The sequence below is a fragment of the Cryptomeria japonica genome, chromosome 8 (genome assembly GCF_030272615.1).
Source record: "Cryptomeria japonica chromosome 8, Sugi_1.0, whole genome shotgun sequence".
Lineage (NCBI taxonomy): Eukaryota > Viridiplantae > Streptophyta > Pinopsida > Cupressales > Cupressaceae > Cryptomeria > Cryptomeria japonica.
Window position 1 is genome coordinate 500,594,878 of NC_081412.1, and position 72,089 is coordinate 500,666,966.

Sequence of the window (72,089 nt, forward strand, 5' to 3'; positions counted from 1 at the left end):
ATCGAGAGATCTCAATGCTTTGCATCGTCCTCAAGTAGACAACACTAAGGATAACAAATAGAAGAATGAGAATAACACATAGAGGAAGTAACAAAAGAGAGGGGGAGAGAATCTACTATGCTAATGAAACTAGTCTAGCATGTCATCTACCCCCCAATCTTGCTGATCAATGTTTCGGGAAGGCAAGGAACACGCTAGAGGAGGAACATCCAACACAGCAGATGGAGCTATCACAAGATCCAAACAAGGGCTATGTTCATACCCCAAGCCACGGTGTTCTTGTCTAGGAGCTAGGATAAGTGCTTTAGAAAATTCGTTAGATAAATGGTTATCAATATCAACAAGTTCATATTCACTATCAGAATGAATAGGAGAAGTAGCATTTTCATCATGAATAACATTTTCATCTATATCATCATCAAGATTTATAAAAAGAGGATCTTTAACTCGCACAGGATCAAGACCATCATGCATCTTATGTTTAGGAGATTTCGGCTCAATCGTCGGCTGAGAAGAAAATGGAATAATGCTTGTTGAAGGTGTTTTTGGGGATTGCAAAGTTTGAGAAGCAGCTGCCTGAGCTCTAAGACGTCGCTTTCGTCGGCGTTCACGTGCAGAACGATTTTGTCTAGTCTTAGTAGGAAGTTGAGAAGATTGAGGAGGAGGAATGTTCTCATCCTTATCACTTGGGTGTTTAGGTTGTGGTCTCTTAGGTTGAATAATAGGAGAAGAGGAAGGTCTCTTCTCTCCATAAGAGGAAGGAGGAGGAACTGCTCCATATAAGGGAGGAATATTTGGTTTAGGAAGAAGACCAAGTCCATCATGACGAGGAGGTATAGGTCTACTTTTAGGAAGTTTATTAGATATAGGCATAGTCACATCCATAGGGATGGGTTGGGAATCTTCTTGAGGAAAGACATTAGTTTTATCTTTCAAAGGAAGAACTTCCTTCTCAAGAATGATAGGAATGTCAAGTTCGGGTGTTCTAGGTTCACTTAGAGATAGGACCATGTCTTTTTTCCACTTTTGATAAGATTTGAAAAGATGATCACTTCGCGGAGGAAGAGATTGGAATTGTTTCGGCCAAAAATAATCAATAGGAACATTAGAAGTTCTTTCAGCTAGTTTAAAGAGACTATGATTGACAGTAACAGCTTCACCATTATGGGAAAATTTCAAACACTTGTGAATAGGAGAAGCAATAGCTTTCATGGAAGATAGCCAAGGATAGCCTAGCTTCACACGAAATTGTTCGGAAGATGGAATAATAGCAAAGTTCACATCAAGGGATTTGTTACGGACCTCAATAGGTAATGTAATAGAACCAATGGCAGGAGAAGAAAATGCATCAAATAATTTCACAATCACATCTGTTTTTTCATAGATCACTTGAGTCAATTGCAAAGTAAAAAGAAATTCTTCAGTAATGACATTAACCATACAAGAAGGATCAATAAGCACTCCACGGCAAGGTGTGTTCTTGAATTTTGCAACTATATATAAAGGACCATCAGGTGCCCTGATAGTTTCACTGGAATCAAATGTGATGGAAGGTTCTTTAGGGATTTTCTGTTGCTCCACAAAGTTAATCACATTCAGAGTCATGGACACAAGATCATCAGGTGAGATAGAGGAATCAGTAGTATCAATCGCATTAGAGGTATGAGAAGGCAATGGATCAGTAAAAATTTGAAGATTTTGGTTAGGAAGAGCTACAGATTTGTTGCCTTTATCATTCACACCAGAAATAGAGATAGTATTATTATCAATCAAATCTTGAATTTTCCCCTTTAAAGCAAAACATTTTTCAGTATCATGCCCAGGTTGACGATGAAATTGACAAAAAGATTTGTTATCAAAATAAGGTGAATTAATCTTTGCAGGATCAATTTACCTTATAGGAGGAAGAGTAAGCACATTTTGTTCCAATAACTTATTCATAATACTATGCAATGATTCATTCAAAGGAGTAAACTTTCTTTCTTTCTTGAAAAACTTAGAAATAGGAGACACACCTGATGCTGCATTCACATTGTTGTTGATGATGTTTTCATTGAATTTAATGGACTCTCTGTTCGGTTTAAACTTCCCAAATGGTTGTTGACTACTATCACCCTTATCACTCAGAGCCATAGGATGTGATTGTTCCATTTGACTCACAGTCAGTTGATAATTGTGAAGAGTTGCGCACAACTGTTGGAAAGAAGTAAACTCAGAAAACAGGAGTTTTTCTCTAATGTCTTTTTGTAAATTAGAAATGAAGATTCTTTGAATATCATTGTCAGGCACTGGAAAAGAAATTTGAGCATACAAATGCTTATATCTACCAATGAAATCAGTCACTTTTTCTTTAACACCTTGTTTACAATGCATTAAATCAATCAAAGTAACTTTAGGACTTATATTGTTTTGAAATTGTTGAATGAAAGCATTTGCAAGTTGTTCAAAAGAAGTAATAGAATAGGAAGGCAACGAGCAATACCATTGTAGGGCTTTGTCTCTTAATGTTCTAGTAAACAATTTTGCAAGCAACCTTTGGTCATAAGCAAAATCAGTACATATTGTTTGAAAAGTCTTAACATGTGTTAGAGGATCACCCTTACCATTATAAAGCTCCAAATGTGGAATTTCAACATGTTTAGGGGGAATAGCTTGGACAATGTCAAGAGAAAGTGGGCTCGCAACATCAAATGTGGGCACACTAAACTTAGATTGATTCATAGAGGCAATTTGTTGCTGTAAAGAAGAGACAGTTTGTGAAAGATTGTTAATGGTCGCTTCAGTCGAAGAGTTCATATTAGACGTGTTAAATTGTGATGGAGGTGTTATGTTATTGAAAGAAGGTAGAGAGTAAGGTGGTGGGACACTATGATAGTTAGTCATAGGAGATGATTGGACAGGAGGAACACTACAAGGAGGAATGGAATGATTAAATGAATTGCCCCCTTGTGTCATGTTCATTTGTGGAGATATAAGAGGAACACTCACTGAAGGAATGAATGAAGAAGTTGGATTAAATGAAGGAAGAGGGTTGATTGAAGAAGAGGGATTCCCCCCATGACTGGTGATCATAGGAGGAATGTCTTGTGTTGAATTAGTCATTATGTTTGATGTAAAAGTAGGTATGCTAGCAATAGAAGTCATCAAAGGAATAGAATGATTGACTTGAGTAGGAGGTTGTGTATAACCTAAGGTTTCGGCACAACTTTTCATAGGCATCACATTTGAATCCACAATGTGTGCAATACCATGCAAAATATCAATTCCATTCTTATCACTTTGAAGCATACGTTTTAGACCCTCAATTAAAGGAAGAGCTTGACTATCAGGGTATTCTTGAGACATCCATTGTCAAAAATCGTCAAATTGGTTATCCAATTTTGAAAGTTGTTCTACAGAAACCTCATGGAGAGCTTCTTCATCATTAAGAGGATTAGAGGAATTACCCATGTCCTCGTTAAAAAGACCATTCAAATTAGGTTCCATCTCCTCAGTAATTAAACCTTGGAAGGACTTAATTCTACGGCTTCATCTAACAAGAATAGTGTAAGTAGGGCTTATTGTTGTAAAACTCATGCACTAAAGAGAGAGAGAAGATTTTGAATTTTAGAGATAGCAAATTTCAGTAAAACCAGCCAATCTTCTAGATTTAAGCTGTTAAATACAATCAGGACAATCTCCCGAAGTTTCGGAAAAAATGTCCGGGACCGTGGCGCTCGGAGTGCACACGGTCCTCGCAACTTTTTTTGAAATTTGCAGGGATGAAGGTTATGATGATTTTACAGCTAACTTGAAAAAATTGAGTGATTTTACGATCTGTAGATAGGCCAAATTAAAGTTGCAATTTCAAAATTGCACCCTACCAAGATTGTCGAAAAATGCAAAATTTGAATTTTGAAAAAGAGAGGGAAACTGAAATTTTGAATTTTATGATTTTAGAGGGAATACCAAAAGCAATGCAAGTTTTGAAATTTGAAAATTGACTCAATTTCACGCAAAATTCAATTCTGAAAGCGGAAATCAAAGTTGTTGTAATTAAGCACTTAATTTCAAAAGTCACAAATTGCAAAAAATTTGGATAAATCACTGAAATTTCGAATGAATGATAACACACTTTTCAGATTTAGGACTGTAAGAAACACAATTTTGATACAGATTTCGATTTCAACAATTTTTGAATGTTTAGAGGCCTTAATCCAAGCAATCACAAGACCAACTTTGACTATAATTTTGAAAGTGTTGTAATTGATAAAATCAGCCAAAATTCTAGATTTTAGCAGAAAAATACAGTAAGATCTAGCTCCCGAAATTTCAGAAAAAATGTCGAGGACGATGGCGCTCGGAGTGCACACGGTCCTCGCAACTTTTTTCCAAATTTTCAGGGATGAAAGATATTGTGATTTTATTGCGGAATCCAAAGTTACAGCTGATTTGGAAATGTTTTGATCAGTGAAATTGTCGGACAAAGGTTGAATCAAGAGGGTTTCAAAAATTAGGGTTTTGACACTTAACCACTTAATTTTCAAAATTAAAGCATAAATATGAATTGATAATTTGTAATAGAAGGGCAGTTCTGAAACAAGCATTAACAATTAAGCATTTCGCAAGTTTAATTACTTAAAAAGAAAATTTAGGGTTTTTATGCAATTAACCTCTAAAATTTTGCAAAAGATCAAACATGGAAATGTAATCAAGGAATCCAATTTTCAGATCTAACTATGAATAATCAGAAAGGATGTTCACGTTGGGTTCACCAAAATGTAAAGTGGAAAATCGCGATCGAACCCTAGTTGCTCTCCCATCTTCCAACTCCAAGGAGAGAGAAGGGAGGTCGCTCTAGGGTTGATGGTTTTCACTTAGGAGGGACTTTACATTCAAAAGAGGGGTTGAAACCCACAAGATCCAATCCAACACAATGCAAGATTGGATGTTAAATGAGTTTCAAGGGTTAAGAAAGCAAGGCTACCCTCTCTTGTAAAGAATGTTGATAGAAGAATTAAGCTAGGAATGCATAGAAAGTGACAAAGATTTGCTTATAAACTGAGATAGGGATATAGGATGAAGCTGCGGACCTGGAATTAGCAGTAAAATGTCGATACGGCACTGTCCTACAAATTTGAGCAAAAGTTGTCGGGACGATGGCGCCCGAGCGCCACGGTCCTCCGAAAAATCCGCAAAACGAAGGGGGATCTGTTCGTCTCTGCACAAGGATTCCAGATCTTCAATTTCAGCCGCATACCTACAACCTACACACAGCAAAGTGAAGATGATTGGGGGGTTAGGGATTAGGGGTTTGCCTTTAGGTCAAACCCCGGTTTTGGAATTAACCAAGAAATGAGAAATTGTTGTAAATGTAATGTAAAACAAGTACTAATACCTTGTTGTAAGGATGTTTGTATCCTTATGTGCGAAGGTATAGATGTTGTTGTTTGTTGTATGTTGTATGTTGTAGCATATAATGTGTTGTAAGTGATCTCCTCTTCAATGGTTGAATCCTTGTCTTGAATGCAACACTTAGCCTTGAATGGAGACTTGAAATGATCAATTACTTGAAGGAATGCTTGAATGCTTGAATGCTTGAGTATAGTTTCCACGCTTGTCCACATATGTCCTTCTTACCCAAATGGGAGAGGCAAATGTAGTTTATATACTTGTCATTTAGGGCTGATAGACTGATTTTCCCGACCTTAGGCCGACCAGGAAAGATAATTTTCCAATTTGCAAACATAAAGACCCGAATTCCAAAAGAGACCGGGCCCAAAATAGGACCCAGGGACCAGGGCACTGGGCGCCATGGTCCTGGGGGACCAGGGCGCTGGGCGCTCTGGTCCCACCTCCCGGGACAGCAGGGTGCAAAGGAGGTTCAGGCCAGGGTGCAAGAAAATGCAGTTTTTGGTGTCATAATCAGGTTTCGGGGTCTCCATTCAGGTTGCGTGTTGCGTCGCCATTGTGAAGACCGAAATGCAGTCGAAATTGCAAGTGTCGCAATTTTAGGACGCTACAATTATATAATACATATTATAGAATATATTATTATATTATAATATAATATAATATTATATTATATAATATGTATTATATAATATATTATTATATTATATAATTATATAATATATTATTACATTATATATTATATAATATGTAATATATAATATATTTTTTAATTTAAAATTACAAATAAAAATCGGATATCCAATTTGAATAGGTAATTACCATGCCAAGGTGTACTGACACCCAAGCCAAGCAAAAATTCAACATGGATTTTCGCGTTTTTAGGCAAGTGAAGAAGGCTATTTTTTTCACATCACCACTTTTTGGCCCCCCATGATCCTACACTAACCCATCAATGAAAGATAAGCATAACATAATGCACCTGAAAGGAAACAATGGGCAATACCTCTCAAGTAGTAAATCACCAAGTAGACCAAGAGTAGGGAATGAGAATGCTCATCCAAGATATCCAAGTCTCAATGTGACTCATCTAAGAACAATCTCTTCTCAAGTCTATACTAGGTGAATGTTCCTTAGACTTCCTGCTGAAACCATCAACCATTGTAACACATATCTCTAAACATAAGAGAATATCAACATCACATTGTCTCCATGTATCCATGAGTACTTGTAAGCAATCAATAAATGTCAAGCTCCAAATGAAAAGTAGCATCATGATGAAGTAATAAATAAAATGACCATGTACCCAATACAAAGAGAACTACCAAGATCAATGTCAAATCTCCAACTACAGAATCGGGAACATAAACATGATAACATGATCCAACCATCTCAATCAAAGAGATAACATGCTCCACATGAACATATCCAATAACTATATCTTGCCAAAACTCTAAATGCATATCAAGAGTGCACCATGACACAATATGAACCATCCTATCAAGAAAGGATAACATGTCATATGAAATAATAAACCACACCTCAACCAAGGACTTGTTGATCCCTCAAGATGTCAACATCCTCAAATATCATGAAGATCACCATCTCCTACAAGTGTACCCGCAAATGTGAAAGACCCTTCTGCAGCAACAGGATCTAAGGAATATTCCAAACATTTTCACACTAAGAAGATCATCCACCATCCAATGGTGAATACACATCACTACTACAATCTCCCATTGAACTGTGATACCAAGCTATCCATAGCATCGTGAAAATAATCTCCTAAATGATTATCATCGAGGTCTACACACATACAACTGAAATGTCAACAATATAAAGTAAACCATGAGCTCCATCTTAAGAAGATACAAAACCACTAACAAACAATCAAGATCAAATCCTACACCACTACATCACACTATCAAAAACCCCAACTGAAAGTGTATCCAAGCTATCTATGACAATATGATAAAACCATCCTCTAACCATGAGAATCAACCAAAGTCATCTAACAATCAAAGAACTCAAAGCATGCATCATGAGCTACCAAAAGTCAAATAAACCATGATCCTCAACACAAGAAGATACACTCCCATATCAATCAAGAATCCAAATCAAATAATCACCAATCAAAGCACCTACAAATCCAACCATGTCATGCCAAAATTCTTAAACAGAAGGAACAACCATGGCATCATAATCACATCCACAAAGCAAGCATCTAACTCAATGTGTCCAACTTGTCAGCATCACATAGTCAACCATGTAGGTTCTCCATCATGACTGTACCCGGTAATAACATCTCTCCTCCTCAACATGATAACAAATCAGCAAACCAATGACTAAGCCAAGACACCAAACATGAATATGCATAAACAATGACAATTCTATGGGCATAGACAACCCATATCCAAGCCATAAATGAAATCCTGCAAGTATAGACTGCCCACAATACTTCACAACTTGTAGACCCAACAATGCAACATACATACTCAAATCAAAATTGATAACCATTTTAACATGCAAAGAATAAAGATTCAACATCGAGTGTACAATGACATCAAATCAAAATCTCCAATATGTAGCATGTCATAAAATCATACTGTGACCATAGTCAAGAGGAACCATAAATAGATCAGAACAAAATCTCACAAAACAAATTATGTCAAATCTTCTCCAAACCTAAACCAAAGTGTAGTGCTCTCCAAGACCTTTCTGTCTACTATTCAAAGTCCAAAATCCGACTCCATATGCTCAAGTTATGACCTGTCAAAGCCATCAAGGTAACTTTGACTTCTAGCTGACATTTCACTTCCCAAACAGAAAAATATGGAAAAACTAATTATAAAACCATGAATTACATTGAATTACCTTTCCAACAACTATAAGAAGTCAAAAATATGACACCATACGCCCAAGATATGCTCTGTCGAAGAAAAACAACCAATTAGGCTATACACAAGCAACGAGATCCCCAAAAAAATTCTCCAATATGCCATAAAAATCATTTTACAATTTTCTCCAATATGCCCATCAAATAAATTTCCATTTGTTTAAATTTAAGGTGGGACCCACTAGCCGAGGCCACCCACCCTTCTAATAGGTATATAAAATATTTCAAATTTATTAAACATGGCATATAAAATAACCCTTAGATGGCATTTCAAAGTTTTAATTAAAATAAATTTAAAACAAATTTATTCTTTTTAATTTTTAATTGGGTGGATTAAAAAATTTTGTTTTAATTGGGGTTTACCCCACCCCGGGGTTTCCCCACAAGATGGGCCCCCCCTCCACTGATGCGGACAATGGGGTACACCCACAGTCCGTGGATAGTGGGGGTACCACCACTACCCACGGGCGATGGTGGTACCACTACTGTCTGTGGATAGTGGTGTACCACCACTATTGTAGCAGTGGGGTACAGGGCTGGGGACAATCGCGGCCCCCATAACATTATATATATATTTTATAATTTTTATTTTTCGGTCATTTCAATTTTTTTAAAAAAAAATTTCAATTGACTTTTCAAAAAAGGTCAGCGGATTTTACATGTAGGGCATTTTTTTAATTTGTTTTTCTCACAACACTATGCAGTCGGTACGATCGTACGATCCTACCATCTATAAAAAATTGAAAAGCATTTCTCCGTTACTAAAATAGGGCAAGTTATATATCAAAATTCGTACACCCCATCTCCATAATCACAACCATGTGGTATGTTTTGTCCCACGATGTCAAATTTGAAACTCCACCCCCAAAACCCCCAAAATACACATCAAAGGAAACCCAATTTGAAACAAATTTTTATAACACCAGATCTGCAACAAATGTCCACAAATATACAACCCACAACCTATAACAAACCCTCATATCTTGCTTTGTCTTTCATTCGTACATGCATTCATGGATTCAACCTAGGGTTATAAACACCATTAAACCAATATCTCTGATACCCCTTGAAAGGAAACTTGCAACCAAATTTTTGATAATTTCCACATAACCCAATTTGAATTACAATTAAATGAACTCATAGAATTCACATGCAAAAAATAGACAACATACCCATGAAAATGGGACACGAGATATACCCTAGGAAAATCCTCATAAGGGAAAAACCCAGCCTCCAAAACCATCATCCACAATGTATTATCAGCAATGCGTCCATTACAATACAACTATGGAAAGCTTCTGAAACCCAACCATAACAAGCCATCAACAAGCACTCCATGTGACCAAACATGAATCCACACATCCCATGCCATGCTTCCTTCATAAATTCTAACCTCGCTAACTGACTAACCCAAACAGCTACTCTTGTGGTTGCTTTAATAAACACAAGCTCCCACAAAACCACCAAGTGGTATTACATCAAAACCATGTACCCAAAACCATGTGACAAGAAAAAATAATATTTTTCCTACCTACCCTTGACCCACATTTAATATTGGGTACTTCATCACAATTACATTCACCAATATTAAATAAATATAATATAATAATACCAATGTGTCAATACAACTCATCAAGTGGTTACAAGAATATTCTAAGGGAATCTCTACATGTCTACCTCACAAATTAATTAAATAATACAATAATAAAACATTATTATGCAAGGTGTACAACACCATTTTCCCAACACCCACATCATCCTTGAATAGTCATCAATGAGCAACATGAAATACATGACACCCTACAAGCTTGTCACTCTAGAAGGACCACATAGATCAGTATGCACAAGATCCAAGAATCCCTTAGAATTATATAGTTTTCTCTTATAAGTAACTCTTTTCTACTTCCCTAATTAACATTCTTTACATACCAAATTAGAAGGCTTCATCAACTTAGGTAGATCTCTTACTAATTGAGTGGAACTTATCTTAACCATGCAATCAAATTTTACATGACACATTCTTCTATGCCATAACCAACTTTCATCAATATGAGCAATCAAGCAACTTTACCACCACCATTCAAATGAAAGATATTACCTTTAGTCTTTGTGCCTGATGCAATCTTAGTTTTGAAGCTACTCAAGATCTTACATTTGTCATTCTTGAAATTAAAGTCATGTTCCTTATCAACCATCTGACGAACACTCAAAATATTTTGCTTAAGACCTTTAAAATACAAGACATCATCAATGTTATGATTTCCATTAGGAGAAATAGAACCTCTACCACAAATCACACAAGCTTTGTTGTCGCCAAATTTCACTAAACCTCCATCATACTTTTCCATACTCACAAAATTACTCTTATCACCTATCATATGATGAGAGAAACCACTATGAATAACCCATTCATCTTTCTCTTTAACTTTAGCAAGTGGTGTTTTCTCCTCGTTAATGTAGCTTGTAGAATCTATAGTTTTGGGATCATCTTCCATGACAGCAATGAACACCCATTCATCTCTTGAATTTCCCTTATTAGACTCATTATCTATCACACCTTCGTCAACATCATAATAACATTTCTTCTTGTATTTAGACTTGTAGGGCTTAAATGGCTTCTTAGGATTTTTATCTCTTTTCAGACACCTTGAAGCAAAATGTCCTATCTTATTACATTAAAAATATTTAAGAGGAAACTTCCCTTCATACTTACTGACACCTTTATGTAATATTTTGGCTATAATTACTTCAAGCTCCTCAAGCTCCTTGTCTTCTTCTTCCATCTCTTTCTCATATCTAGATATCCTTGGAGAACATTCTCCTAAACCATATCTCTACTTCCTAGATATAGTGGCTTTGAATGCAGATTCAATCTTAGGAACAAAGTCACCAAACTCACTCAACTCAAAAGCAATAAGTTTACCAATCAACATATCTCTTGTCACATTTATCACATTCTGGATCTCATCAATAGTAGTAGCTTTGTGTTTGTAAGAAGGAGGCAAGGATCTCAACACTTTAGCAATAATCTCATATTCTTCTAATACTCCACCGACCCATCTGATTCCGCACACAAGAAAATTCACTTTCTGCATGAAAGAATTAATATTATCATCTTCACTCATTTTCAACTTCTCATACTTTCACTTCAAGATTTCCAATTTAGCAACTTTCACTTGACCATCACCTTGATACAGAGTTTCGAATTTAACCCAAATTTTATGAGTGATCTATAAATTCATTATATTAGTCATTTCATAATTAGTCAAGGTAGTCAACAATGCTTCCTTATCTCTAATATTATATTCTAGTTCCTTTACCTCATCCAGAGTAGTATGGCCATTCTGAGGAACATTATATACTTTCTTAGTAATCTTCCAATACTCTTCTCCAATGCATCTCAAATGACATTGCATCCAGCTCTTCCAAAGCGTGTAGTTCATTCCATCAAATCTCAGACTATCCTTCTTAAAAGAAAAGGTTTCCATCCCAAATCTCCTCAAGAAATCTAGCTTCTTCTAGAGGAACTAACTCTGATACCAATTGTTGGCAACAATGCAACAAACTGAGAGAGGGGAGTGAATCAATTTTCTTTAAAACTTTCTATAACTAAACCACAAATTAGATCTAATAATCAACAAAAAAAGCATAAAAAATCACCACATCAACAATATGCACAGCACCAAGATTTTTGACATGTAAAACCTAGTTAAGGGAAAAACCACAATGGGAACACATCCACAATCAGAAATACCATTCTAGGAGTAAGTGAAATATTACAATGGGGAATGGACATGCATTTAGGCACACTACTAGAGCTCACTACTCAAATTATAAAAACCCAGAGGGTACAACCCTTAGGTAAGTCTCACTAACTTACAAAAATATTTGGATTACATCAGAAGAATCATGAACTAATGAAATAGTATCTCCACATTCCTGAATATAGTTCCACTTAAGCTCACTATCTGATCTACTTTGCAACACACTTCTTCACACTACCAAAGGATCAAATACTTTTTTGCACACTTATTCAATCACTCACATTCAAATTCACTCGCAAATACGTCTCACAATGATTACTACATATATTTATACAAGTCATCAACCTCTATTTCAAGGTCGGCTCACCACACACTACATATTACAAAAATATAATCACACAAACTACAATAATGAATGCAGACTAGAATAATGTTAGCTAAGAAATAGTCTAGACCTAAATAACCACCACAAATATGAAACACCTCTAATAATTATGCCTTGATCATCCACAACATGCTACAATATCAAGAATGTCATATAACACAAAGAACATCAGCAAAATGAAGATAATTATGAATAACATGCAGAATTATCAATGCATACCAACAATACACATAGAACATAATCTAGAAACATCCACAAGCAACATGAATTGCACCACAACAACCACAACAACTTGAATCACAAGAATCATCATTATACTAGATCTCAAGAACATTCACAAAATTGACTGTCAAACCATAAGGTTCACTTGTGGACCTCCAAATCATGAACTACTCAAACTAAAGACACACATCAATGTCTAGAACACAACCCACACAACCAAAAGCAAATATATTACAATTCCAAAGCAATAAACATGGATTTATCAAGCACTACCAATATTGAACAACTGAATAACCAACAGCAATACCGTATCACATAGCTTAATCAAATCAACATGCAGACCACTGAAACTTCTATTGAATCAACTAGAGATTCTTATCACAAAACCCAGTAAACCACATCAGCTCATCTACAATGCACAAGCTAAATCAACTCACTTAATCTAACAGAAACACATAAACATATAGAGAAATATGTTTACATCAATGACAACACATCATTCTATCAACAATATCCAACAAAACCCACTCTTAGAGCTGTGATGTGTTAATAAATTATCATCAGAGCTTGATTCCTCTTAGAGAAGCTTAAATTCTTGAGAAAGATACAAAATAGCATAGGAAGAAAATTACAAAGAACCAAAGTTTAATAGTACAATCTATTATTATTATAAGGATGGAATATCATTTTTAATCTCTATTGATTAGAATATGGGAGAGTATCCAGACTACATATACTACTCTAGAAAACAGTCCTCAAACTATCGATGATGTTAAGCCACATGAGAACAATGTGAAGGCTGAAGTTGCAATTATCGATTGTTGAAGTGATTTGATATTTGGTAAAGTTGTAGCATTCAAGTCAGCTAGAGAGATCTAGGAGAAGTTGAGTATTTAATATGAAGGAGATTAGAAGACAAAGAAAGCCAAGTTGATAAATATAAAACACAAGTTTGAGAAGCTCAGAATGTCTAATCATGAGAACAGTGAAAGTTATCTACATTGAGTAAATGAGGTTCTGATGCAATTAGAGGTATTGGTGATAAATTAGAAGAAATTGAAGTTGTGAAAAAGTGATGTTGACACTACGTAAATGCTACAAACCTAAGGATTATACAATTGAAGAAAGACATGATATGAATAAATACACCTTCGATCAATTATATGGCTCACTCTCTGCCTTTGAGATTGTAGAGCTAGATGATTTGTAAAAAGAGAAGAAAAAAGTTGCATTCAAAGATACCAAGAGGACTAAATATGAACCTAAAGCAAGCAATGACATGGATAAGATAGAAGTAAACTTTGTGAGTAGACTAAAGAAAAGATCGAGAAAATATAAAGGTAAGTTACCTTTTAAGTGTTTCAATTGTGCAATAATTGGCCATTATGATTCTAGATGTAGCTATAGAGAAAACTTTGGTAGGCAATGACAAGGGAAGTGATAATCCGAAATAGAATAATAAAAATAAGAGAATAGATGAAAAAGATAAAAGTGATAATATTTTGTTCAATGAAGACCTATTCATTTGAATAAGAATATGGTAATGACTCAAACGAAGAATAATTATTCTTAGCTATAGAGGAGAAGAGTTTAATGGAAAGACTATTAATTTAGAATATGTGGAGGATAGTGAAAAACTAGTGAATGTGAAGACTGCACTCCATGCAAAAGTAGAGCCAAAGGCTTGGATAATTTGCTTCACATGTTTAAATCATATGATAGCTCATCAAGGAAAGTTCATGGATTTTTAGAAGTATGATGGTGGTTCTTTAAAATTGGCAAGTGAGGAAGTTGCACCTATTTGTGGTAGAGGTACTATTTCAATTGATGGTAAGCATCAAAGTGATTATGTTTATTATATTAAGGGTTTGAAATGTAATAATTTGAGTGTGATCCAGATGTGTAGCAAGGGTTATAAACTCATATTTCATGGGTTTGGATGTGAGATTAGAAAAGTAAGTTATAGGAGACTAGTTATAGAATGTGTATGAACTAATGGCAATGTCTACTATGTGAAGGATAATAGTGGAAATAATTATATGTTTGTGCAAAGCAGTGAATATTGGCTATGGCACAAAAAGATGGGAGATATCAACTTTGACAATATGGTGAAGATTAGTTCTACTCATGTTGTAAGGGAATTACCAAAGGTTATCTAACATGTTATTATTGTGTGTAGGGAATGTCATTTGGTAAAGAAAGCAAGGAGGATATTCAAGAACAAACAGTATTGTACTACAAAACATTTATCACTAGTTCATACAAATCCTAGTAGACCTATAGGCACAAGAGTACTAAATGATGAAAGGTATTTTATGTTGGCTATTAATTATTATTCTAGAACTATGTCTTAATTTCTTGAGACAGAAATTTGGTGCATTAGAGAAGTTTTAAATACTCAAATCTATGGTTTAGAATCAAGCTGATGATAAGATCAAATGTTTAAGGTTTGCTAGAGGAGGAGAGTTTAATTCAAATGAATATGATAGATTATACAAAGAGTATGGTATTAGAAAATATTATTTTTCTCCTAGGACCCCTCAACAAAATAGAGTTGTTGAAAGAAACAATAGGACTATTACTGGAATGGCTAGAACTATTGGAAAAATGGTGTCTCAACCATGCATTTACATAAGGTTACTATTTATAGTGTGATTTTGTTTGAGCACAAATTGTTTCAGAGTTTTCTCCAAAGCTTTAGATGAGCTATTTAAGAAAGTTAGTACACTTTTATTGCACAATCATAACTAGATTTGAAGATATTAAATTTGTCATTTTGGAAAGTTGTGATGAAATTTTTAAATTCAAGTTTGGGGTCTTGAGAGGCTCCAAAACACCCTTATAAGTGCCCATAATCAGCATAGTGGGTTACGGGGTGATAGATCACGTCACAAGATTTTTGGCACTTCAAACGATTTGTCAATTAGATACTCAGTTCAAAAGTTATGGCCTCTGAAAGTTTGGTTTGATAAAATAGGAAATATAAAAGTGCCTCAAACACATCAAAAAGCTATATAAGGATGTATACATCTTGACGTGTGTTTTGATATATCATAGGGCTTCTAGGATTGGAGATAAAATTTGTTCCACTTTATTGGGTGGTTTTAGCCCATGGTTTTTTAATACCATTGGACAGTTTCATGTATTGTATCTCCTATATATGAGGTGCATGAGGTGAAGGTTATGTGTAAGAGTCTTATAGGTATTGATTTACCTCTAAATATCTACTTGGTGATACTCCTATGAAAACCTTGCTCTACAAGTATATTGTAATCTAGAATTTAATTTTGAATAGTATATTAAGTGACTTTTATAGTGTGTTGTTTTTCTCTTGAAAGAGTTTTTCCCATGTAAATTGTTGTGTTGTGGTATGTATGTTTATGTCTATTTATGTTAAATTTTTATAACTATTGTAATGATCAGTAAAAAGTTTTGCATTACTATCCTCTCAAGGTTAGTGAAGGAATTTGTTGCACTACTTAACTTCCTTGCAAGTGGTATGAAAGCCTTATCACCTTTGGTTTTAGTTGTGGGTTGTTGATTATTTTGAACTAATCCAAATTCAAGTGGGAGCTTGAGTAGAAGATACTTTCTGATCCTATTACAAGAATTTTAAAATTGAAAGTTCATCAAGGAAAATAGAAGTGGATAATTTTTTTAGAAGTAATTTTGAGATGTGGAAGATAAAGATAGATGATCTTCTAATAGATTAAGGTTTGTGGGATGTTGTTGATGCAAATTTCTCAAGACTTTCAAATCCTACTACAACGGATTAGTTTGATGTTATGGACTATAAATCTAAGCGTCTATTTAGATTATGTTTGGTAGGCTCTATTCTAAAAAATGTCCAAGAAGAGACTTCTTCAAAAAAGCTATGGAATAAGCTTGGTGAGATGTATGAAGCCAAATATTTATTAAATTAAATTTTCTTGAGGAAGAAAATATATTCATTGAGAATGGAAGAGGGTTGATAGATTATAGACCACCTAGAAGTACTCAATATGTTGGTGGCTTAGTTGGCATATGTTAATGTCAAGATGGATGAAAATGAGAAATGTCAGATCTTGCTTTGTTTTTTGCTTGATTCATGGGAAGTTTCTCTTATTATGACTATTGATAGTACTTTTATTATTTTAAAGTTTGAAGATATGGTGGGTGCCTTACTTGTTGAAGAGATGTTGAGGAAGGTATTCATTAGTTCAAAGGAATCCCTAACTGTTTATAGAAGACCTAAGAAAAAAGGAATGAAGAATTAGATGTGTAATAAATTCAAGTCCAAAGGAGATTGAAATCTCCTGAAAAGTCCAAAGTCATTTGCTAGAATTGTGGTAAATCAAGATATATACACAAGGATTGCAAAGAAGAAAAAATGAAGTAAAAGAAGTTTGATTCTGATTTTGAGTCCAAGAAGGAATATGGTGATGCATTCCTTGTAGCCTTGGCTACTCATGCAAGTAATGAGGCATGGTTAATTGATGTAGGTCCATCTTTTCATTTGACTTCCAATATATATTGTTTTGTTGAATATAAATAATTTAAAAAAGGTAAGGTGTACTTTGGAAATGATTCACATTTAGTTATTGTTAATTTTGGAAAAGTTAGAATCAGGTTTCATGATGGTAAAAAAAAATATTAGCGATGTGTTGTATATCACTAGACTAAAACAATATTTATTATTTATGAGAAAATTGATAGATGTGGGTGTGCAAGTAGTATTCTTTATCTAGGATGTAAAATTAATAAATGTGCTATGGGGATTGCTAGAGGTGTCAAATTTTGGTACTTTGTATAAGTTAGAAGCATACACAATTGAGTGTACTATCACTTTTATACAAAGTAAATCTTTGGATACTTGGTTTGAAGATTTGAGAGTTTAACCTTAAGTGGATGGATGAATATTTTGGGTACCTATAATAGAGGAAATTTATTACCTCAAGGATGATAAATCCAAGAGAACATATAGACCCTCTAATATCTCACTCGAACTATTGCTAAGATGAGCTAGGGGATAAAAATGATAAAGTAGAGAAACTACCCACAACCTGCAACTCTCGATTAGCTCCATCTAGCCTTTATCTTGAGGATGAGTGTGAAGGGTTGGGACACCAATGCAACACATTGTTGTTCTATATAGATAGAGTGCAGAATCCATATAAAAAACTTCAATTGCAAGTATAATATAGTAAAATACGAAAAGAAAACAAACTATGCTAATATAAACAAAATACAAAATAATCAAAATAAAATGAAGAGGGGAGAGATGAAAGAACTTACAACCGGTCTATGATTGAAGCCTCTTGTTAAATGATCTCCTTCGTACAATTGATAACTTACACATAAGAAATAGGTAAAATATTAGGGGTTGTATTTTGGAACCTACCTAAGTCAGATGCTAGTTTTGGTGTTTCCACCTCGACAGACAACCCAAATAAAACCACAAGAAAAATAAATGATGAAGATAATTGGAAAACAAAGAAAGATAAAAGAATGATAACGAGTGAAACAAATGGAAAAGAGAAAAAGTAAACTCCCTTTTTCAAAAAGCAGTGAGAATGGTGTTGTGAGTTATTTAGAAAGATGCAACAATGTTGCTCCTCATAATAAGAAATGTGAATATTGTTAAAGGAGATATTGCCAAGAGCTTCATCATGCAAAGATAATCTCAAAATGCCAAAAAAATCCTAAAAATACCTTCAAATGGGAGCGATATAGGCCTTAGAAGGAATTCGATGTCGGTGGACACATGTAGAGGTGTTACAATTCTTTCCAGGTGCAAGCGTAACACTCAAATGGCCACCTGTGAATTGCACCATAGTCCTCAAAGGTGACAGGTTGGTGGAGTTGGTAGAGAATATCTTGGAGATGACGAGGCTATCTTTGGTCGACAGAAGGACAAAGGTGGTGATGCCTGACCTTTGATGAAAAGGGGGAGGTTCTATTTGTCACATTGAATCACAAAGGGAGAGATTTGTGACACTACATTTGCCCCCCACTTTAGCGGGAATGTCTTTGTTCAGAGATGAAAAGCTAAAGTAGAGAAAGATAGAGAGTCATGATAGGGAGGTAGATTTTCATTGATTAGATGAGGTTTCCCCCAACGAGAAGTAGATGAGATTTGGAATAGATATTTCTAGTTGATACATCACAAGCATGCTAGGTGTAGTCTAGCACATTTGATGGTGAGATAAAGGATAGATTTAAGATTGGTAGGATAATGTAACAAAAATGAGCCTCGCATTGGAGGAAAAACCCTTATTACAAAAAGGTACCATATAAGCGACAACCGTGATAGGATATAAGATGCGCTAGTATGCATAGCAAAGTATGTTATGCTAGAGAGCTATACGATATGTTTTCCAGTATGGATGACCATATGATAGGGTGAGACATTTGTCGGCATGGGTAGAAATATGCTAGATTTTCATGTGATAGGGCTATTAAAGATAGATTTTGCTAGCATGGGTAGCAACATGCTAGATAACCATACGATTGGATGATCAAAGATAGGTTTGGAAAGTAGTAGATTGGCCCCTACCAAGGTAAACAAAAGAGATAGATCAAATTGTTTGGTCCCCATCTAGGTGAAAAAGATCGAGTGGTTTCGCCCCCACTTAGGAAAACATAAAAAAGTGATTGACAAGAAAGAATAAATGTAAACAGTTAAGATGATAAATATAGATTATGTAGAAATGTAGATATTATGGTCCCTCCTTATATGCATGAAAGGTGTGTTATTCTAAGGAGAGGAGAAGTTTTGGTATGTCAACATAGCAAGAATTTTCCATGGAATGCCACCATGAGGTGGTGACAAATAAATGTCCACAACATCAACAAGGTAAAATTCCTAAAGGTCATCCCTAAGGAGAGCCTCATTCTCCCAGTCTAGATCATAGGAAGAAGGAGGATGAGCTTGAAGAGGGACCACCTCAAGAGCATGGGTGACTCACTCAAAGAAAATGAAATAAGGACATGACTATCAACCTCTAAAAGAGGGGTAGTGATAAACTCAGGAGAAGGTGGAGCCTTCTCAATTGTGCACATAGAGACAAGAAATCCAACAAACACTAGAATAGGCACAAAAGAGGGTGAGGAAAATACCTGCAAATATTTTCATCATCAAAATTTTGGAACAAGGCCTTGCTCAAGATTTTTTTAGGTCACATAGGAGACGTGGGTCTCCTATCAACTATGGTAGGCTGGATGACTCCAGGAAAACTTTGACGTTGAAGTTGTTGTAAAATAGGTGGAGTAGATATATCTACACTAGAGACCACATGTGTATGCAACATATCAATGGGCTGAGACAAAGGAGGTATGTTTGTCAAAGAGGTGATGAGGGGAAGCTCTAATGAAGGAGCAATGAAAACATACACCTATTTAGAGGGAGGTTCATTGAGAGGCCCTAATGCAAATGGAAGAAACACCAAAGAAGATGCAAAAATAGAAACACCAAATGAAATAGGAGTTGATGTGATAGAGTTAGGTGTCATAGATGTAGATGTAGAAGCAGCCTATAGAGTGGCATTATGCTCTTGAGAAATGGCTCATCAATAGAATTTACACTCATGCACACACTAATTATGACAAAGATGAGGGCCACCAACGAAAGCATGAGAAAATTCAGAAGCATCATGCTCCATAGGAGGGGCTTCTAGAACCATTTCAAGGATATGAGAAGTCCCAACTGATGAAGTAGGGAGCATACCTATAATAGGTACCACATTCATGGAAATGGGTGACCTACCTTTCTTCTCTTGAAAAGTGACTGGGAGAATGGACGATGCTGATGCAGGATGTGAAGCAGGGAATGACAAATGAACATGAGAGGAGAACTTCCTTTTCTCATAACAAGAGGGTCAAGGGATATAAGCCATGATCAGGATCTCAAAGGATCCATGGACTTTGACAAAATAGTTTCCTTTCCCTTGTCTGCACTAGGTAAAGTCATAGGAACATAAGACACCTAGTAGAATTTGTGTAGTCCTAAGAAGATGTGAATGTCTTCCGAGAGGAGTAGGTTGAGCCTCATCCCCCAATCATGATGACACATGATGTAGTACCCACTCCGAGATCAAAATGGATGGGGTAGATTTTAATGTGGGAAGGGACAATGAAAAAAAACTAGCCTAATTTAGGAGTAGACTCCCCCATATTATACTGATAGTATGCATGATACATTAAATCACCATGGGGAAGCCTAGGCCCCACCAAATTAGGCCAAAAATGATCTAGCAAAAACTCTGCACAAGCTACTAGGGGTCAATATCTAGTATCATGGATGACATACACCAAGCCTTCATGGGGAAACTAGAGGCAATTATGAATTACTGAAGGGACCGCCTCCATAGACATCAACCATGGAATCCCCAGCTTAACTCGAAAGAGGTCCGACTCAGCAATAATCACAAACCTGGAAGATACATCCTTGGGTCCCATGAGAAAAGTCAAGGCTATGCTACCCAAAGGAGGGATAGAAAAACTATCATGCATCCTCAAGGTTTCTCAACGCTCATCATATTTAGGTCTATGCCAATTGTTCATGAATAGAGTCTCCTTCGTAATGACATCAACTTTGCACGACAAGTCAACCATCACACTTATGATAGTTCAACCATTTAATTTAGTAGGGATGTATAAAGGAGCACACTCTGCATAATATGAGGCATCCAGAGGGGTGAAGGATAAGGATACATCAGGCACCTTTCCCTTCTGACTAGGAGGGAAGAAAATAGGAGTGATGGTGACCATTTTTAATAAATGGACCATCATCCAAAGAAGGATCTAATGTAGAGATGAATTTTTCTGAATATGAGGGAAGGGGGTTTGTATAGATCTGCGAGTCACTATTGGGCTTCTTAATGCAACTTATTTGTTTTGTGTTTTCCAACATAAACTTTGATTGCACCAATGTCAATATGTTCTTGGACAATGTGTCAAGGATGGTAACATCATTCTGTGTCATGACCAGAAACGTGATGGTGTTGGCAATTGACACTCATTTGATTGGTTTCCATATGTTTTCATTGATGGCAACATGTTTCGGCTTTCATTATTTGGTTTGGTTATTCACTGATAGACACTTCATTGACACCCTCACTGGCATCGGTAGATATCTTCATCGGTAGGAAGGATTCTATGGGTATCGGCATTGTAGGCCAACATGACTTACATTCAAGACACCAGTTTTGGAGGCCGACATCATTGGGAGATCCGACAATCAGAAATTAATTTTGATATTTATGTATATATGTAATTGAGCTGACCTGTATATCCATTTTATAATTATCTATGTAAGTTGATATAAGGCATGAAGGATTGTAAGGGTATAGAGGTCAGTTGATTAGATCATTTTGTGATATGTTATGAGGTGAAAAAGGATATGAGAGTGATATTTGTAATGCCAGGAATATTGAATATGTAAGAGGTTATTTCGGTAAAGGTTTAGGGTATCTGAACCAGAATAGTTAGAGCTTGAACCAGAACTCTATCAGGCATAGCAGATGTAGTAAATTAGTTCACTTTTATGGTTTCTTATTCAGAGTAACTGTAGTTAGTGAGACTCCTTTTGTGATGAGTAGTGTGCTCTAGGCTATAAGCCTTCCTACAAGTGCAAGCCCCCATACTATGTAATATCTTTTCATATGGTCAGTGGATTGATATTGTGGGTCATAAATCCCATCATGTTTTTTCCTCATTGAGGTTTTCCACGTATAATTCTCTGTGCTATGGTATTCATTTGTGTGATTGACTTGTTGATTGCTTTACTTCTTTCAATTATATATGTACCAATTTACCAGTTGGTGAATGCATGTTATAATAAGGTTAAATTTGAACATTCTGGTAGAACACTAATTCAGCCCCTCCCCCTACCACTCTCTCAGTGTTCTTGGATTCCAACAATTGGTATTAGAGCCTTGTGCCTAAGATAAATTTTAACGGCTTGAGGGAGATCCTGAATCTAGAATCCATGGATATGAAATTAGAGAAGCAACTTGAGGTAGAACTTAAAGATTGTGATGCTAAAAGGATGAAGAAGTTGAAGTTACAAAATGAATTGAATTCTTCTCAGGAATTCATTCTTATCCTATAGGAGAGGCTATCATCTATTCAAGCTAGGAGGAAGGAACTTCTGCAAAATTAGGATAATGAAGAGAAAGATGCCCTTAATGAAAGATGTCAGAAGGTGAGTCAAGAGAACTTGGTTATGAGGAATGAAATACAAGCCTTAACTATGAGAATGTCAAAGGAGATTGAGGATCGGAAGATGAATGAAGAAAATCTTGGGAGATCTCTGAAAGATAGATCTGAAGAGTGCATCTAGTTGATTCATGAAAATGATATGCTGAGAATTGATTTAGTACAATCTCAAAGTAATGAACAAGAAATTGAAAGACAAATGATAATTATAAGAGATGATCTGACTATTGCAATTGAGTGCAAGGACAAATTCAAGGTTAGTTCTGCATAGCTTGATGAATTATTGAAAATTCAAAGATGAAATGGAGATTATAGTGGACTTGGATTTGAACAAGGTCAAAGCTCTCGTACTACAAATGAAGATCAAAATAAGAAGACACCGGTAAGGCAACTAAATGCTTAGTAATTTAATGGTAGATGCTTTGTTTGTAATAAATTTGGTCACATGGTTAGGCAATGTATAAATAGAGAAAATCATAACTATAATTCTACTCCCACTTAATGTTCTAAATGCAATAAGTATGGTCATAAGACAAAAGATTGCAGAATGAATATTAAATGTTATGCATGTGGAAAATTTGGACATATGGCTAATCCATGCAGGTCAAGGAATTATACTAGTTATAGCAAAACAATTCAAAAGAACAATGTTACATATTATGCATGCAACAAGATTGGACACATAACTAAATTTTGTAGAAGCAAAAATCCACCAGTTAACATTGATGAATCAAATGATAAAGGGAAAGAGAAGGTCAATGAAATTCGGCAAGATCATATCAACAAATGGGTCAGGAAATCAGATGATCAATCAACAAATAGGAATGCTTTGATTACTCAACTGGTAGAGGAGGTTGCTCCTGCACCGATAGGAATCACATCCGGTAACTAAGGAAGATGCCTTAGGGGTAGGAAAAATTCATGCTAATACTACTTAAGCCTTGGGAAGGAATTTTGGAAGATGTTCCAAACATTGGAAAGGTTTATTTGGCATGGAGATGTTTGACCAAGATCCGACATCTTCCACCGAAAGTCATTCATATCAGTGACAAATTAGGGTTTCTTGAAGGTTAAAAGGTTGAATCCACTTCATTTCAGATCACCTTGCATTGAGAGAAATTAAGAGAAAGTCTAAGGCGATTCAATGTGATCAGATATCTTCTTCAATGATTCCACCAGAGATTGGAAGAGTTATTTAGGGTTTCACCGACAACTACTTCTCAGGTATTTATCTTTCATCATGGAAGTGAGAACATCCTCTACACCTACTTTTATTGCAAATCCTATTGTTGTCAAGGTTAAGGATCATCCTTGGTTGATTTTAAAGAAATGGCTACATATTGCCACCTTGGATAATTCGGTTGGCGCATTTTCCCATGTTATGAAAGGATTTATATATGTGGAAGACGTCAGAGCATATATTCACTGCCACATTGAGGATCTGGGTACTGGTGATATCAAGAGCATGTATATGAGCAAGTTGATGGGAGAATCTGGAAAGATACGATGGTATGATGAAAGAATAAGTATTCAGTAGATTACTAAGAGGGGGGGTGAATCAATAAATAGAAAAACTGATACAAACTTTCCAATCTGAATCTCAATCACACAAACTAAACTTATCTGTAGCTAGGAAATCGGAAATCATCAAAGAAAATATCAATATTAGTCATAGCTCAATCACAAAAGCTCAAATGCAATGGCAAATCCTAATTACATCCAATAGAGATATGAAAACAAGATATTCAAGATCAAAAACTTAAGCAAACCAAATGCAGATCTGAATATCTCCATCATGTGGCTCCATTGTCCTTCTTTCTCCTTCAAATAGCTTTGTTTGTGGATCTCACCTACAAGTGCATACACATGAGATGAAAGCAAGTAGACAAGATAGTAGCACAAGAATACTCGAAGCGTGATTGATTCGACAAAGTGATTTGAAAAGTGATTCGTTTGATAATGTGATTTGTTCGATAATGTGATTTGTCCGATAATGTGATTAGTCTTGATTGAAGAAATTCATCCAATTTATAGATAAATTGGAGAAAAGATCAAATTAGCATGAAGAGATTCAAATGGAAATTCAAATCAAGAATAGCAAAATTATGACATGTGTATGACAAATTGCTATGCAAGGATTTATGACGATTTATGACAATTTATGACAAATTGCTATGCAAGGATTTATGACAAGATTTAGGAATTAAGGAGAAATTAGAAAATTAGGTTAGAAATGATGACTTGGAAATTAGGAAATTGATGAAAATTAGGTAAATTAATTAATAATTTCTCATTCATTAATTAATTTACAAAAATAGGAGGAATTAATTAGCCAATTAAATAAACATTTAATTGTGACAAGAAGACTTAGGATACATAAATAAATCATTTATCCTAAAGAGAAAATGGAGAGAAAATGACAAACAAGGTTAAATGAATAAATCATGAAACCCTAGAAGATAAATTAGAAATGCAAGGATGACAATTAGGTCTTGATGTAAGATTGATTTGATGTCGATTCGATCATGATTTTGAATTGATAAAAGACCAATGCTGACAAACGATTTGATTGATAAATGTGCCAATTGATGAGGAACAATGACTAATTGATCCAAATTGACATGATTGAGAAGGACGACGATCGATGACAAATCGATCGCAAAATGACAAAATTGACAAGAAGACAAGGATCGATGACAAAATAGATTGCAAAACGACAAGATTGAAAATGAGAATGATCGATGACAAATCGATCACATGATGATAAGATTGATGACAAGTCGATCAAAAGACAAGGATCGGTGACAAATCGATCACAAGATAATAAGATTGAAAATGACAACGATCGATGACAAATCGATCGCATGATGACAAGATTGATAAGAGGACAAAACCCTAATTAGGATTGACAATGTCCAAAATGATGACAAATGAATACACACATTGATGCGACAAGATAAGATCGACCAAAATCATGACAAATATTGTTATTGACAAGACCAAATTCGAGAGTGAGATAAATGAAGAATGTAGAAGAAGGACTCAATGCTCGGAAATGATAAAAACCAAGTGTGAATCATAGGAGAAATGTTAATGCGATGCAAAATCCCTAAAATAAGGCAATGCGCAAATGTTAAAGTATGATTCCACAAGCATTGACCATTTTTAGATGTCTACATTTTGCCCCTCTTTGAGACAATGCAATTTTAAGCGTTGTTTCAAAGAACAATAATGAAAATGCCCCAGACAACTGACAATGACATACGCATGCCCCCTCGAGGAATTGGCCGAAAACATGCAGAAAAGAGGCCAATTGATCGATAAAAATGATAGGATCGAATGGACCGACAATAGGAGATCGGATGCATGAAGGAAAAACAAAAGAAGATGCAAAAGACCACGACCAACATAGGATGGATAGGGTGCACATCCATCTATGCACTGACAAAGATCTATAAATGAGGCAAAGAGAGTGAAAATTGCTCATTTGCACTAGCCAAAGAGGAGAATTTGTTGCTCTAGAAAAGGACACTTGCAGAGAGATGGCGAACATTCCAATGGAAGATCACCTCGGAGAATGTGTACACACATTTAGATGATCAAACGATGCAGGAGCAGCGGTATGTATCTCAAAAACCCATGTTTTCAATTTTATGAATTTGACTTGCTTGCGGGACATTGCGGGGCCCACAGGAAATGCAAAAAGTGACTTTTGCGCTTGTGTAGGGAGAATTCTGTGCTTGTTTAATGTCTTTGGTGCTTGTGTAAGGGGACACAGGTGCAGGACTCATCACACAGGTGCAATTGTGCAGTGTAAACCCTAATTTGGTCAAAAAACATCGTGCAAATGATCCGAAAAGGGGGGAGAAGAAGAGGATAGGCCAAAAGAGATGAAAAACACCTTGATGTGGACATGAAATGAGGAAATACAACCCATAGGAGCAAACCCTAAAACTAACAAAATATGCCCCAATTGTGATGCAGAGTCGACAGTATCCATTGATCACACGGGAGAACCGATCGGATTGCTTCATGTTACGACATAGACTCAGAAGCACGGATAGAGATACATTAGCAGGACTTGGGATAGGAGGGACATCATCCTTGAGACATGGCAGGGATGAAGAGGATAGAGGGAGCACCCAGTGACAGAGGCACATGCTCCTTATGACAGATAGTGGACATTATGTAGTGTGATATTATATAGTCAGCCTGCGGGCCATACTTAGGACAAACAGTCCAATTTTGTACTCCGATATTATTTGGATATATGATATGATATGCATTGATATGATGGGATGCAATGTGTTATGACTGATGTTATCTTCTATGTATGGATGACTTATGATGAAAGAATAAGTATTCAGTAGATTACTGAGAGGGGGGGTGAATCAATAAATAGAAAAACTAATACCAACTTTCCAATCTGAATCTCAATCACACAAACTAAACTTATCAATGAAATACCATTGTCAAGATCAATACTCATAAGAAAACTGATTGACTGTTACAACAACTTAACAGTAAACAACATTAAACTTGTAAACATCCAAATGCTTTATCATATGTCAACATACTCCCTTTCTCAATGCTTCCGGTTATCATGCCCTATTAGAATAGTTAAGTAGTTAATCAAATCAACTATAAGATCATAACCACAAAAAAATTCACATATGACACAAGTATTATTTATGTGGAAACCCAAATACGTAAAAACCAGAGTGAGATGCGACTCATAAGATAATATATGAACTCTTCAGAAGTTCACCCTATTAGGAGCCAAGCCTATTAAAGCTTTTACAAAAGTCCTGTTAATAGCTGATCCTGTTAGGAATTACCCAGTTAAGGGATTGACTACAAATGCCTTGTTAGAAGCAAGTACCCTATAAGGAGTAACCTAAGTAAAGGATTTCAAAATCCAATCTAATAAGTAACCAAGCTTGTTAGAGCTTACCTGGTTAGGGGATTTCAATTCTGCTGTAATTGTTAGAAAATAATAGGAGTTTGCTTGATCTATCTAAATAGCACTACACTTCCTTGATCAGATCCATTTCATGCTCCTATCAGCCTTTACTCAAACTGCAGACTCATTATCCAGTTTGGCAACCACAAACTCAACTGATTTTTGCCAACTCTTGCCAACTCTAAACAAAACAACTTCATCGACCTTAAATACAAATCAATTAGGTTGGTAACACAACAAAAACCTAATTCTCTCATCGAGATTACAAACAAGTCAGTACAAGTATGACCATTGGATTACATAGAAATCTCTATACATCAATTAAGAAAACCTCAATCGCTCCTTGATTACCACTTCATCCAGCTCAGTAACTCATCACACACTTTGCATTAGATGCAATATACTTTTCTCATTTCCTAGGCAAACAAATGCGCCAAAATATTTTGAACTTGTCTTCATAAAATGACCATACATGTTACCATTATTACTGCTCAACATCAAATCATAAACCAACATAACCAATCCAACAACCTTAATCAGTTAGGGTTTAACAAAAACAACTGGTAGGGTTTACCGGTTACATTACACAAATAGGGTTTAACCTTTTACACCAGTTACTAGTTCACCTTACAAACTTACATATTGGTTTACAATATCCTTCACAAAGCTCTTCCTATCGATTACAAAATAATATCGACAATATCATTACCAAATAATTGACATCAATGACAACATAACATATCATTAATGTAATCTTCATGAAAATGCCAACAATCTCTCCCTTTGGCATTGATGACAATACAAATATCAACACCATTGATTGCTGCTATGATTATGAATAGGAATCTTGGTTTACATTACCAAGTATTCACATGCTCACTCTGTCTTCAGCCTATCACTAGTTTTCCTTCCCATAATCACATAATTCTTCTCCCCCTTTGATATCAATGCCAAATTGAAAGAAAAACATGTAATGTCAAATTTTCACTATGCATAAACAACATACTACAACTTGATGCTCGCCTTGTGGAATACATCTACTACTACACCAATCCTTGTAAAATTCTACAAGTAGTTCAGGGACTGATGTAATCGACATCATGCTCAACTAGCCTCATGAAGGGGTACAACCCCTAGTTGACTTCTAAGATACTCAAATGTAGTCTTATGTAGAGGTTTGGTAAAAATATCTACAAGCTACTCCTTGGTAGAAACATGCTCTGAGATAACATCTTTTCTCTGCACTTTTTCCCCCAAGAAATGATACTTCAATTCAATGTGCTTGGTCTATGTGTGTAAAACAAGTTTCTTGGAAATATTTATGGCACTTGTATTATCACATAGAATATTTATAGGTTCTTAAATATTCATCTTAAAACCTTCCAAAATGTGCCTCATCCAAATAGCTTGTGTGCAATTCATATAAGCTACAACATACTTAGCTTCAACAATAGATTGTGAAGTACAACTCTTCTTTTTACTACTCCATGAAACAAGCCTTCCTCCAATAAAAAATGTTCCACCGGTTATGTTTTTCTGATCATCAACATTTCCTGCCCAATCAACATCTCTATATACCTTCAAATCAATTTTTCCTCCATGTGGATACCATAACCCATAGTCAACAGTACCTTTCAAGTATCTAAAAATTCTCTTGGTTTCTATCAGATGTGTTTCCTTAGGATTCTTCTGAAATATAGAAACTATGCCAACCACATGAGCTATGTCAAGTCTACTATGAACAACATAGTGCAATTTGCCAATCATTGAATTGTATTCCTTCTCATCAACAAACTTAGATTCATCTTCCTTAGACAACTTGCAACCTATAACTATTGATGTTCCAACTGGTTTACAGTCACTCTTGCCAAATGTCTTCAAAACCTCTTACACATACTTATATTGTGTAATGAAAATACCATTCTTCATTTGCTATATTTGAAAGCCTATGAAATTTTTTGTTTCCCCTACTAAAGACATTTCAAACTAATTTTCCATTTCATCTACAAAATTGTTGCTCATGACATCATTACCTCCAAATATGATATCATTAACAAATACTTCACTGACCAGTATTTCATCTCCTTTAGACTTGAGATATATGTTACTATCATCACTGGTTCTCAGAAAGCCTATCTTTATCAAATGTGTATGAATCCTTTCATACCATGCTCTAGGTGCCTACTTTAATCCATATAAAGCCTTATGCAATCTGCATACCATGTCTTTCTCATCAGTCAAAGAATAACCATCTTGTTGCTCTATGTATTCTTCTTCTTCCAATATCCCATTAAAAAATTTAGAATAAACATCCATCTGATATACCTTGAACTTCTTATGGGCTGTAAATGGAAGTAAAGTTATGACACCTTCCAGTCTTGCTACTGGTACAAAAGTTTCACCATAGTCTTCTCCTTCTTCTTGTGCATAACCCTTGCAAACCAATCTTCCCTTGTTGCAAAATACAACACCATCTTCATTCAAATTGTTCCTATATACCCATTTAGTACATATAACATTCTTATTTACCAGTTGGGGTACTAGGGTCCAAGTGTTGTTCTTCTCAATTTGATCCAATTCCTCCTCCATAGCTTTAACCCAATGATCATCATCAAATGCCTCCTTAGTAGTTCTTGGTTCAATAGTGGAGATCATGCAATAATTCTCTCTGATTCTTCTTCTGGTTAGTACTCCAACATCCTTATCTCCAATAATTTGTTCAGGATTGTGATTCAATCTCACATATCTAGGAATAAAATGATCATTATCTTTAGGTTCAACATCTTTGTTATCATCATCTTCTTCTGAATTTGTTTGTTTCGGTTGAACAAGTGCATCAAAATTTGCTTTGGTGGTTTCAGATTTCATAGTTTTTGGTTCCGAAAACAAAATGCAAGGATCTTCATCCTTTTTCTCTGAACTAGTTCCTTCTGAGACTTCAAGAAATTCATCCACTCAAACATCAACACTCTCAACAATTCTCTATGTTCAGTTGTTAAAACATTTGTAGGCCTTACTCTTGGTGGAATAGCCAAGATATATACCTTCATCACTTTTAGCCTCAAATTTGCTAATGTAATCACCTCTCTTAATAAAACATTTTCTTCCAAATATCTTAAAATAGCTAACATTAGGTGATCTTCCATACCAATATTCATAAGGAGTCTTTTCCTTACCTCTCTTTACTAGAACCCATTTCATTGGGTAGACAATTGTGCTAAAAAATTCTCTCCAAAATATTTTTGCTACAACTCCTTGTATTAACATTGTCTTGGAAGTTTCAACAACTGACCGGTTGTTTCTATCTGTGATACCATTATGTTGTGGTGTCCTTGGTGCAGAAAGTTGTCATTTGATACCATTCGCTTCACAATACCTAGTCAATTCCTCAGAAGTAAATTCACCGCCTTGATCTGTCCTTGGACATTTTATCTTCTTATCGTTCTCTTTCTTAGCTAAGGTTTTGAATGCCTTGAACTTACCAAAAGCTTCAGTTTTATCTTTCAAAAATGCGACCCACATCATCCTCGAGCAATCATCAATGAGAATCATGAAATATATGTCACCATGAATGCTTTTTGTTCTTATTGGTCCACAAAGATCTATATGAACCAAATCTAACAAGTGCTCCGCTGAAAAATATTTGCTCTTGAAATTTGTAGAAGTCATCCTCCCTAACTGACATTCTTTACAAAGAGCATTAACCAATTTGTCTAACTGAGGCAAACCTCTCACTATCTTGGACTTACTCACTTTAATAATGTTATCAAAGTTTATATGACAAAATCTCCCATGCCAAAGCCATCTATAATCTATTTTTGCAATAAAACAGTTGCTAACTTTAGAATTAAGATGAAAGAGGTTACCTTTTGTTTGTTTCCCGGTTGTAATCAATTCACCTTTGTTGTCAAAGATTTTGCACATACCATTTTTAAACTCTAGTGGGTATCCTTTGTTATTCAGTTGTGCCACACTCAAAAGATTGTGCTTTAGACCTTCAACCTAGTAGACATCATCTGCACTAGTCTTCCCATTAAGAGAAATAACTCCTTTACCTTTAACCATGCAGGGTGAGTCATTGCCAAATCTAACAACACCACCATCAAATTCCTTCAAGGAAAGAATATGATGTGAACAACCACTATCAGTGATCCAATCATCAGAGTTATCTTCCTTAATAGATACAAACACAATATATTCACTAGCATCACCATCAGATTCTTCATCAGTGATACCACTATCAATAGCAATAAGACAATCTCTCTTGCCTTTACCCTTATATTTCTTGAATTTATCTCTCTTGTGTTCATTTTCACCATTAGGACAGTTAGTAACAATGTGACCAATCTTGTTGCATGCAAAACATTTTAAAGGTAATTTACCTCTATATTTACCAATGCCTCTAGGCAACCATTTTGCCAACAATGCTTCAAGCTCCACTAAATTGTCTTCATCATCATCTTCTTTGATGGATCTGGATTCATAACCATGACTAGTATCTCTAATTTTTCTCACAAATGGGTTAGAAAAAAAAGATCTAAATGCAGACTCATATTTTTGTACAATACCATCATAACCGTTCAATTCAAAAGCAGTAAGCTTGCCAATGATGGAGTCAAGAGTTACCTTAGTTTTGTCAATGGACTTCAGCTCTTGAATAGCTGCAACTCGAATAGCATAGACCGGTGTAGACGTATAAAAATGACCATATTCCTAAATGAATATTTTATGTTCATTTCTCTATTTGATTAAATCCAATTTAATTAAATTATCCACATTCCTCTATTTAATTAAGTAAATTACTCAATTTATTTAAATTAAATTCACCATACCCATTTAATGAATAAATCATTTTATTCAATTAAATCCCCCTAGCCACTTTTAATTAAATTCAAATTTAATTAAATAGTTATCCCAAATTGAATAAATCTAATTTATTTAATTCCTCCAAATTGCAACCAAATTAAATGAAAATCATTTAATTCAATTAAATCCTATTATCCTCCCCATCCACTTGCAAAAACCCAAACCCCTTCCTAATCCCTTCTAGAATCTTCTAACCAATTCTAATTAACCTAAACCCCCTCTAAACTTTGTCACATCCCTAAGCAAAGGGAGGTCACTTCTCAAATGGCCCAAAGTCTTGGATAACCATTGAAGGTTTTCAACCTTCAACCACCAAAACCCTTAAAGTCTTTGAAAACCATTGAAGGCTTCCAACCTTTAACCACTTAATCCCCAAAGTCTCCAATAACCATTAATGGTTATTTCAAACCCTCCCACATGGTTAAAACATTTGTTTTGACTCAACCTCTACCCAACCCAAGGGTCTCATCAGGCCATTAATGCTTTGACCATGATTATCTCTTAATCATTTGCACAAAGGTTTATCCTTGGATTAACTCCTAATCCAGTGGGTAATCCTAACTTAGACTTGACCCTTAGCCTTTAGATAACCATGAGGTCTTCTCAGGCCTTTAATGCCTCCAACCTCTTCTTTCAACCCAATCCTGTGTGGACATTTGTCACCATGTCATTGGTGCCAATTGTGCACATGGATCCTCAACTTTCAAACCTGGCCCTTGATTAAACCTTTCAATCTTGACCATCCATTGCCCTATTTGTGCTATAAATAGAGCCCTCATTCCTCCATTCTTAACAATCATCTTTCAAATTTGAAGCATCACACTTATGCTCAAATTCTTTCAAGCTTTCATTTCATATATGCTCATTTAGCCTCTTTTAGATCATAAATTAGACTAATATGCATGCTAGAGTAATTTATTTATCATTTTAGCTCAATCACAGACTAAATATAGTATGTTAGGATAGTATTCACACTAACCCTGTCATCTTATCATTTAGTTTATTGCATTTCTAGCATCATACATAGCTTACAACACATCTCATACTAAAATCAATTAAAAATCTCTCTCGTTCTCATATTTACCATCCCTAAACCATTTTGCTCAGTGATCTGAGAGCAAAAATGTTGGTTTGAGGGACATTGTGAGATAGAGAACCATGGGACCCTCCTTGGGAAGCTGAGTAACACTACGTTACTCCATAGCTTGCATCAAGAAGTCCTGTGTGTGTGTGTGGACTAGTTTTCTATAATAATTTTCACATATTGAGTTTTATTTGACCACTTTTCCCGCATACAACCGGTATCAGGGTTCTCAATACCTTACTGATCATTGTGGCATCTTCCACTTTCCCTCCTGCGGTCTTAATTTCATCGACTATCTCTTTTATCCTTTGACCATACTGGTGGATTTTTTCACCTTCAGCCATCCTCATGTCATCAAATTTTCCTCTTAGACTCTCCTCTTTATAAATCTTAATATGTTCATCACCGCTATCAATCTCTTCAAGTTTTTTCCATACCTCATATTTAGTTTCAAGATCATGAACATCTACATATTTAGCATCAAACAAGGAACTGATAATAGCCTCCAATGCTTGATGATTTTCTCGTTGTTCTTTCTTCTGAACATCAGTCAGAATCCCAGTAGGTACAATATATTTAGTATCTACATGATCCCAATACTGACTTCCCAGACTCTTGATGTAAATTTTCATTTTGTCGCTCCATATCTTATAGTTTTCTTTGTTAAACTTTGGACCTTCCTTCTTCATCATGATCTAGTAGATCTTTACCTCAACTTGTTAGGCTTAGACCTTAGAGGACCTGAGATGCTCTGACACCAATTGATGGTATGATGAAATAATAAGTCTCTGGTAGATTACTGAGAGGGGGGGGGGGTGAATCAGTAGATATAAAAATTGATACAAACTTTCCAATCTCAATATCAATCACACAAAGTAAACTTATCAATGAAATACCACTATCAAGATCAATACTCATAATAAAACTAATTGATTGTTACAACAACTTAACAATAAACAACATTAAACTTGTAAACATCCAAATGCTTTATCATATGTCAACATACTCCATTTCTTAATGCTTCTGGTTATCATACCTTATTAGAATAGTTAAGTAGTTAATCAAATAAACCATAAGATCATAACCACAAAAACATTCACCACATGGCACAAGTATTTTTGACGTGGAAACCTAAATAGGTAAAAACCACTATGAGATGGGACTCACAAGATAATATCTGAACTCTTCATAAGTTTTCCCTATTAGGAAGCCAAGCCTGTTAAAGCTTTTACAAAATTCTTGTTAAGAATTGAACCTGTTAGGAATCACCCAGTTAAGGGATTAACTACAAATGCCTTGTTAGAAGCAAGTACTTTGTTAGGAGTAACCTCAATAGAGGATTTGAAAATCCAATCTAATGGATCACCTTGTTAGAAGATTTAATAAGTAACCAAGCTTGGTAGAGCTTACCCGGTTAGGGGATTTCAATTCTGCTGTAATTGTTAGAAAACAATAGGAATTTGCTTGATCTGTCTGAATAGCACTACAATTGCTTGATCAAATCCATTTCATGCTCCTATCTGCCTTTAATCAAACTACAGACTCATTATCTGGTTCAGCAACCACACACTCAACTAGTTTCTACCAACTCTAAACAAAATAACTTCATCAACTTTAAATACAAATAAATTAGGTCGGTAACACAACAAAAACCTACTTCTCTCATCGATATTACAAACAAGTCAATAAAAGTATGACTATTGGATCACATAGCAATCTCTACACATCAATTAAGAAAACCTCAACCGCTCCTTGATTACTGCTTCATTGAGTTCAATAACTCATCACGCACTTTGCATTAGATGCAATATACTTTGCTCATTCCCTAGATAAACAAACACACCAAAACATTTTGAACTTATCTTCATACAATGACCATACATGTCACCATCATTACTATTCAACATCAGATCATAAACCAACATAACCAATCCAACAACCTTAATCAGTTAGGGTTTAACAAAAATAATAGGTAGGGTTTATCGATTACATTACATAGATAGGGTTTAATCTATTACACCAATTACTGATTCACCTTACAAACTTACATACCAGTTTATAATGTCCTTCACAAAGCTCTTCCTACTAGTTACAAGATAATATTAACAATATCATTACCAGATAAATGACATCAATGACAACATAACATATCATTAATGCAATCTTCATGGAAATGCCAACAAGAGGAAGCTCGAGTATAAGCATATTAAGGATCTAGGGTTTACTAGCATTTTGGATATCCCAAAATTTGAAGATGAGATCATCAGATATGTATTGAGCAGAGTGCATGGAGAATTCATGTGGTTGGACAGATCGTATGAGATCTCGAAGGAGGCCATTAGGGACATCACTGGTCTGTTGCAGATTGGTCAGCGTCCAAAGAAATAGATTTCTAATGATCAAGTTAGCAAACTCACCAGTGAAACTTCGATCTGGCAATCGATGAGGGTCAGTACCATTACTGACATAGATAGCAGATTTGAAAGCATGATCATTGGATACAAGGTAACTCAATTCAATTGTCTCAACTTAGTTTCTAGCTCCTGCATTTATGTCGCACATAAGATCATGAAGAAAAATTAGAAGTTATATCTCTGTGGATGGATGTTAGATGAGTTGTTAATTAACCTAGGGAAGATCAAAGGAGAGAAGAAGGGGACATTCCGGTATGGGAATCTTATTGTCTGTTTGATGCTATTTTTCATTAATGAAACTCCTGGTTTTTGGAAGAGACAATGGGCATTTGTTATCTCGGTAGAAAGACAACTAAAACAATCTATTTCTACTATGGGTAGTCAGCGAGATGATAAGGATTGGGGTTACTTCAAGGCATTCCAGAAGGATATGAAATCTAGCGAGAGGGTTCCTAAACAAATTGTTGAGAAATACTCAACCGAGATTTTCTTTATGGTTAAAAAGGATGAAACCTTAATGGAAGTAGTTAAACCTTGGAAGATATGGATAGAGGAAATGGGATATGAAGATGATGCTGAGATTTTGGATGCTTATGAAAAGACTTTAATTGATGCAACTATTGATGAAGCTTAGAAATGCTTTAGTACTTCAAAATAAAAGAAGCAAGAGGTTCAAACTAAATTTAACTAGAAGAAGAGGGAGAAACAGAAGGAGAAGGCCAGCAAATTTTTTGAACAATTATCTTAGGACATCAAGGCATTAATGGATGTTGTTCCGGAAAAGGAAGGAAGAGGAAAGAGCCTGAAGTTTTTATTGAGCCAATTCCATCAAACTTTAGAACTAAAGATGATACACCCTTAGCATTCAAGAGGGTATTGAGGAAGAAAGATGAGGAGTCTAAGGAGGAAGAAAGGAAGCAACTGGTAAGGAAGGTTACAATCAAGGTACAGGGAAAAGAAAAGAGCTCCAAAGGAAACACCATATGCTCCATCCGGTACTGGAAGAAGAAAGAAGATGGATGGCACAGACCTGGCAATTGTATCTGGTTTTGTAACTATTATTCCACCTAAGACTTGTGCATAATTAGTAGATGAAATAACTAAGGATGGTATGTTGAAAAATGTACAATTTTATTATGAGCATTTAGATGATGATGAGTAGAGAGAAGTTGAGGAAGCGGTTTTATTATATCTGTATATATATAAGAAAGCTTTGTTAGAAATTGAGAATCAAATACCAGCAAAATTATATGACAACCTAGATGCTAGGAGATTATTAGCTATGGAGGAAGATAAGCATATAAAGATTCAAGAATTATTAACTACTTGTGGATCCATTACTCCAAATGAGTTGGATATGACACTTTAGGTTGCAAACAAAAAAATATTTCAAAGCAAGCATAGGATAGTTAGTCTTATGTTAGGTAGGGTTAATGAGATAATCAGTGATACCCACAAGGCATGGGTTCAATTCTTTTTTGAAAACCCTAGTTTCTACACTTGACTAAAAGATAAGATAGATACTACAAACATTCAGTTGAAGTGAAAGGAAAAGGTATAATGGGTACCTCATCTACAATTTTGAAAGATTATAAGGCATTGGATATAGAGCCCCCAATATAATCTAATATACAAGACATAGAGGTGATACTGGGAAAGGTAGATATATTCGCAGATTCATAGAGTGTATAGGTTACAAATGTTGAGGACAATAGTCCTTTAGATCATAATGTACAAGTTGAGGTTAGAGTTCATAAGGAGGAACCCATAGTAACTGATACTGCACCAAGTGGCAAAGCCACCGATGCAAAAGAGGAAGCTATAAAAGTTAATAAACCATCAGAGGAGAAGGGAGAGGAATCCCATAGGGAACCGGTAGTGAGAACATCATTATTGTCAATTGACACCTCCCAGGTAGAACAAATGATCTTAATTAAGATGAGTTCTACTGAGCTCATGATGATGGTTGCACAAAAGATGATGAAGGAAGGATCTATGGACAAAGGAATTATTGATTAGTCAATCTCAAGTTTGCATAGACTTGTCTCGGAGTGCCATTTTGAAAAAGGAGCAATCCCATCTGACAAGCTTAAAATAATCATAGAGCATATTTCTAAGGACTTTCAATCTTTACAATAGATATCTAACTGACAGGCATTGGATAGGTTTACACAAGCTAAGAGAGATACTTTTGATCAAATGATTGAATCATAGAAGAAATAGATTACTGATAAGCTGAAGTTGATTGATAATGCCTTAAGGAAATGTACAAATATTTATAGAGTATGTTGTAACACAGGTTTACTTACAATAGAGATAGATAAAGGGATTAAGGATTCTTAGGAGAAAATTGTAGGTATAGTGAATTCTTTTGATGGCTCAAATTCTTTGACTACATCTATTGATGGTCAGATTTTGGTATTGGAAGCTCAAGTTTTAGCTCTTGAAAGGGAAAAAGACAAAATCATTAGGAGAGCTAAAGTACTCAGAGGATTAGTGAGTCCCCGTTTGGACTCATTGAGTGTACATAAGAAGAAATGTATTGATTTGGTTGGTAAGCCCACACCGACAAAGCTTTAGGATAAAGAGTCATATGTTCACATGCTTAAAGGACTTGTATCTATTTCTAGCACATTCAAATCTGGTTGGGATACTTATCTATAGATTTTGGAGAGAGCCTATACGAAAATTTTCAAGTATATTTAGCTTCGGTAAGGTATTTTGGGATACATTCTTTGTACAATATTTCATTCTTCATCCTATTTTTTGGTTTTTTTTTGGCATTGATGTCAAAGGGGGAGGTATAGGTGAAAATATATTCTTGGAGATATGGAGGTATGGAATATTTTGTATAGATCATGATCACAGATGGATATTCAGCTCAAGGGTAGCAGTCTCAAGGTGAAATTGGCACATGGAAACCATTATCATTTTTCACATGAGTGTTGCCATCAATGCCAAAGGGGGAGATTGTTGGAAATTGACATTCATTTGATTGGTTTCAAAATGTTGTCATTGATGGAAACATCTTCCGGCTTTCATTCTTTGGTTTGGTTGTTCACCGGTAGACACTTCAGCGACACCTTCACCGGCAGGTATCTTCACCAGTAGGAAGGATTCTATCGGTACCGGCATTGCAGGCCAACATGACTTACATTCAGGATATCACATTGGAGGTTGACATCATTGGGAGATCCAGCAATGGGCAATTGATTTTGATATTTATGTATATATGTAATTGAGCCGACATGTATATTCATTTTGTAATTATCTATGTAAGCCGACATAAGGTATGAAGGATTGTAAGGGTATATAGATCAACTGATTAGATCATTTTGTGATATGTTATGAGGTGAAAAAATATATGAGAGTGATATTTGTAATGTGAGGAATATTGATTATGTAAGAGGTTATTCTGGTAAGGGTTTAGGGTATCTGAACCAGAACAGTCAAAGCTTGAACTTGAACTCTTTCAAGCATAATAGATGCAGTAAATGAGTTCAGTTTTATGTTTTCTTATTCAGAGTAACTGTATTCAGTGAGACTCCTTTTATGATGAGCAGTGTGCTCTAGGTTTTAAGCCTTCTTACAAGTGCAGAACCCCGTACTATGTAATATCTTTTCATATGGCCAGTGGATTGATATTGTGGGTCACAAATCTTACTGTGGTTTTTCCTCATTGAGGTTTCCCACGTATAATTCTCTATGTTATCATATTCATTTATGTGATTGGCTTATTGATTTCTTTACTTCTTTCAATTATATATGTATTGGTTTACCGGTTGGTGAATGCATGTGATATTAAGGTTAAATTTGAACATTCTTGTAGAACACTGATTCACCCCCCCTCCCAGTGTTCTTGGATTCTAACAGATGGTAATGGAAAAAAATTGACCCATCATACAATCGCACATAGGGTCTACTATCAAACATCGATCTAATCTTAGGAAGGGTGATTATATTGGTTTTTAAGAATCGTTGCATTATGCTCAAATAAGAGTCATTCAATTATGTGAAGACCCTATTTTGTTGTGAGATTTGTCTAGTAGTTGTCGAAGGAACAACCATGACATTAGCTATTTCTTTATTCTTCCTAGATCCTTCCATGGACATTCTTGCGAAGGACCCACTACAAGGGTTTGAATTAGAATATCTGAAGTATGACATGGTGTGCTGATAGTCTGTAAGTGTAGACCACATGTTAGCAAAGTTCATATATCGATTGAGAGATAAATTTTCCCTCAACGTTGGCTATAGATTTCCAATAAACATCCTCTATATATTACTATATGGCATGGAAAAGGGAATTTTGGTGGAAATCGATTGATATCTTGAAATGAAATCTGTGATCTTCCCATTGGGTTTTATTTGCAATGAACAAGGTTAGCGATAGTGACCTTGCTGCCAATGTTAGCCTAAAACCATATAAGGAAAAGGTCCATAAGTTGATAAAATGTGTGGATACAATAATCTAGAAAAGAGCTATACTGTTCTAATGTGGTGCCCTTAAGGGACTGCGAGAATAGCTTAAGAAACACAAAATCTAGACTATGATAGTCACTCCACAGTCATGAAAGAAACAATATGAACATTAGGGTCACCATCACTATTGAACCTATCAAAATTTAATTATTTAGTTGGAAAAGGAAGGATAGTGTTTGAAATGGTGATATCAAGGGGACTCCTATAATATGTAGGCATAGATGATTGACTCGAGGTAGAGGGTAGGTTTGTGAGGTTCAACTGCAATTGCCCCATGTTCTATAAGATGGTGTTCAAGATTTGATTAGAAGGTGGAGGAGGTGGAGGTGGGCCAAAGGTGCCACAACCTCCACCAGCACCTCTAAAAGAACCACTACCACTGGCAAAGGAAGTGTTAGCATTGACTATAGAGACATGGGTTACAGTAGGAGCAGAGGTCAAGCAACTAGACATACCTGTGTAACCCAAGGGAGTGTTAGAGGCATTGATTCCATGAATGGTGGGCCCAAGGTCAACCATATGCACTGTAAAGCCAGGTATATCAACACTCAAGTGAGAACCACAAACATCAGACTAGCCATTCTAAGGAGAGGCATTTGCTAGGGGTATGTGACTCTTCATAATTATGGACAATTCTATGATCATCTCTAAACCTCTCCTATCTGAGATGAGCATATCCCTCAAGGTATTAACCACATTCCCCACTTGGGGAAGGATATTTTCATGATTAAGAAACCCTTCGAAGTTTCTCAAGTTCTCCTCTAAAGACTAGATCTAGTCAAAATCAATAGTGACAGTGGAGTCATGGTCAACAACAGGAAGAGAAAGTGATGGAGAAATCATCGGGGAATTGTTTTGAGAAATAGAAGTTGAGGAACCGCACATGAAAGGTATATAGAGAGTATGGAAGGTATGGAACTCATTTGGATTAGGAAGAGGCTCTGTGTTCATCGTGTTGGGTAGAGGAGGATTGTAACAATTGGGAGGGAAACTCCACCTAGATATCCTCCTAACTATGGCTCATGTGGTAGTCTAGGTCATAAAGCTCATAGACAAGCCTCTTGATGCTAAGACCACACTATAGGGACATGAGATGCTCTGCCTTTAGATAAAGTTTTTATTAAAAGATGAAAATAATCTAAGCACAAATGAGCTTGACTTTATGCAAATTCTAAGACAATGATTTTTTTATTTTTCTAAAATTAAGTTTGATTTTAGCTAAATGAATGCAATTATCTAACTGATGAATACACAATATAAAAGAAAAATTGTTTCATGTTGGGTTCACAAAAATGTAATAGAGGAAATTTTCTACCTGAATGATGATAAATCAAAGAGAACAAACAAACCCTCTGATACCTCACTCGAACTGGCACTACGATGAGCCAGGGATAAAAGTGACAAACTAGAGCAACTACCTGCAACCCGAAACTCTCATACAACTCTATCAATCCTCTATCCCAAGGATGAGCGTGTAGGACTAGGACACTAGTGTGGCTCGTTGTCATTATATATGGACAAAGTACAGAACCCATATCTAGAAAGCTCCAATTGCAAGTATAATACAATAAAACACGGAAAGAAAATAAACTATGCTAACAAATGGAGAATACAAAATAACCTAAACAAAATGAAGAGGAGAGATGAAATAACTTACAACTAGTCCATGATTGAATCCTCCTATCAAATGATCTCCTTCCCACAATTGAGAACCTACACACAAGCAAGAGGGAAAATGTTGGGGGTTGTGTTTTGGAGCCCACCTAAGTCAGCCCCTCGTTATAGTGTTTCCACATCCATGGACAACCCAAATAAAACCATAGGGAAAATAAATAATGAAGACAATTGGAAAGCAAAGAAAGATAAAAGAATGATAGTGCAAGAAACAAATGGAAAACAGAACAAGTAAACTCCCCTTTTCAAAATGTTGTGGCGATGGTGTTGCGATTTGTTCAGAAAGATGCAACAATGGTGGTCTTTGTACTAGGAAATGTGAATGTTGTTCAAGGAGATATCACCAAGAGCTTCAACTTGTAAAAGATAATCTCAAAATACCAAAAAGATCCTAAAAATTTCTTCAAATAGGAGAGATATAGGCTCTCGAAGGAAAACTAATGTCAGTGGGTGCATGCAGAGGTGTTACAATTCCTTCTAGGCACAGACATAATGCTAAACACAACTACTTGGGAACTGCCATATTCTTGAGACAATAGTAGGCTACGTGGACATCTTTGCACTGCGCCATAGTTCCCAAATGTGATAGGTTGGTGGAGTTGATAGAGACTAGCTTGGAGTTAATGAGACAATCTCGGGTGGACACAAGGACAAAGATGGTGATGCCCAACCTTCGATGACATGGGAGAAGGTGTCATTTATCACTTTGAATCACAAAGGGAGAGATTTTTGACACTAAATTACCTAAGGGTCATCTTTATTCTAAAGAAAAGCTACTAGTGGAGAAGACTATGTTATATTACTAGAGGCTTGGCCACATTGTTGAAAAGGGTATAAGAACCTTGAAAAATAAAAACCTTGTTGAAGTTTTCAATGATTGTAAGCTTGATTTTGATTTCTATGAGTATTAAATTTATGAAAAATAAAACCCCATTCAATTTTACTTGAGTTCTCATAAATCTTATGGTATTTTGGATCTTATTCATTTTGATTTGTTTTGTCATGTAAATATTCCTTCCATTGAAAAATCTGCATATTATGTTCATTTATCAGGATTATTTTAGTAGGAGGACATGGGTATACTCTCTAAAGATTAAATCTATTGTTTCTAGTCGATTTAAAGAATTTAATGTAATGATTGAGTTGAAGACTAGAAAAAATAAAAATATTTGAAGGCTAAAATGGTAGTGAATTTTCTCTAATCATTTTGATAAATTTTGTAAAGGTTGTGGCATCAATAGATAGAAGGAAATTTTGTATTCTTTGTAGCAGAATGAAGTGGTAAAAATAATGAATAGGACACTAATGGAGATGATGAGCATAAGAAATTCCATTTTTTTTACTCCACGTTTCCTCTTTACCATTGTATTTGTCCACTTTCCTATCACCATTTCTTGAAGGAACCTTAATATTTAATAAAATATGAGAAGGAAATTAAGATTGATAAATTACCCAAAACTATAAAATGTTGATTGTTTTGTCTCACTATTATAAGTGGCCTATGACCCTTTGTCAATTTCATGAAGTAATAGTTTTGAGTGATCAATAGGCCAAATAAATCTAAAAATTATTATTAGTATAGATGATCAATATATATGCATGTATATTTGAACTTTAATAATCATTAGAATATATCTATGTGTGAAGCTTAAACTCTGCACGAATCTCTATTGATTCTTATTAATCAAGGATTAGTGTGTAGTAATAGTTCATATTTGTATCACATCACTTTCTGACCAAGGAGGCAAGTCCCACTCTACAGTTACTGAATGATTCTCATACCAGTGTTTGGATTGTGTGTAAGTTGTTTTGATTTTACATTCTATGTGATTTGATTCAAATGCTTTGTTAAAGACAGTTTAGTAGTTAACATTCCACTCCTTAGTAGAATGTGTATACACCTAAAAATGGTCTAAAGATAATTAATTAAATAAGCAACTATTTAATTAATCCCCATTCCTAATTTAATTGAATTCATTAAACAATTTTATTAAATTCTCCCTTTCATCTACTTATTAATAAATCTAAGGATTTATTTAATAGGTTCATTTCAATAGTCCCCTTTGATTAATTAATTCAAATTAATTAATCCTCCCCCACTTAAATCAATTCTTTTAATCCTCTAATTACTTAAAACAAATCAATTTATGAGTTGTTGAGAATTAATTAGTCTTTTCCTATTATTTGAATTTTTAAATTCAAATTACCCACATGTCTCCTAACTTCTAACCACCTAACCTAACCATCCCTCGTACATAACTCATTCCACCTAACCTTGGGTTTGCCTAACCTTATCATATCTTTCACATTCTAACCTCCTTATCCTAACCTCCTATGGTGTGGATATTTTCTTCTTGAGACACATGACACTTTGGCCACATGTCTTCTCTCTTGGACACTTTCCCTTTTACAAGCAAAGTTCCTTGGCCATTTTATGAGCAAACTTCCTTAACACTTGTCACCATAGAGATGACAAGTGTCTCTTCCTCCAACCTCTTCTTCAACCTCCTCCAATTTCACCCTTGATATCTTCAGACTCAATCTTGACCATTGATTTCTGCCACCTCACCCCTGGCCTTGGAAATCCTATAAATATCCCTCATTTTGGAGAAATAAGGATCCCATCTCATTTTCATCTTATGAATTGTTACTATAGGCATATCCATTCTAGTATATCATTTGAGCATTATTATTCTGGGCAATTGCATCTTAGATTTAGTTTAATTTGATCATTTTCTAGCATAATTGTTGAATCATGTAGCTTAATCAATCTCTTTTCTAGCTTAATTGCATCATCATTATATCTTAATCATGCATATCATTAGATTAATTAGTCTCTTGGATCAATCTAGCATAATCAATCTCATCTTTTCATATCATTATCATTTCAAATCCTCCATCTAGGTGTAGTCAAGTCACTGGATTGCTTATCCAGATCTGAGAGAAAATCTATACTCGCATCCCTTAGGAGGCGATAGGTTGCTTTGACATGGTTCATCTTTGTTTTCTTATTGTTTGCTAACCATGCTTGTAATGATCTATTGAATGTTTTGTGTTGTAGTTGCAGATATTGCACATCACAGGCACAACATTTTGGCACCCACCGTGGGGCCGAAAATCTCATTTTTGGCCTCTCAAGCATCATCAAATCTTCATTTCTAGCCAAGTCAGAATTAGAATATCGTACGAGTCCCTTTCCAGTGTCGTACAAGCTCCTTTGTACACTGAAATGATAACTCATCCTGACTCGTACGTGCTTTTAAGGAGACTTAATTGTCATATGAACTCCATTTTGCATGCGTACGGTCCTAGAAGGATACTCGTACGGTCAGGTAAATTGTGTCGTACAAAATTTTGTTTCTGTCTTTCCAAAGCAGTTTGCATTTTAGGGTCTTTATGCTTCAATTTGGTTGTTACTAATGCTAACCCTAGTCTATTTGTGAGTTTTTTGGTATCCTAACTAGTTTTTGCAGGACGATTGTCAAAGATTACACTTGTCAAAGCTTCATTTCACCAAAACACATCAGGACTACTAACGCATCAATTTTGCAGGTTGCCTAGGAGGACTCAACCAAACTCTATGTCTTCTTTAAGTTTTCTAGGCACACTTGATTTTGCAAATGGAAATGAACAATCATGTATTACATGTTTTGATCATAGGCAAGTATGCTCTCACCTTTCTTTGGTGATCAGAAAGTTAGAATCATCCTTTCCTTTCATTAGTGCATATCTTTAGCGGGACTTCCCTCCTGAGGAGCTAATAACTCTAACCCATTAAGGTTGGTGACAAGGGAATGAACCAAGTGGTAATGGCTAATGCCAAGTACTCCAACCCACTATAAAATAAATGTGATTTGATGAAAATCAAGTCAACAATAGTGCTCGGGAATATCTTGTTGGTATTTTGGTATGGTTTTGTCATTGATGTCAACACGTACTAACACTTATCAACTCTAGCACTTTGGAGAATCAGCAACATTCACCGGCAAGCAAGTGACTTATGCACAGTCATCGGTATCTGGTACACTAGTAGGATATAATGATCACTAACACTTGGAATAACATGGAAAACTGTTGAAAATATTCAGGACTAACCAAGTTACTGAGAGGGGAGGGGTGAATCAGTAACACTTAAATCTTTTAATTCATTTCTGCACTTGCATATATTAAACCATTCATTCATTTAATCTACTGCATGCATGAAAATATAATCATTCATAACACATAACACAAAGATTTGGTGACCCAGAAACCTTCCAAATAGAAAGTAAAACTGGGGTGGGGATGGTACCCACAAAACTTTGGTACTGCAGTAAAAGTTGGCCGATTAAGGCTTACAATGATCACTTCTGATGATCTGCCCTGTTAGAAGCAAATTTGGACTGCTAGGTCCACCTTGTTAGAGGATTTACAAACATACAATGAAGTATGCACTCGGTTAAGAGATTTACAAAAGACTGTTAAGTCTACCCGGTAAAAGGATTTACAAACTGATTCAACTGTTAGGATGAAATAGTAGATCTTGACTTACAACTTTATTGCTGATAAGATCCTTTGAGTATTGATCTCCTTCTGAGATAGATATGTCGATTCTGCTCCTTTACTGACTCTGCAAAAATGTTCTGGTCTGCTGCCTTAATGCAGTTTCTGCTCTGCTCTTTCTAATTTCGCATATCCATACATCTTACATTTTTCATACATACTACAGATGGTATAATACATCACATATATATACCATCCATAATTACATTTACATTTCATAAAGTCGGCCTCATACAAATTAATAACATAAACTCATTCTTAAGTCGGCCTTACATAGGTGAACAAAATATTACTGAGTCGGTAGATACTCGGTTCCTCAAGCTGGCTCGGTGATCTTCTGATACACGACGTCCACTACAGTACTCGGCATCGTCATGCTCTCGGTAAGAGTAGAAGCTCGGTCCATACTAGTCCCAAAGTGTAGCTTGGAACTCGGTAGCTGTGGTGACTCGGTAGATATAGTGTCACTCGGTAACCACTGGTGACTCGGTGAGAACTGACTTCTCGGTAACTGCTGTTTGTCTCATATGCTTGGTTTGAACTGTTTAATCGGTGAGCTTTACTGAATGCTCGGTATAGGCTGTAGACTGAGTGATGAGCTCGGTAACCATTCAAAATCGAATAAGTGTTTTCACTAAGTGTATTCACTAATGACAAATATATCATTATTCCAACAATCTCCCCCTTTGGCATTAGTGACAAAAACACTTATGAGACAAAAATGAATCTGTCATGCTGACTTGATTCTTCAAAATTGATACCAATTGTAGATTGTTGTATATACCTGTATATCTCACTGTACATAACTCCCCCATAGAATATACATATGATTCTATACACTTATCTCTATACCAATTGTTATTTACATTCTCCCTTGATCATTCTCCCTTTGTCTCTAATAATATGTTCCATATTCTCCCCCTTTTTGACAATAATGCCAAAGAATAGATAACTCAAATAGAAATATTAAAGTGTGAGATAAACTCTGAGTGTACTTGTTTGATATGAGCCAAGGTCTTATCCCAATTTTCTTGCAAAATTGTGCAAATAGACAATGCAACTTGAACTTTGGCTGAAAGTTCAATTACATGCTCTGCAACTGAAAAATTGTTATCATGGATCAATGTTTTGGAATGTGTAATGTGTTTCTGCATTGTATCCATGTTAGGGAGGATCATATTCTGAATATCTAACAATGTAGACCGGATCCTTGCATCTTCCCTGAGCAATTCTGATTGCTTATCTAATAGGATTCTGATGTTTGAATGGTGAGTTGAGCTTGAGCTGGGGTCAAGCTGCAACTGTTGTGCACTTGCTTTCAGATCATCATCAATTTTCTTCAGTTGATCTCTGATTCCTTTTGTGAACTCGGTAACATTCAACTCGGTAAGTGACTTTTCTGTATGTATCAGAAATACTGATTTCATCGATTATGCTTTTGTATTTTGGAACTACTTATGGTAAGGCTTTGAAGATGCAGTTCCTTATCTTCTTTAATGGATCTAATTTGTAATGGTGGGGTCACCCAATTCTTGAGTGACAGGACCATTGCTTGAATTATCCTGCTCGGTAGATTTAGGAACCCACTGCTGTCTCATCTGTTTCCGAATGTTGTCAGCTTTAGCTTTCTTTTCATCTTCAACCTTCTTTGTGTTCATGCAGTTCTTGGCTATATGTCCGAGTTCAGTGCATGTATAACATCTTATGGTTGTATCTTTCTTCCTTAGATGATGCCTTGTACAATTCATCCCAATGTGTCCATATTCTCCACAATAATGACATCTGCACCAGGTATTGTAATCCCAACCAAATATTGCTTTGACAATTTGTTCTGCTGGAGTGAATGTCTTTGTTCTACATTCTGATGCCTTGTGACCTTGTTTCTTGCATTTGTGACATTTTCCTTCAAATTTTGGTTTCTCCTTGCATTCACTAGCCTTGTGACCATGCTGATTACAGCTGTAGCATTTGCCTTTGAATCTTGTCTTTCCATTGCTCCAACATTTGTTTGATGTGTGACCTGTCTTACCACAGTAATTGCATGTAGGTCTTTGATTTCTTTGGCTACCTTGCTCGGAAGATTCACCTTCTTCATTGTAACCAAGACCAGCTTTACCTTTTTGTTTGTGAAGATTTTGCTCATTTAATTGATCCAAGTCTGTTTGAGATTTCATCATCCTTTCATTTGCTTGCTTTTGAATATCTAGCTCATTTTTCAAACTTTCATTCTGTTCTTTGAGAATTCTAATCTCTTCATTTGCATTGGAGAGTTGCTCGGTGAGATCTTCATGCTGTACAATTTCATTGTTTCTTCCTTCTATTTCATTTTGCATTTTATTCCTTTGTTCCAAGATTTCACAAAATCTTACAGACTGAATTTCCTGTTCTCTTCTTAGCATCCTTACTTCTTTTTGCAGTAATCCATTTTTTTCTAGGAGTTCTTTGATTGCATTGTTTGCTTCATCTACTTCATTTGAACTACTTGTAGGAAAGAGATCTTCAATTTTTGTTTCAACATACTCATGATCATTTATTTCTTTTGCTAGTTCCTTTCTTCTTTTTAGGGATTGGGAAAGATGTTCTCTTGCTTCTTTGAGTTGTGCTATGGCCATTTCCAGATCTAGCTTTTCATTCTCAATAGCTTTGTCAAGTCTAAATATCTCCATTGTCTTGATCTTTTCTCAAGCTGTCAAACTTTTACTCTGAGAACCACAATGCTCTGATACGAATTGTTGAAAATATTCAGGACTAACCAAGTTACTGAGAGGGGAGGGGTGAATCAATAACACTTAAATCTTTTAATTCATTTCTGCACTTGCATATATTAAACCATTCATTCATTTAATCTACTGCATGCATGAAAATATAATCATTCATAACACATAACACAAAGATTTGGTGACCCAGAAACCTTCCAAATAGAAAGTAAAACTGGGGTGGGGATGGTACCCACAAAACTTTGGTACTGCAGTAAAAGTTGGCCGGTTAAGGCTTACAATGATCACTTCTGATGATCTGCCCTGTTAGAAGCAAATTTGGACTGCTAGGTCCACCTTGTTAGAGGATTTACAAACATACAATGAAGTATGCACTCGGTTAAGAGATTTACAAAAGACTGTTAAGTCTACCCGGTAAAAGGATTTACAAACTGATTCAACTGTTAGGATGAAATAGTAGATCTTGACTTACAACTTTATTGCTGATAAGATCCTTTGAGTATTGATCTCCTTCTGAGATAGATATGTCGATTTTGCTCCTTTACTGACTCTGCAAAAATGTTCTGGTCTGCTGCCTTAATGCAGTTTCTGCTCTGCTCTTTCTAATTTCACATATCCATACATCTTACATTTTTCATACATACTACAGATGGTATAATACATCACATATATATACCGTCCATAATTACATTTACATTTCATAAAGTCGGCCTCATACAAATTAATAACATAAACTCATTCTTAAGTCAGCCTTACATAGGTGAACAAAATATTACTGAGTCGGTAGATACTCGGTTCCTCAAGCTGGCTCGGTGATCTTCTGATACACGGCGTCCACTAAAGTACTCGGCATTGTCATGCTCTCGGTAAGAGTAGAATCTCGGTCCATACTAGTCCCGAAGTGTAGCTTGGAACTCGGTAGCTGTGGTGACTCGGTAGATATAGTGTCACTCGGTAACCACTAGTGACTCGGTGAGAACTGACTTCTCGGTAACTGCTGTTTGTCTCATATGCTCGGTTTGAACTGTTTAATCGGTGAGCTTTACTGAATGCTCGATATAGGTTGTAGACTGAGTGATGAGCTCGGTAACCATTCAAAATCGAATAAGTGTTTTCACTAAGTGTATTCACTAATGAAAAATATATCATTATTCTAACAGAAAACATCTGGTTATGTCGAAGACATCATTTGGACACTTTGTCTTGAAGTTTTTCTTATTGGCATATTTGTATTAGCATATTTGTTGTTACCAACAAATAGGTCTAGGATATACACTGGCAAGCTTATCTATTCCGGATCAGCACAACATACTATGGAGATATTTTATTATTTTTGTAAATGCATCAAGCCGACATGTTTAATCGGTTATTGGATTGGACATTGTTTTTGTAAATTGATTTTATTATAATATCCTTTAGAGCTGACCTAATAAAATTGGTCCTAGGTTATGGTATAAGTGTAAGATCTTATTTGTAAGATCGGAAGTGGAATGCGAAAAAGGAATTGTGTGAAGGTATATGAGAGAATAAGCAGAGCTATACATGCAGACATCATTTGAAGATTGAAGGAGGGTTTTTGTGAAGACAAGTAGAACTACACCGGTACTGAATCCAGCATAGAAAGAAGCTAGTCTGAGCAGTAAATCCATATTGGATTTAACCTTCCAACTATAAGTCGGTGTGACTTCCCATTTGTGATTGAGTAGTGAGCTCTAGGCACTTGGCCTTTGTGCATGTGTAGACCCCATTTGTATACACTTACTATCTGCAGTAGTATCATCTGATTGTGGGTAAGGTTTCCCACTGTGGTTTTTCCCCTTACAGGGTTTCCACATACAAATATTGGTGTTATGTGTTGTGGATGACTTTGTCTTTCTATTTCATGCATTAATCCTTACTGGTATTGCAATTAACTGATAAAATTGTCTACCGGCATAAAAGACTAGCTCAATGCATTAAAGCTGTTTGAGTTGTTTTGGATTAAATTTATTAGACAACTGATTCACCCGCCCCCCTCTCAGTTGTCTCTAGGACCTAACAATTGGTATCAGAGCCTAGTCCTCTTTTTACAAAAGTTTAACAGCTTGAGGAGATCCAATGTCTTCTAACTATTTCAGGAAGGACAGTCCCAAACTTGATGGAACCAACTATGGGTTATGGAAGATCAGGATGGAGACACATCTTAATTGCACTGGAAAGGATATCTGGGATGTAACAAAGAATGGCTATACTGCTCCTACTCAAGGTCAGCCTAATCCACCTACCTTAGTTAAAGATGAAGAGAATGATTGCAAGGCAAGAGAAGCACTCTTGAGTGCACTATCAGATCAGCAAATCATGGGATTATCAGATAGGTGTACTGTTAAAGCTATTTGGGATCATTTGGAAACACTAAATGAAAGGGATTCCACAGTCAAAATTGCAAAACTTGAAAGCTTTCGAGTCAGGTATGAAAGTCTGAAAATGGAAGAAGATGAAAGGATTTCTACTTTTATGGAAAGAGTAAATGAAATTGTTTTGGGTATTAAATGTTGTGGATGAACCTTAAGTGAAGATGAAATTGTTTCAAAAGTTTTAAGAGGATTACCACTGGCATACAAAATGAAAGTTACTACTATAATTGAACTAAGAACAATGCCTAACACATCAGTAACTAGGGATACATTGATTGGAAAACTATCAGCCTTTGAGATTGAGGAATTTTGTCCTGTTGCTACTATAAAGACAGACTTAGCTTTTAAGGCATCAACATCATCTGCACCATCATTTGACAAGTCTGATTGGAAAGCTTTTTATGCAAGAGAACTTGAAGAAACCAAGAGAGAAAATGAAGAACTTGAAGAACTTGAAGCACTATTTGCCAAAAAAATGCCTAAAGGTCCAGCTGGAAGTAAGTATGAAGGTAAAGCACCCTTTAAATGTTTTAACTATAATAAGATTGGTCATATGGCTTCAAGATTCCCTGATAGACATGCTAGACTAAGAGAAGAAGCTAGAAGAACATATAAGCCTAACCCTGAATATCAGAGATACCAATTTAAGAAGAATAAAGACAAATCTTGTTATCTTGCTGATGAAGGAGTCACTGATGATTCTGATGAGGATCTGACAGAAAATGGATGGGTTTTTGTAGCTATAACAGAAGATCAACCGACACCTACTGTTCAACCGGTAGAGTAGGCCTTGGTAGCTAAAATTGAAATTAAGGATGAATGGATCATTGATTAAGGATTCTCACATCATATGACTGGTGACAAAAGTAAATTCTTAATTTTTTAGGAATACAATGGAGGTCTGGTAAGATTTGGAGATGATAAATCTTGTTTGATCAAAGGAAAAGGTTCAATATTTCTCGATGGTAAGCATAATACTAAGAATTTTTACTATGTTGAAGGTTTAAAACATAATCTTTTGAGTGTTGGTCAATTAGTTGAAAAAAGATTTTAGTTACAATTCAAGAATGGTAAATGCAAAATTATGAACAGAACTAGTTTGGAAATTACAATTGGTAATCAAACTAGAGGTAATATCTTTTATTTGAATAATAGTGAAAAGACATGCTTGATTACACATGTTGATGAAAGTTGGCTATGGCATAAGAGACTCTGTCATATAAATTTTGATTGCATTGTGAAGATTAGTACTACTAAGGCAGTTAGAGATTTACCTAAGATTGTTAAGCCTCACAATCCAGTATGTAAGGAATATCAATTTGGAAAACAAGTTAGAGCTACTTTTAAAAGTATTCCAGAAAAATCAAATAATGCTCTTGACTTAATTCATACTAATTTATGTGGTCCAGCTAGAACTAAAAGTTTACAAGGTGATAGATATTTAATGCTAATCATTGATGACTATTCTAGAATGTGCTGGGATACCTTTCTCAGAGAAAAATCAAAAGCACTTTGGAAATTCAAACTGTTCAAAGAAATGGTAGAAAATGAAACTGGTAAGAAAATCAAATGTATAAGATCAGATCAAGGAGGTGAGTTTACATCTAAGGAATTTAATGCATTCTATGAAGTAAATGGAATCAGAAGACAACTATCAGCACCTCAGACACCACAATAGAATGGAGTTGTAGAAAGAAAGAATAGAACTATCTTGGATGCAACAAGAAGTATGTTATCTGAATCAAATCTACCACATGTATATTGGAGAGAAGTAGTAAGTACAACGGTCTATACATTCAACAAATTTCACATCAAAGGTGAAACCGGTAAGACCCCTCATGAACTATGGTTTGGTATTACTCCTACTCTTAAATATTTCAAAATTTTTGGAAGTAAATGCTATATTAGAAGAGATTAGTATATTGGAAAATTTGATCCTAGAAGTGATGAAGGAATATTTCTTGGTTATTCATCTAAGAGCAAAGCATACAAATGTTTTAACAAAAGATTGCAAAAAATTGTTGAGAGTACAAATGTAAAGATTGATGAACAATTCAGAGGAACTTCAAGGTATATAGATTTTGAACCGGCAACAGAGATTCTGACAAATGAATCTACATTGAACCCACCAGCATAGAATGAAGATCCAGTTACATCGGTATCATCTAAAAATTCCACTGTGACTGAGGAACAGCAGCAAACAAAGACACCCCGGCATGTAAAACTGAATCATTCTAAAGATCAAATAATTGGAAACAAATATAAAGGAGTTATGATAAGAGGAAGATTGGCAAATGAAGAGGTATCTTATTTCTCAAATTGAACCAACATCAATTAATGAAACATATGACAATAAAAACTAGATTAAAGCTATGGAAGAAGAATTAGAACAAATTGAAAAGAATAACACATGGACATTAGTTCCCCGGCCTAAAGACAAGAATGTAATTGGAACCAAATGGGTATTTAGAAACAAACTTAATTAAGATGGTAAGGTAATAAGAAATAAAGAAAGACTAGTATGTAATGGATATTCTTAGAAAGAAGGAATTGATTACAATGAAACATTTGCATCGGTAGCTAGGATTGAAGCAGTTAGATTATTCTTGGATTTTGCAGCACATAAGAACTATAAAGTTTATCAAATGGATGTCAAATGTGCATTTCTAAATGGAGATCTTGAAGAAGAAGTTTACATTGAACAACCTGATGGATTTTCTTTAACAGAAAACAAAGATATGGTTTGCAGATTAAGGAAAGCTTTGTATGGGTTGAAGCAAGCTCCAAGAGCTTGGTATGCAAGATTGGATAAATATATTTTGAAGATTGGTTTTTCTAAAGGTAATGCTGATAGCAACTTATACTATAAATTGACTAATGATGACATCATGGTTATAGAAGTTTTTGTTGATGATATAATCTTTGGAGGAGAAGATAGTTTATGCAAAAACTTTTCTATTGAAATACAGCAAGAATTTGAAATGTCTATGATTAGAGAAGTAAAATTCTTTTTAGGATTGCAAATTTCACAAACTGATAAGGGTATATTCTTGAGTCAATCTAAGTACTTAAAGGAGTTACTAAAGAAATTTGGGATGGAGAACTCTAAACCGATAAGCACACCTATGAATACAAATGAAAAATTATCACTAAGGGATGAGTCAACACCTATTAATCCAACCAGGTACAAATCTATGATAGGAGGTCTACTATATTTGATACAAACAAGACCTGACATTATGAATACAATATGTATTTTTTCAAGATTTCAAAGTAATCCTAGAGAAAATCATGAATCAGTAGTAAAAAGGTTTTTCTAGTACTTACAAGGCACTACAAATCTTGGTTTATGGTATCCTAGAGATGAAAACTTTGAACTATGTGCATACACAGATGCAAATCGGGCAAGAGATGTAGATGATAGGAAAAGCACCACCGACGGAGCATTTTTTATTGGTAATAGATTATTTTATTGGTTGAGTAAGAAACAAAGTTGTACATCTTTGTCAACAACAGAATCAGAATATGTTGCAACAACAACAAACTATACACAGTTATTATGGCTTAAACAAATGTTGAAGGACATAAAGGTAAATTGCAAGGAACCTATAACTATCTATTGTGATAACATTGCAGCAATTGATATATCTAAGAATCCGGTACTACATTCTAAAACTAAACATGTTTCTATCAAATTGAACTTTCTGAAAGAGAATGTTGAAGCAAAAGAAGTAAAACTGGTTTATGTGAATACTAAAGAGCAAATTGCAGATATCTTCACTAAACCTCTACCTAAGGAGACTTTTGAATATCTAAGAGATCAGCTTGGGGTCATACCCTGACTGGTAGAGACTTAGATAGTTGATGTTTATCATCAACCGGGAGAACTAACATAGAAATCTTTTACTCTGGTTTCTGATGAAGAAAGCTACTTCTTAGGGGGAGTAGTTGGTATACTGAATTGGTTGGTATTTTACACTTGCACTTGGTTTTGTAGTAACTTTGGCATTTGATGTCAAAGGGGGAGAGATTGGTATGGAAAAACACAAGAAAGACACATGTTACTCCTAGGGGGAGAGATTGTTTATTTTGGGTTTGAATTCGGTTATAATCTTTTTGGGGGATTGTTGGTTTTTGGTATTTGGCGTTTCTATTTTGGCACTTTGATGGTTTTTCCATCTTGTCTTACCATCAATTCCAAAGGAGGAGATTGTTGGTATTTTGGTATGGTTTTGTCATTGATGTCAGCACCTACTAACACTTATCAACTCTAGCACTTTGGAGAATCAACAACATTCACCGGCAAGCAAGTGACTTATGCATAGTCACCGGTATCTGGTACACCGATAGGATACAATGATCACCGGTACTTGCAATAACATGGAAAGCATCAGGTTATGTCGAAGACATCATTTGGACACTTTGTCTTGAAGCTTTGTTTATTGGCATATTTGTATTAGCATATTTGTTGTTACTGGCAAATAGGTCTAGGATATACACCGGTAGGATTATCTATTCCAGATCAGCATGACACACTATGGAGATATTTTATTATTGTTGTAAATGCATCAAGCCGACATGTTGAATCGGTTATTGCATCGGACATTATTTTTGTAAATTGATTTTATTATAATATCCTTTAGAGCTGACCTAATAAAATTGGTCCTAGGTTATCGTATAAATGTAAGATCTTATTTGTAAGATTGGAAGTGGAATGCAAAAAAGGAATTTTGTGAAGGTATATGTGAGAATAAGTAGAGCTATACATGCAAACATCATTTGAAGATTGAAGGAGGGTTTTTGTGAAGACAAGCAGAACTACACCGGTATTGAATCCAACATAGAAAGATGGTAATCTGAGCAATACATCCATATTGAATTTAACCATCCAACTATAAGTCAGTGTGACTTCCCATTTGTGATGGAGTAGTGAGCTCTAAGTGCTTGGCCTTTCTACATGTGCAGACCCCATTTGTATACACTTACTATCTGCAATAGTATCATCTGATTATGGAAAAGGTTTCCCACCATGGTTTTTCCCCTTATAGGGTTTCCACATACAAATATTTGGTGTTATGTGTTGTGGATGACTTTGTCTTTTTGTTTCATGCATTAATCCTTACCGGTATTACAATTAACTGATAAAACTATCTACTGACATAAAAGACTAGTTCACCGATATTATGCATTAAAGTTGTTTAAGTTGTTTTGGATTAAATTTATTAGACAACTGATTCACCCCCCCCCCCCCCTCTCAGTTGTCTCTGGGACCTAACATATCTCTCCTTTGTACCTTCGAGTATATCAAACCTTGGTTTTCAAGGCTGGGAGACCTCTTAATTGAGTATTATACCCCGACGCGTCAAACAGATCCCTTACTAGTTCCAGTTAAATTAGAAGCTACCCGATTCACCTCCGAAAGGGTGATAATCTTTGTGCAAGAGACATAGTAACTCTCCCAAGTTACTTGCCATATCCTGCCCCCATTAGTGTTTGTAGTTGGATAATACGACGTTGAGAATCCATTGCGTGAGACTCAGTGGCCATATTCTGATTAGCTATTGGGTTTGTACCTAAGCTTGCAAGCAAAGGTTTTCTCTCTCAACCAACTTCCTTAGGTAGCATAATGTGCTTGAGGTCACTTATCATATCGCGTGTTTGTTGTGTCTTCATCCCTAAATCAAACATTTAAAACTGGAAAACATAAATAAAATATCAGACTTCAAAGATCAAAAATCTATCAAACTAACATTTTTTACCTCTATTCTGTCTTGAGTCATATGAGATTGTGTTTTGTCATATGAGCCTTCTTGTTTTTTGTATGGTTTAGAAAGTTTTGTCGTACGAGGTCTCTAGTTTATCATTTTGCTGAGTAAGTTTTGTCATACAAGGCCTCTGGTTTATCATTTTGCTAAGTAAGTTTTGTCGTATGAGTTCTCTGGTTTATTTTTTTTCTCAGTAAGTGTTGTTGTACAAGGCCTTTGGTTTATCATTTTTCTCAGTAAGTTTTGTCATACGAGTTCTCTGGTTTATCATTTTACTTAGTAAGTGTTGTTGTATGAGGCCTTTGGTTTATCATTTTGCTCAGTAAGTTTTGTCATATGAGTTCTCTGGTTTATCATTTTGCTCAGTAAGTGCTATCGTATGAGGCCTTTGGTTTATCATTTTTCTCAGTGTGAATTGTTGTATGAGCTTGTGCTTTGTCATATGAGATTCTCTATTTGTCATATAGGCCTGTAGGTATTGTTGTCTAAAGCTTCTTAAATTGTCATATGAACTTTTGTCTATGTTGGTCCAGAGTTGTCTTCTTGCACACATTTTTCAGATCTGTCCTATTTTCTCAGTCAATTTGCAGTGATCATAAGCACCTGGTATATGTCATTTTATTCTTGGATTGTTTTCTTGGTTCTCTTGGTAAATTTATCATCTATCAAATCAGACTTTAGAAATAAACACCTCAATATTTTCAAGTACCCACCCTCAACAAGTTCAAGATCTAAACATCTCAAAGTGCATCATCACCCTCTTTGATAAACTGATAACTCAAAAAAATAGTTTCTCATCAACATATATCATTCTTTATCAGGAAACTACAACATTTGGTTAGGATAATCTTGTCTTACATCGTAGGATATATTGTTCCTATTGGACTTGGTTTTTATCAAATCATCATCATTGCACTCCAAAACCGAAGATCGAAAAACTTGCAAACTTTTCAACACTTGAACCATCTTTTTGTGTCATATAGCTCTCTCACATTTACATTAATAGTTGATCCCATATCAAAACAAATTTTAGACAATCGTATCCTGGCACAATATCTAACATGCATGTATTCCCATTTTGACTAGAGCTCAGAGACGAAAGATCACAGAGACATAATTCAAAACATTGAAAATAATTGAAGAACATAGAACCATGTAACATGAAGATGAAATACAAGTTTAAGAAGAAATAAAAAAACAACATGTTAGAGACATAAAAAAGATCCACAATTCGATAAATTTATGGAGAAAATATTGGAGGGAGACAAAGAAAAATAGTTCCTAATGTTAGCAAGAATTGGTGCTACACTCCCTCAAGATTTTGATGTGAACAAATTGACACAAAAGAAAAGTGACCCTCCTCCTAGTAATGAACAATATGAGGATATTTTTGGTCTTAAAATGAATGATACATCAACTCCTAGTAACACGAGAACCAATGAAGAAACTTACATGCCCAAAAGAGATGAAGTAGAAATTTTGAATACTGTTCAACCCAATGAAGATACAAGAAGGACTAGATATGACACCAGAAGAGATCTAGATCCTCGTAGAATACAAAATCATGGTTATGCGGGAACAAATAATGCTAATAATCCTATCACAACTCTCACACAACAACTACAAACAATGCAAACACAAATTCAAGATATGCAAAGAGGAAATGCTAGAAGATACTCACTTCAAGAAATATGTCCTTATCCATTCGACAGAAATCTAAACATGATACCATTTCCTATAGGTTTTGAAACTCCTAGATACGAAAAATATAATGGAAGCACTGTCCCTCAAGATCATATATGATAATTTTGCACAATGAGTATGGAGTTTGCACATGAGGATACCTACTTAATGAGATTATTTTTGAAAAGCTTAACTAGACTAGCTATGGAATGGTTCTCCAAAATTCCACCTGGAATCAGATCATTCTCAGAATTGGTGAATAAGTTTATTTCACAATACTTTTACAACATACAACATGAAGTAACGATGCTAGACCTATGTAACACCAAACAAAAGAGTGGAGAACCTTTCATTACATTTTTACAACGATGGAGACGGTTAGCTTCATGATATCCTCATATAGTGCCAGAGTATGAAAAAATGGACATATTCATCGACAACCTAAATGATCAAATGAGTTATCATCTACAAATGCAAGGAAATAAAAGTTTTGGAAAGATGATTGATAATGGAAATAGAATGGAGGAAGCTATGATAAAGAAAGGTGAGTTGAAAATATACAAAGATGGAGTTCATCCTCCTAACAACACTAATAAAAACAATCACAATGATAAGCCAAAGTTTTGGAATAGAAATCGTAATATTGTCAATGATGCAATAGTGGATAACAACAATGTTAAACCAAAGTAGCTAGTTTTTCATTTGTCCCATCACTCAGCAGTGGCTCAGCAAAACAATCATCACCAAAAAGCAACTATCAAAAATTTATTTCGAAGGCAATTTACAAACATTGGTGAACCCCTTGGGTCAACACTAAAGACACTTCTCGCAAATAAATTGATTAATTTACCAGAAGAAAGGAACTATGAACCTCAAGTAAAACTACCCTAGTGGAATGATAACCATTATTGCGATTTCCATCAAAACAAGAGACATCACACAGATAATTGTCAGTGATTGAAACATGTCATCCAAGATTTGATTGATAATGGAGTAATAATTGTGGATGGACATACAACAAATGAATCTCATATAGCTTTTAAAACTCTTCTTCCAAACTATGAGAAGGTTGAGTCATCAACAACAAATAATGGTAAGGGTAAAGTGAAGGTAAACTATGCTCATACATATGATAATGTTGTAAATGTGATTGTAGTTAAAGAAAAGCCAAATCAAGAACCTGCTCATGCTATCACAAGAAGAAAAGCTAAAGTGGTTTTTCTAGGTCCTACAACAAACACGTCATCCACTACAAAACAATACACTAGTGGATAAATTATAGAAAACACCCGCACAAATATCCATCTTAGAATTTTTAAAGCTTTCACCTACACATAAAGAAATTCTAGAAAGAACATTAATCGATACAACAATGTCTAAAGATCTGGATATAGATCAATTCCAAACCATTGTGGGACACCTCACAACTCCTCACTACTTATCATTCACTAAAGAAGATGACATGTCCCTACAACATCCCCATAACTCTCCCTTACACATTGAAGTCATCATTCGTAAGACGCGAGTTAAACATGTCCTAATAGATGGAGGAGTTGGTTTAAATAATTTATCTTTGAGTCTAGTACGTGCTTTGGGTTATTCAGAAGATGTAGTTGATCCCCAAAAAAAGATCACCATAAAAGCCTATGATGAAGAAGAGCATTCTTCTAAACGAATTGTGATGTTACCCATCAAAGTGGGACCTTTGCAAAAATACACAACATGCCGAGTTCTAGACTTAGACTTATCCTATAACATACTCGTGGGGAGACCCTGGATACATGAAATACAAGTTGTACCATCAACATATCATCAGTTCTTAAAGTTTCCCTACAATGGGCAAGAAATCATGATCTTGGCAGATTTAAATCCATTTCAGTATTGTTGTAATCTCAAACCAGCTCAAGAAGTCATTGTTCCTCATAATAGGGAGGCATCATCTTCAAACACACAATCTAAAGAAAAATCATTTGCCTCAATTTTGTCAAGTATGGAAAAACAAATGCAGCTAAGAGATCGAGGGAATGGAGAATATTCAATATCACAATTACCACTTTCTCCTAAATCCTTTGGAAAACCATCAAACTCTCAACAACAACCAATTATAAAATATCTTTCGATATTTGATGGAGCATTTTTTAGTGCTAGAACCTTATCAAAGGAAACAAAAGACAAAGATGTGCTACAATGGCTATACAAGGATGAATAAGTTCAACAAAAGATCAAAAATGTCTCCATACCTACAGAAAAGTATGGAAAAGGATTTAACATCCTCAGAAAAATGGGATACAGTGGAACAGGTCCTATAGGGAAAAGAAAAGAAGGTATATCAGAACCTATCCAACCTTACACTCAACAAGCCATAAACAAAATAAGCTAAGGGTATGGACAAGTCACTCTACTAGAAGACACATCTTTTAGCCAATAACAAGAGGAATATGAAAACAAAAAAGAACAACTAGCAATTGAAAGAGAAGAGACATCAGCTAAGTAACAAACACAAGCAAACATGAAATGGGAAAATAAGCAAGCTTCAAATCAACAGGAAAAACAAACTAAAACACCACTTTAGCAGAATTAAATCTCAATCAAAACAATCATGAACCTAGTACTAATCAAGGAGAGCTCATAGCAAGGTTAACAGAACTCAATCTTGAATATGAAAGAAGAAAAGATATAACAAGAAAAACTAAAGAAACAAATCAAATACTATATGAACAAATCTGTAGATTGCAGGCTGCAAGTGATACAAATTCTAATGAATGGGAATGGGATTCCTATCACTCTGAAAAATCAGCTGAATAAAATTGCTTTGAAGAAGATTTTGATGAATACTAAGAGGGGGGGGTGAATTAGTATGCCTAACAATTTAACCGGACTCTTAAACAATTTTACTACAAATCGGTGTAGTAGTTTAAACAACAAACTAGTTAAAACATAAACAAGCCAAATAGCACATAGAGAATTCACCCACAACAACACAATCACCGTAACACAATATATTTTGACATGAAAACCCAAATCAGAAAAACCATGATGAGTAAAACTCACAAGTCAACTATCTGTAGAATAGTAACCAGACCAGTTAAGGTCTTACAATGTTATTCACTAGAACAAATCCTATTAGGAATCCAGATCTCTATTAGGAGATAAGTCTTGTTAAAGACTACCTTGTTAAAGAATTTCAGATACAAAACTATGAACCACCTTGTTATAGGATTTACAATAGGCTTGGCTGGGCCTAACCGGTTAAGGGTTTTAGACTTGTTGAAGAGATTAGTAATCAATAAGTGAATGATCTAGAAAGTAGCACAAAATGCTTGATTAGATCCTTGATAGTTCTCTATTAATGCATTGCAGAATTAATTTAGTCTTCTAACCTTTGCACTCACAATCTCTATAGTGAGATACCCTTTTCATACAAACCTAATCTTTTCTCCAACACTCGCACATATCCACTCTAAAAACCCTAGACATGATGTGCTCATATAGGAATCTAATTTCATGTCGGTCCAATAAGATTAGACTACAATTTCCTAGGTACAGTGCATCTAGACACATTTGGTAACATGACACAAAAACACCGTCAAAGTGTCAGTGGATGATAACTCATCACATTTTACAACTATACCGGTTTAACATAGTATACCGATTACCGGTTAACAAAGACTAGTAAACTGGAACATAGTGTTCTGATCAAAAAGATTAACTGAGGGTCCTCATTCCACTTGAGTTATTCATACCGCTTGATGTCTTCATACCGCTTGAGGTCTTTGGTCATTCTTTGACTGGTAAGGATCTTCTGCAAAACACCGATAGTCTTCTACAAACTAAGACTATACATTTAATGGCATATAGTACCGGTGTGAACAACACAACGCATATTACCCATTGAGAATAACTCATACATAAATAAGTGTGTGTCCATCAGTGACAATCATAACTAAACATCATCAAAATACCAACAATCTCCCCCTTTGGCATTGATGGCAACACTTAGGAAAATTTTGACATCTCAGTGCTTACAAAATAAAAAATGATGTCATAATCAAAATTACTCCCCCTAAGCATATACACTACTCCCTTTGAAAAAATTACAAGTATGTGCATGAAATTTTCAATACTACTCCCCATAAAATTTTATACTACTCCCCCTTTGCCAACAATGACAAAGTAATGCAAAATATTCCCTTTGTTTTGAATAACATAAAAAATAGAGTATATGTTCATGACAATAAAGAGTAAAACTTCTCAAAAAGAGATTTAAAGTTTTGCATAAAATTCTTCATGTCTGAAGACCATGAATCAAGAAGTGAGGCAGAAATTTCACTCTCGGTCTTCATCTATAAGGCTAATTCTTCCATTGCGTCAATAGTTCTCATCTCCTATGTTACGGTAATAGCTTCCAAGTTCAAGAAGCACTTCTGAAGAACCTACAATTTTGGTAATAGAAGCAACTAGAGCTCCTGCACAACTCGAGTTCGATTGCAGATCTCTGAGTCAAGATTTGCAATCTGATGCTGGTGAGTATGAATAGTTTTTCCATACACTATGAACAGATCATATGGAAATTTGAAGTTGTTGATATACTTCTGTAACTCCGATTGGAGTTGACTCTTCTATTTCAGAGCATCTTCACAAAATAGGTGAGGTTGGTGGATTTTTTTCAAGAGTAGGTTATCTTCATCCATAGCTAAACTTATATCATCCTTTTTCTTAAGCATTTTTTCTCTCTCAGCATCCATTTGATTGACTAATAAAACTTTAAGAGCTTCTTCATGCTTCTTCTCTGCAAAAATCTGGGCAGTATCTTCTAAAGATTTCACTTGATCATCTACTACTGTGCAAAGAAGTTTTAGCTTAGGCAACGAGGAATCAATACTGGGAAGGTTAGTACTGGGAATTAGATTGGAAAGAGTGTCAACAACAAATTGATTGACATTTTGTTCTTTCTTTTTCCTTAGTTCTTCCATTCTGACCTACGCTAGTTGAATGCTCCTCAGTAGCTTGCTTTCATCAACCGATTGAGTCTGATAGGCAAGAGTCAAATTGGTGGGACCAGTGGGATCAACCTGCTTGGCTTGATCTCCGGTTGCCTTAGGAGTCTGTCCCCCTTCCTTGGCCTTGATCTCCTCTTGTCTTTTATTCTACTCTTCTTCTTTGTCTTGGGCTACCTTGGTGGACTTCTCTTTTTCCTCTGTCACTGTCTTCTTCTCTTCTTCTTTCTTTCGCTCTTCTTCCCTCTTTTTCTCTTCTTCCCTTTTCTTCTCATCTTCCTTCTTCTTCTCCTTTTCCTCCTTCTTCTCATCTTATTTCTTCTTCTCCTCTTCCACTCTCTTCTTCTCTACTGCTCTCTCTTTCTCTTGTTTTGCTTTCTCTACTTGCTCTTTCTCTTGTTTTTCTTTCTTTGCTTTATGTTTCTCTTTTTCTTCTTTCTCATCTTCTTTCTCATCCTTTTATTTCTCTACTCTCTCCTTTTCATCTTTCTCCTTATCTGGAGTGGTGTCTTCAATATCTAGTGCATCAACATCAATGGGGTCATTTTGTTCTACTATTCTTTCACCCAGACTGTCGAAGATTTCATCCAGTTTGGTTGTGGATATGCCAGGATCTTGCTCAGCCTGTCGATTAGCTTCAGATACTTTTTACATTTTGACAACTGCTTTAACCTATAGATGGGTGTCTTTTTCCACTTTAGAAGTTTTGCCTCCGAGTAGTTGAAGTCTTCTTCTTCGCATGAAGAAAATGCCTTTATACTTGTCAATAATCTCAAACAATTCTGAATTTGAGGCATCAGGAAAATATTGAGCAAAAAATTTCTCCCTGATGTCTTGTTCCTTTTCAATGGCAATGCACCATTTATTGTCCAAAGATTCATACAAAGATTTAGAAGTAACTGATTTAATATCAGTAGGTGATCGATCATTAATACATAAATATTTAATAAGTTCTTGTTCAACATCCTCCTTTTCATTATCATTGAAATCATCAAAATATTTTTTTAAATCATCAAGAACTTTCCTTCTAATATTCTTTATGGTCCTTTGACAGTGTGTCATAGGCTTGTAAGAGAAAATATCTATATTTACCAGTGCAAAGGTTGTTGGTACATTACTGGTTGACTTTGTCTTCTTGCTTGATTTCCTTGTCTTCTTCATTTCTACATTCGATTTAGTGCCTTGTGAATCCAGTGAGTTATTCTTGGTTTTCCTCTTCCTTTCGAATACCTTTGGTGGAATAGCCTCAGGTTTCTTTTTGGCTAGTGACCTCTTGGTCACTTTAGGACTGGCAGCAGATGTAACCGGTGTCGATGCCAATGGCACTGCTTTACTCTTTTTCTGCTTCGGTACCTCAATTGGTTTGATCCTCTCGAAGTAAGTACCAATCCTCTTCTTCTTGGGATCGAGTGGTGAAGCAAGTAGGGTAGAGGCATACCCTACCAGTGTATCATTTACCACTTCATAGACCATAGGTTCAACTTCATCCTCTCTAGGTTCAACCGCTTGCATTATGCAATGATCTCTTTTGATTGTAAAACAGATGTCATCTTCATAATTTTTAACTAGATCACCAAATATTCTCATTCTTTGGTTCATCTTTAGTCTGAACTTATCAAAATATTTGTTCAGAGTCTCCAAATACGTAGAACCCACTGTCTCTTTTATTTGTCTAGAAATTGATAGGCCACTTGACCATTGAACATCACCAACTCCAAGAAAATATCCTTGAAAATAGAAAAATAAAATGACAAGAACTTGTCTGAACTTAAACCTCAGTGATTTGTCCACTTTCATGGACTTTAGATTTTCCATTATTTGGTTTTGCATGTAGGTGCATAAGTCACATTCTATATTCTCCTTGATCATCCTATAAGCGGCATGCACCGCAACTGTAGGAATAGAATTCATTCTACTAGCATAGAATACTCTATACCCGATTACCATACACACATACTTCACCAGGTCATCTTTTATGGTGTTAACAGTCATTGCACGTTGGTCACTTATAGAACCGGTGAGCTCTGTCACTTTGGTTTTGGTGATCTTTCGAAGAACATGGACTTCCCCAACATTACGGAAATCGGTCATGACATGAATTGCCTTCGGTGTAATATCATGGGTTCACTCAAGGTACATCTTATCACCATGAACCCTAGTAAGGATAATCCTAATGTGTTCTTCTATAAATTCCTCGAGAAAATATACTACATTGTGTAATTTCTTCTTCTCGATTATGTTGTATTCAGCTTTAATCTTCTTATCATCTCCACAGAATAGACTCAACTGGGAGTGAATCACTAGAGACCCTAGTTCTTCTAGTTTGCAATCTATATATCCAAAATCATCGCCTTTGACAATGACTCTTGTAGGAATTTGGGATAGGGCATTATATTTCATCTTCTTTTTAAGAAACTCAGGTGTTTCCTCAGGTTCAGTAGAACTAGAAGGGATTTTAGATGTAGATGGCATATCTAGAAGATTCCAAATGACAAGAATGTTTCAATGAGAAATACCTTCACACTCTGAACTAGGGTTTGTTGATGTCGAGCACAACACACTTCTTCAAGAGCTTACTTTACCGATCTGATTTCCACACTGATAGCTTGAGATGTCTACAAAATCTTGTGCAAGATTGCTTTCTGAATTCTTTTGAATGCAAGATAAATCACTCTTGTTGCTCTGCTCAAGCTAGAAATTTTTTTTTTTGAAAATAGGTAAGTAAAAATGATGACAAAAGTCACTTTTAAATAAGCTCCTACCTACCATAATAAATGCATTGTCATTAGGACACAAACCCTAACTTTACCTTTTACCACTTTGTTTCTTCTATCGGATGATAGGTATCCAACACTGATAATGGCACTTTACCGATATACTCCAGGGGTTTGAAACATTGCTACCAATATGTTCCCCCTATGATTTTTGAAGCTCTGTTTTCCGGTTCAGGGTTCTCTACACAGGGTGCAGAAACTGGTACATCTTGTGGCTTCTCTTTAGATTTCTTTTTCCAAGTTTTATCCATATCCACTTGAATGGTTTCGACATCAATCTTTCCTTTTGGGTCGACCGGTATGTCAACTGATGGATTCTTTCTCAATCTGCATGCTTTGGAAATGTGTCTCCATTTGTTGCAATGATAGCATACCATTCCAGGTGTTCTCCATGGTTCGGTATTCACATTTCCATTCTTCCTTCTGCATATTGCAGCAGTGTGACTGCTACCACGACAGATCAAGAAGGTTGTTGTCCAACTATTTGCTACTCCATAACCATTTGACCAGTGGTCATAGGCTTTGTACTGGTTTGGGTTTTGGTTCATAGGAGGTTCTAGGGCAACTCCTTTAGATCTTGGTGTATAACTTCCAAAGTTGTTCATGACCGACCTACACTCAAAATCTTTATGCCCAAACTTGTTGCATGCATAACAATGACCATTAAATCTACTAGTTCTAGCCACATTATTTTTCATGTAAGGAAAATTATTGGAAGCCTTGCTCCTACATACAATGGCAGTATGTCCTTCCTTCTGACAATTGAAGCATACAGGTTTAAACTTTGACTTACCTTTACTCTTGTTGTTGTTCTTAGATACCGATTGCTCCTTTGGTGCACCAGTCTTGGTTCCAGAGGTTTCACCTTCCTCATATGCAGATAAAACAAGTCTAGAGGTATCCTTTGATGGCTTCATTGTTTCCAACTTCTAGTCCAACTTCGCAGCACTCCGGTTGAACTTTGCAAGTATTTCCTTTGACTCAGCAAGTTCCTTGGAAAGAGTCTGATTAGCTTTAATCAAGGTTTTGTTCTGAGAGATAGAAACATTTAGGTCTTCTTGTATTTCTTCTTTCTCTTCATTACCCTCTTGGAGATGATTTATGATGGTACCAATCACTTGTTTCAACTTAGAGATTTCATGCTCCTTGTCCTTCACTAAATCTTAAGCTTTTCTTATGTTTTCTAGCTCCCCACTCATCCTGATAGTTAGTCCTTCCAACTCCCTCCTTCGGTTAGTTTTAGATCATTTAGTTTCTCCACTTCTCCAACTAGGGCTTCCATGTCTGCTTCATTAGAAGAGATGTTTTTAGTAAATTTCATCAATTGCTCAGCAAGTTCTCTTCTCTTGCCTAAAGAGGCTTTATACTTGATCTTGAGATCATCATAAGCTCTCTTAGACTCAATAAGATGGTGAGTGAGTTCCCTCATGCTATATTCCCCCATATCTCCTTCCAAGTGGTTAGACTTATAGAAAGGATGGCTCTGATACCAATTGATGAATACTAAGAGGGGGGGTGAATTAGTATGCCTAACAATTTAACAACACTCTTAAACAATTTTACTCCAGACCGGTGTAGTAGTTTAAACAACAAACCAGTTAAAACATAAACAAGCCAAATAGAAAATAGAGCATTTACCGACAACAACACAATCACCATAACATAAGATATTTTAATGTGGAAACCCAAATGGGAAAAACCACGATGAGTAAAACTCACAAGTCAACTATCTGCAAAATAGTAACCAGACCAGTTAAGGTCTTACAATGTTCTTCACTAGAATAGATCCTATTAGGAATCCTGATCTCTGTTAGGAGATAAGTCCTGTTAAAGACTACCTTGTTAAAAGATTTCAGATCCACAACTATGAACTACCTTGTTAGAGGATTTACAATAGGCTTGGTTGGGCCTACCCAGTTAAGGGTTTCAGACTTGTCAAAGAGATTAGTAATCAACAAGTGTATGATCTAGAAAGTAGCACAAAATGCTTGATTAGATCCTTGATAGTTCTTCGTTAATGCATTGCAACATTACTTCAGTCTTCTAACCTTTGCACTCACAATCGCTATAGTGAGATATCTTTTTTGTACAAACCTAATCTTTTCTCCAACACTCTCACATATCAACTCTAAAAACCCTAGACATGATGTCCTCATATAGGAATCTGATTTCATGTCAGTCCAATAAGATTGGCCTATAATTTCCTAGGTACAGTGCATCTAGACACATTTGGTAACACGACACAAAAACACCGCCAAAGTGTTAGTGGATGATAACTCATCACACTTTACAATTATACCAGTTTAACACAGTATACTATTTACCGATTAATGAAGACTGGTAAACTGGAACATAGTATTCTGATCAAAAGTATCAACTGGGGGTCCTCATTCCGCTTGAGGTCTTCATATCACTTGATATCTTCATGGCGCTTGAGGTCTTCGGTCATTCTTTGACTAGTAAGAATCTTCTGCAAAACACCGATAGTCTTCTACAAATAAAGACTATACATTTAATGGCATATAGTACTGGTGTGAACAACACAATACATATTACCAATTAAGAATAACTCATACATAAAATAAGTGTGTTTCCATCATTGACAATCACAACTAAACATCATCAAAATACCAATAGATGTAGGAGGTGGTGTAGTTCACATGTATGCAGGGCAAACGTTAGGAACTAGCTCACTTGAATTAGAATCACATTCGGCTGACTTAGAGTTAATCAAGGATGATTAGGAACTTCTTGTGCGAGGTCATTCTAATGAGAGTACCATTCTAGACATCAACATACATATTGAAAACTTTGATACATCCATCTTGATTCTTGATAATTTTGAAACATCTCAACCCAATGACCCCCTACCTCTAATCCACCCCAAACTTATTGATTGGGAAAATGAAGGACATAATGCCATTGATACCTTTCCAAATGACCATGCCATATCTGTATATCTTAATGTAATCGAACCCACAACAACTCTCACCAGGAGTTTTAGCAACGCATCTTCCAGTCAAGTGGGTGCCAAATCTCCTCATCGCAAAAAGGAAAATAAAGAAAACAATATCAAGTCTAATGTTGAAAACCATTGCCTAGCAACATTAGATCAGGAAAAAGTAAAAATAAAGAACGCATCTAACAATGAAAACCTCCTCAAGGCGTCAAAAGATGGGAGATTTGACACTTTACCTGCACACTATCAAGAAAGGTCATCAATTTTGAACGAACCAACAGAGGCAGTTAACATTGGAATAACATAGCAACCAAAGATCCTACATCTAGCCACTTCTCTATCAGAAGAAGAAATGCAACAATATATATAATTATTTAAACAATGACAAATCAATTTCTCCTAGTCATATACAAACATGCTAGGGTTGGATCTAGAGATTGTTATGTATCACTTGAATGTCAATATTGGAGCTAAACTAGTCAAACAAAAGTTAAGGAAAATGCATCCACATATCTCTCTCCTAGTCAAAGAAGAACTAAAGAAATTATTGGATGTAGGATTCATCAGACCTGTAGCATATCCTTAATGGGTATCCAACATCGTTCCTGTTTCAAAACTAGATAAAAGTATCAGAATATGCACAGACTTCAGAGATCTTAATAACGTATGTCCCAAGGATGAATTTCCTCTACCTAACATTGACATCATTGTAGATTTAACTATTGGACACTCTATGTTTTCTCTAATGGATGGTTTCTCCAGATACAATCAGATTAAAATAGCAACTGAAGATCAAGAAAAGATGGCTTTCACATGCCCGTGGGGTACTTTCTATTGGAATGTCATGCCTTTTGGACTAAAGAATGCAGGTGCTACCTATTAGAGAGCTATGACAATAATATTCCATGACATGATGCATACATTCATGGAAGACTATGTGGATGACATCTTGGCAAAATCATACAATAGAGAAGACCATATAGGAATAATAGAAAATATCTTTGACAGGTTAGAACAATATAAGCTATGACTCAATCCGAAGAAATGTGCCTTTGGTGTCACTTCAGTCAAGCTATTGGGATACATTGTTTCAGCTAGAGGTATCAAAGTAGATCTAGCTAAGGTAAAAGTAATCATGGAAATGACACCTCCCAAGAATATAAGTCAACTAAGATCACTCTAAGGAAGACTTCAGTCAATCAGAAGATTTGTTGCTCAACTACCAGATAAATGTCAACCATTTACTCATCTATTGCACAAAAATGTTCATTTCAAGTGGGACAATCAATGTGAGGATGTGTTCAACAAGATCAAGACATATCTCACGCAACCACCCATCCTAATGTCACCAATTCCAGGAAAGTTTTTATTACTCTATGTATCGACCAGCGAAGCATCATTAGGAGTTTTGCTTGCACAACAGGATAATGAAGAAAAAGAATGAGTCATCTACTACATCAGTAGAACATTAGTGGGATATGAGATCAACTATTCTCCAACAGAAAAAGATTGCTTGGTGGTAGTTTTTGCTTCTCAAAAATTAAGACACTATCTACCATCTCACTCCATCAAGTTGATAGCTAAAATCGATCCATTAAATTATTTACTCAGCAAGGCAAAATTAACAGGATGATTAGCAAAATGGATCATGATCCTGAGTGAGTTTGATATTGAATATGTAGATAGAAAAGCTATCAAAGGAAAAGTCAATGCAGATCAACTAGCCAAGGCACCACTTCAGGATAATCGTCCTTTGTAGATTGAGTTTCCTGATGCTGATATCCTAACAGTCACAACAAAAACATGGCAATTATACTTTGATGGTTCATATACACAACATGGATCAGGAGAAGGTATTATATTTATCATGCCACAAGATCATACAATCCCAAAAGCATACAAAGTAAGCTTTCCATGCACC